Source organism: Schistocerca piceifrons, chromosome 6, assembly GCF_021461385.2.
Source record: "Schistocerca piceifrons isolate TAMUIC-IGC-003096 chromosome 6, iqSchPice1.1, whole genome shotgun sequence".
In the NCBI taxonomy this organism is placed as follows: Eukaryota; Metazoa; Arthropoda; class Insecta; order Orthoptera; family Acrididae; genus Schistocerca; species Schistocerca piceifrons.
Window position 1 is genome coordinate 541,393,286 of NC_060143.1, and position 72,089 is coordinate 541,465,374.

The window sequence follows — 72,089 nt, forward strand, 5'->3', positions numbered from 1 at the left end:
GCTGATAATGAACCTCACGCTTCTCTCACCGCTCAATATGTAATGCACATACATACCATGAAATGATCTACATGTTCCTTTTAACAGAGTGATCTTTACGGAAAAAAAGTGGTCAGCGCGATAGACTGTCAATCCTAACGGCCTGGGTTCGATTCCCGGCTGGGTCGGAGATTTTCTCCGCTCAGGGACTGGGTGTTGTGTTGTCCTAATCATCATCATTTCATCCCCATCGACTCGCAAGTCGCCGAAGTGGCGTCAAATCGAAAGACCCAGCGAGCAGTCTACCCGACGGGAGGCCCTCGTCACACGCCATTTTTATTATTACCGTAAGCGCTTTAGTACCACATAGACGTCGTCTTAGACCCTGTTGAATGCAATGGCGATGCATTTTCTGCGTACCATCGTCATTGTGATAATTCCAAGACTAGAATAGACATTCGAAAGTGCATCGGTTTTAAATTATTTGTATTCTGGAGAGATTTCATGCGCTTAACGTATTCGCTAATCCAACGTTTCTGTGGTAGAAGAGCGAATATGGTAAGCGCATGAAACTTTTCCTGAGCGTAAATAACTTAAAACCGATGTCTATTCTAGTCTTGGAACTGTCGCAGTGACGATGGTATACAGATACTGCATCGCCATTGCATACAACAGTTTATAAGCCGACGTCTGTTTGGTACTAAAACGATTACGGTAAGCGCATTAAACCTCTCCTGTGTATTAATAACTTGTAACCGATGCACTTTGAATGTTTTTTTCTAGCCTTGGAATGGTCACAAAGACGACAGTAAACAGTAATTGATCGCCCATTGCAAACAAGAGGGTCAATTCAACGTTGCTGTGCTACTAGACCGATAACGGTATGTGCATGAAGCCTCTCCAGAGTATAAATAACTTAAAACCGATGCACTTTTGCATGTTTCTATCAGTCTTAGATCTGTGACAATGACGATGGTACACAGAAATTGCTTCGCCATTGCATACAACAGGGTCTCAGCCGACGTTTCTGTGGTACATGAGGGAATACGGTAAGCGCATGAAACCTCTCCCGAGTATTAGTAACTAAAAACTGATGCACTTTTGCATGTTTATTCTAGTCTTGGAACTATCAAAATGAGTACAGTACACAGAAATTGCATCGCCATTGCATACAACTGGGTCTAAGGAGAAGATTCTCTGGTAAGAGAGCGAATACAATAAGCACATGAAACCTCTCCTGGGTATAAATAACTTAATACCGCTGCACTTTTGCATCTTTATTCTAATCTTGGTATTGTCACAATGACTATGGTACACAGAAATTGCTTCGCCATTGCATACAACAGGGTTTAAGCCAACGTTTCTGTGGTACAAGAGCGCTTACAGTAAGCCCACTACACCTCTCCTGTGTATTAATAACTTATAACTGATGTAGTTTTGCATGTTTATTCTAGCTTTATAAATGTCACACTGACATGGTAAACAGAAAATGTTTTACCACTGCATACTACAGTGTCTAATCCAACGTTTATGTCGTACAAGAGCTAATACGGCAAGCGCATGAAACCTTTCCCGAGTATAAATAACATAAAACCGATGCACTTTTGCATGTTTATTTTAGTTATGGAACTGTCACAACGGCGATGGTACACAGATATTTCATCCTTATTGCATATAACGACGTTTATGTGCTACTAAAGTGATTACGGTAATCATATGAAACGTCTCCTGTGTATTAATAACTGGTAACTGATGCACTTTTGCGTGTTTATTCTATCCTTGGAACTGTCTCAATGATGATAATACACAGGAACTGCTTCGCCATTGCATACTACAGGGTCTACGCCAGTAGTGGGATAAAGTATGTGTCGCCCCACTCTCCACTGTTGCCAAATTTATTCAAGATGACGGCGCTGACGTCATCCAAGATGGCGGCATGTAGATTTGGCAACAGCGCAAGACGTCATCCAAGATGGCGGATTTTGGCAGGAAAATAGGCCAATTGCGCTACGTCCGCTAACCTAAACCCCAAGAAAAAATGGCGGGAAATTTGAATTTTGGCGGGAAAATTGGTCAGTTGGGCTACATCCACTAACCTAAGCCACCAGAAGAAAAAATGGCGGGAATTTTGAATTCCAACAGGATAATGGCGCCCTTCTCATTATTATTATTATTGTTGTTGTTGTTGTTTATATAATGTACATGTCCAATTGGGTTATTTGATATCTGCCCCACCCCCATTACGTGATTAAAGATGGCCAATTGGGCTACGTCCACTAACCTAAGTCCACCAAGTTTGAATTTTCGTGGTCACTTATGCTTCCGCCGCTACATTGTTAAAATCTCGTCACTTGTACTACGCTAAGTCACAAGGTGGGAAAAGCACTGTTTATTTCAGGCTTTACGGTCATGCAGGCGTGTCCCAGCTGACTTCGCGCTGCTCACACAGCGAACTCTAGAGCACAGCTGACGTACGCACGGCCGGCTGAGCCCGCTCCCTGGCCGGCCGAGGCGGTCCACTCCGCTCCGTGCCCCGCCGGTCGGCCGCCGAACCACCGCCCGCCTGGTAGGCTCCAACCGGCGCCTCAGAGTCCCTCTATGTAAACATCTTTTCACAAGCACTTAACTCTGGACAGGATGGAACCTGTCGACCACGTGCTGGACAACGGATACCTTTCACCCCAAATTTATTCTTCTGAACAGGTTGGAACTTGTCGATGGCTGTGTCACACAACCACCTGAGATGTTTGGAAAGTTCTGTCATGTGACCCACTAAAAGCTATATCGGTCTTAAAGTTCGGAAATTCCCCACCAACAGATAGAAACCGACCAGCTTACTTTGTCCAAACCACCCTCACGCCACATACCGCGACTCAACGGCACCACCAGCATGTGTGATGGAGCACAAAGGACACTCTCATCCCCATAAACTTTGGAATTCCCAACCGATAGACAGGAACCGACACGCTCGAACTGGAATGTTTGCTACCGAGTTGGAAACTTCCTTTACGTCACAACGAACGATCGACCACGTGGCTCCGTCGAACAAAGGACGATCTCACTAAGTTAACTGATCACCCAATTCTCATTATTCACCCCAAATGCTTCGATTACTTAATCCAAGATCTTCGCGAAAACACACACACATGCGTGAACCGTCGCTCCCGTCAAGATACGTACCCCCGCAAGTTCAAATGGCTCTGAGCACTATAGGACTTAACATCTGTGGTCATCAGTCCCCTCCGCAAGTCAATTTAACACGAAGCTCTCAACTCAAATAAAAAAAATTACAAGTCAATATCACGCGCACATGCGGGAGCCATCGTTTGCTGCTAGCAAACTTCTCAACTCACATACCTATCAACTCACTCAAATTCTATATCGTCCCACAAATACTTAACCTCCCCTTTATTCATTCAAAATAAACTCGTTCCCTGCTATAAACTCCTCGCCAATAAAAAAATAGCAAACAATTTTCATCTCCAAAAACATTTCCTTCAGCGCCATTCTTAATACCATCAACCTCGAATTACGCCTACATAACCAACCAAGTACGGCAAAATTAAAGGGGTCACACACTTCAGATACCTAGGCGAAATCATCGAACCGACCGGAACAGAGAAACTGGCTTACGAAGACAGACAACAGAAGACACGGAAATCACTAGGCATGGTACGAAACGTCTACAACAAACAATGCATTTCCAGAAACACCAAGATCAGACACTATAACACAGTGATCAAACCCGCCGTACTGTATGCCAGCGAAACACTAGCACTCAACAGGAAAATCAAAATTGAAGAAATCAAAAAAGAAGAACGCAAAATCATGAGGAAAATTTTAGGAGGAAGACCCACACCAGATGGCTACAGACTACAGAAGAACTCAACAGTAGAAGCATATTCGAACATCGAGAACGATATGAGAAAAAGGCGCCTTAAATTCTACGGACATTTAGATAGACTCCCTGAAACAAGACTCACCAAGAAAATTCTAGAACACATCAAGACACTTAAAGTCTCGACACCCTGGATGGAAGGAGTCCGAAAAGACATACAAGCAATTGGCACCACAAACACCACAGACAGAAGCACCTTCCGAAAACAGATAGACAATTGGGAAGTAAAGTCAGAAGCGCTAAAACAGCGGACCAAACAAGAATGGTCTGAGGAGAGAAAAGAGGCCCTCTCCAAGAGAATGAAGGAGTACTGGAAGGACAAGAAGAACAAGCCTTCAAAGTCATAAGCTTAACGATTTCCTTTTAGGGAAAATTCGCCAATAATAATAATAATAATAATAAATCATTCATCCTAACACACACATAATGATCTCATTATCATCCTGTCTCTAATCTAAATAAGATGTTCAATGATACTATGAATTATTTGTCTATAATTTTATAAATTATAAAATGCTCAGCCCTCCACCATGTCCTGGAACCATCTGACTAGTTCAGCTGTCAGCTACTAGCGACGCTAGTCAACTCTTTCACCAGCCCCACAGAATTCTCAACAGCCTTTCGTTCATCCTAAGATCACGTGATACTAAGTCATCACACTTATATAAGGAGTCATCCCTCAGTCATCTTTCTCACTCGTCACTTGCCTTCCGTAACGTGCGTTTGTGTGTCTGCCTTGTTGCTGTTAAAATGAAGAGATTCAACAGCCAGGAGTCTGCTGCTGCGAAGAGACTTAGACTCCACGATTCACAATTACCGAGTAAGCAAATAATTTTTAATTTTCACTATCATTTTTCCTTTGTATCTTATATATTCCGGTTATTAATTATTTATCTCATTGTTATAGCTGAACTCGTGGACTTTATCCTCGAGTTTGAGGAGCGAGCAGGTGGCGTCAATCAGCCTTGTCCTGAACAAGTTCCATTACCTGGTAAGTACATTTTCAATGTTCTGATATCTCTACCCTTTAACTCCGTGTACGAGCTCTACATCTGTTTTTGGATAGCTCTATATAAAGATCCGCTTTTCACGTGGTGCGCGTGTGTGTCTGTTATACTCGCTCTTTTATATCTGCTTTCGTCCTCTCATTTCTATATCACCAAACTTCTTCTACAAACATTTTTTACTTTATATTATACTCATTATATTACACATTTCTAGATTACATCGGCCCAGCGCTAGAAGCGCTTGATCACCGCCAACTCGAAATGGAGAGAGCTCAGCGCGAATGTAAGTACATCTCTGTTGTTGTTGTTGTGATCTTCAGTCCTGAGACTGGTTTGATGCAGCTCTCCACGCTACTCTATTCTGTGCAAGCTTCTTCATCTCCCAGTACCTGCTGCAACCTACATCCTTCTGAATCTGCTTAGTGTATTCATCTCTTGGTCTCCCTCTACGATTTTTACCCTCCACGCTGCCCTCCAATACTAAACTGGTGATCCCTCGATGTCTCAGAATATGTCCTACCAACCGATCCCTTCTTATAGTCAAATTGTGCCACAAGCTCCTCTTCTCCCCAATTCTATTCAATACCTCCTCATTAGTTATGTGATCTATGCACCTAATATTCAGCGTTCTTCTGTAGCACCACATTTCGAAAGCTTCTATTCTCTTCTTGTCTAAACTATTTATCGTCCACGTTTCACTTTCATTCATGGCTACACTCCATACAAATACTTTCAGAAACGACTTCCTGACATTTAAATCTATACTCGATGTTAACAAATTTTTCTTCTTCAGAAACGCTTTCCTTGCCATTGCCAGTCTACATTTTATATCCTCTCTACTTCGACCATCATCAGTTATTTTGCTCCCCAAATAGCAAAACTCCTTTACTACTTTAAGTATCTCATTTCCTAATCTAATTCCCTCAGCATCACCCGACTTAATTAATTTCTAATAATAATGTAAAAAATCATACTCACTAAAAAATTAAATAATTTTTTTCTTCTAATTCTAATATATACCCTTCTTCCTAGTGTATAATCCAGCCTTAACATGTATTTTGTTTCTAGAGGGAGCCAAGCACAGTAATAACTTTTTAGACGAGGACGAACTGGACATGCCTGACTGGCTTGAGGGGCTTGTGGAATGCGGCAATGAACTGCTGAAGCCGTGGAATGAGATCAGAGAAGGTGAATAGTTTTCACCATTAGTCCAAAGTAATTACCATTATTTACTCTTATTATTATTATTAGTAGTAGTATTTATCACTCTTTTAAATCCAGATCATTAAACTTATATTTATGTTACAGGTATATCTCACGGCATTATCCGTCTTCCGCGAGCGGCGGTTGCCGTCGCGAGGCTCGAGGGTGGGCGAAGACAAGCCCCACCTTGCCTCACACCGATCACAGCAGCGCGGGAGGCCGCGGCAGCCCAAACAATCTGGCGTCCTTGGGCGTCCCAACAAGCGGGTAGCAGCACTGCCAGGGGTCCCTCGCCACTGGTCTCTCCTCGCCGCCTTCTCCGCCTCTGCAAGCTGACCGCCCACGACACCGCCAGCGCAAGGTTCGTGTACCAACAAGGATACCCATCCCATTAAATGATGATGATGCACCATCGCCAACACCGTCATCCACCGGCTGGACCCCCAGTATTAGTAGCAGTAATAGTATTAGTGATCATCCTGTGGCTAGTGGCAGTTCTCTGACCCGCCCTTTTAGTCAAGTAGATCAGGTCGGTGACACCATACCGCAGTTGGAGTACTTGGCGGTTGCCGACGCCTTTGAGGGGCGAATCTCAGTCACTAGAATCGAATACCCGGCAGGGTGGTACTGCGATCCTGTTGGATTTGTAAACGTGTGCCTCCCTGTCCTGGAAACCGAGCTCCTCAATGTAGTCGATAATCCACGTTATCCCGCCGTTAAGTGCAGTGCATTGAGTTATCGCACCCCCCCCCCCCCCCAAAGATCAGTCTGGTGATGGAGAGACCAGCATTCATTATCTTTGGGGGGATAATGGCGTGATAACGCGGAGCACATCAATAGCCGTGTGGTTTCGTAAATCCACCTTGAGTGTCATATTGGGCCGGTTTTCCGAGATGGAAGTCAACGGCTCTCTGCTAAGGCACTCAGCCGCATTCTACACCACGATGTCCATATTCATGTCCACGATGCATTAAATGGAGGTTCCAGCTATATTAAGCACCCTAAAGAAATAGCTAACAAGAGAGCGTGCATTAATGTTGAAAACAGAAACGATCATGCTTGTTTTGCATGGTCAATCCTGCCTTGTGAGAGAAATTACGATAGAAGAGATCATCCTGAACATCTGATTACATACCATGTAGGTGATAATATTCATTCCGTTATAACTTCAATGGTATTGAGTTCCCCGTCAAGATCCAGGACATACCTAAATTCGAGGCACAAAATACCTCACTATCGGTACATGTTTATGGCCTGGAGAAGAAAAGCAAATCAGACGAGCAAGACAAGCATATCATTGTCGGCCCCCTCCATTTCTCAAAATTTGCCGGTGAGCGAGAGCTGCATGTAAATATGCTTCTCTTTTCTGAAGGTGATAATTATCACTATGTCTGGATCAAGGACATGTCCCGAGTCCTTTCCTCCCAACTATCAACTAATTGTCATGTAAAACATATTTGTTTAAGGTGCCTCAATTATTTCTTATCTGAACAGTTATTAGCTAAGCAACTAGTAGACTACCTCAAAGGATGCGGTACGTATTATCATGCCCAGCCGGGAAAACAAATTCATAAAGTTTAGCAATGCTCACCACCAGGAGCGGTGTCCGTTTGTAGTATACGCCGACTTCGAGTGCCTCCTCGCTCCTGTGACCCGCTGTGAAGGCGACCCTACGACCTCACACACTACCTTTACAGAGAAACACGTACCATATGCGGCAGCGTACCAAATTGTATCGTCATATCACTCCAACCTTAACCGATACAAATCTTATGTCGGGGCTAATCCATCGATTTGGTTGCTCTCTGAGCTTGACAAATTTTCGCGCGAAGTTAGACTGTACAGCGACAACGTTCCCATGACCAAATCGAAGGAGAATGAAGATTTGTATAATAACGCCATCGAGTGTCATTTCTGTGGGCTGCCGTTACACAGAAAAGCGGAAACTCCTCGTAGGGATCACTGTCATCTTACAGGGAAATTCCGCGGCACAGCTCACAATGCATGCAATCTGAAGTACCAATTACCTAGGCACATACCAGTTTTCTTCCATAACTTAAGTTTTTCTAGTTGAGCACTTGGCTGATTTCGGTTTGGAGAAAGATCAGGTAAGTGTCCTACCTGAGAGTGTCGAGAAGTATATTTCATTCTCCAAACGAATGACGCCGAGAATTACGCTGCGCTTCCTCGATACACTACGTTTTATGCAGGCACCACTACAGAAACTTGTTGAGACTCTACCTCTGGCGGATATGCATATCACTCGAGCTGCATTTCAGGACGAGGAAAAGTTTCAACTCGTCACTCGCAAAGGGGTTTTCCCATATGAGTAAGTGGATAGTATAGCCAAACTCAACGAAACCAGGCTACCCGACATAACTGCATTCTCGAGCAACCTCACATGCGACACTATAACGAATGCAGAGTATGAGCATGCCGTGAATGTCTGGCGGGAATTCAATATTTCTAATTTAGGAGAGTGCACTTGCTTGCTGACGTTTTCGAGAAGTTCCGGGGTCTATTTATGACCACATATTCTCTGGACCCCGCCTTTTATTACACGGCACCTGGGTTGTCTTGGGATGCGATGCTCAAGAAAACGAAGTGCAGTATCGAATTATTGACCAATCCTGACATGCTGCTTTTCTTTGAGCGAGGGATCCGTGGGGGGCTCTGCCAATGTATTCATAGACACATGAAAGCAAATAACCCACGGATGGGCGACAGGTTCAACGCATCCCCTGATTCAAGTTATATATTGTATCTCGATGTGAATAACTTTTATGGGCACGCTATGATGCAATCGCTGCTGATTGGTGAGTTTACGTGGCTGTCCGAAGATGAATGCAAGGGATTAGGTGGAAAAATCAGGGGGGGGGGGGGGGGGGGTATGGCCGCTGATTCTGATGTAGGGTATGTTGTGGAGGAAAAACTAACTTACCCTATTAGTTTGCATGATGCACATGCCGATTTGCCGCTGTGTCCTGAGCAACTAGTTCCGCGAGGAGGTTCCACACCAAAACTGATGGCGACGCTGGGGGACAAGCAGAGGTATATCATTCACTATCGTAACCTCCAGCAATGCCTCAGCTTGGGTATGGAGCTGGTTAAAATCACTCGGGCCATCTCCTTCAAGCAGTCCCCCTGGTTGAAGGAGTATATTGATCTGAATACAAGACAGAGAACTTCCGCGTCATTTCACGTTGAGAAAGATTTTTATAAATTAATGAATAATTCAATTTTCGGCAAAACTATGGAGAATTTGAGCGAACGACGTGAAATTTTTATTAGAACGCAATGGGATGGGCATTATGGCGTTGCATTGCCATATCAAATTTTAAACAGGTCACCATTTTCAATAAGAAATTTGTTGCTGTGGAGATGGCTAAAACTGCAGTAGAGTTTACTAAACCTATCTATGTGGGGGTGTGTATACTAGACCTATCCAAACTCCACATGTACCGCTTTCATTACGAGTTCGCGAAAACTCATTTAATAGATCCTAAATTACTTTATACGGATACAGAAAGTTTCGTCTATTGGGTGAAGAACTGCGATCAATATGAAGTAATTAGGTACCACGCCAATGAATTCGACACGTCTTCTTATGTGTCCGATAATCGTTATGGTATTGTTCCACAAAACAAGAAGGTTATCGGTCTCATGAAAGATGAGTCGAATGGATTGCCGATTGTGGAGTTTGTAGGTCTTCGGACCAAGATGTATGCATATCACACATTGGAAGGTCCCACTGAGAGACAGGCTAAGGGGGTACGACGCATGGCATCGCGAGCTCTGTCTATCGAAGACTATCTGCAGTGCCTACGTCGTGGTGTTTGCGGTGCTCAGCTGCAGCCACCGCATATGGTCCGGCAAACTAGTATTCGATTAATAGCGCACGAGGTGTACACTGTGCTGCGGTTTAAAATCGGTCTGTCGCCTCACGACGATAAAAGGGTCATCTGTGATGACGGCATTGAAACTCGCCCATACTCACACTATTCACTTGTAGCGAGAGAAGGGGTGGGGGACTCTAATTGACAGGGGGAGAGAAATAGTGAGAGAGAGGGAGAGAGAGATGGCGAGAGTGTCTGCAGAGTAGTAGTATGACCCTTTTATCATAGTGTAAGTACTAGATGAGGGTGTTTTGTAGTTTGTATCAGCTTGTGTACTCCTGTGTATGTCTGAGTGTGTGAATGTGTGTGTGCCTGTGTTAAGTATGTCTGTATGTAAATACAAATATTATTTATTCTACAAAAGAAAAAAAAATCATAAAAAACACAAAAATTGAAAAAAAAAACAGAAAACTTAAAATAAAAGTATTAAAAAAGTATTTATTTATTTGTATATATTTCTTGACGAGTATTACTAGTTAATATATATATGAGCAAAAAGATAAAATTTTAGACCTTCAATTCATCCTTTTATAATGAAGAAGAAGAAAATACGCCGGCCGAAGTGGCCGTGCGGTTAAAGGTGCTGCAGTCTGGAACCGCAAGACCGCTACGGTCGCAGGTTCGAATCCTGCCTCGGGCATGGATGTTTGTGATGTCCTTAGGTTAGTTAGGTTTAACTAGTTCTAAGTTCTAGGGGACTAATGACCTCAGAAGTTGAGTCCCATAGTGCTCAGAGCCATTTGAAGAAAATACAATTAAAATCAGAACTAGTTTTAAGTATGTGAGTTCCACAAATTAATTATATATATATATATATATATATATATGTATATGCCCAAACTCTTTGCCTTTACATATGTCTGCCTGTGTCTGTATATGTGCGGAGGGATATGTGTGTGTGTGTGTGTGTGTGTGCTAGTGTATACCTGTCCCTTTTTCCCCCGAAGGTACGTCTTTCCACTCCCGGGATTGGAATAACTCCTTACCCTCTCCCTTAAAACCCACATCCTTTCGCCTTTCGTCTTTCCCTCTCCTTCCCTCTTTCCTGATGAAGCAACCGTGGGTTGCAATAGCTCGAAATTTGTGTGTGTGTTTGTGTGTTTTTTTTAATTTTTTTTAAATTGTGTCTATCTACCAGCACTTTCCCGTTTGGTAAGTCACAGAATCTTTGTTTTTTTAAATATATTTTTCCCAAGTGGAATGTTTCCCTCTATTATATATAAAATAGGGGGAAATATTCCACGTGGGAAAAATATATCTAAAAACAAAGATGATGTAACTTACCAAACGAAAGTGTTGGTATGTTGATAGAGACACTAACAAACACAGACACACACACAAAATTTTAGCTTTCGCAACCCATGGTTGCTTCATCGGGAAAGAGGGAAGGAGAGGGAAAGACAAAAGGATGTGGGTTTTAAGGGAGAGGGTAAGGAGTCATTCCAATCCCGGGAGTGGAAAGACTTACCTCAGGGGGAAAAAGGGACAGGTATACACTCGCACACACACACATATCCATCCGCACATATATCTCCCTTTAAACCCACATCCTTCCATCTTTCCCTCTCCTTCCCTCTTTCCTGATGAAGCAACCATGGGTTGCGAAAGCTTGAATTTTGTGTGTGTGCTTGTGTTTGTTAGTGTCTCTATCAATATACCAACACTTTCGTTTGGTAAGTTACATCATCTCTCTCTCTCTCTCTCTCTCTCTCTCTCTCTCTCCTCTCTCTCTCTCTCTCTCTCTCTCTCTCTCTCTATATATATATATATATATATATATATATATATATATATATATATATATATATATATTCATTTTATTTGGTGAAATGTTTTTAACGCCACATATATGTTCACCTGGTTGTTCTAGTGGGAAAAAAAAATTACTCCACCACTTTGCATGAATGCTATTAACGCACAGTGTTTAATTATGAATCACCAACGGTCATGGTATAAAAATCTCTGAATATCAGCTATGTATGATCTTCACACATTGAGGTAACATTGTGATCTGTCTTAGAGCTAACAGAGTGCGTATTAATTTATACAACTCGTTGCACTAGATCCATGGGGGGGGGGGGGGGGCAATAGTTAACAAGACGATAATGCAGAACGAGAGCATACGCCGAAGTCTGATCAGGAATGTTTGCCAAAGATTCAAATTCAATCTGTACATCTACAGGCCCTGATTTAATTATCTCATTCTGTTTTGAACAGTCAGTCACAATTATTGGTGCTAGCTTCTTGAAACTCTGTGGACTGAGTAGGCATCCTTCATTTTCAATGCCTTCATAGTAAGATGCCCGGAATCTCGCGTACATGTCAAATGCCAGACTGTATACACTGCTGCCCCACTGTAGATGTAGATTCTCGTAAGGGAAGTGTTCTGAATTCAAGTAGACTCTGGCGTTAGTTAACTTGCAGTGGTCAAATTCAGTCGAGTCCTTTGTACATTACCATGCCTTTGAGTTTGAAATGTGAGTATGATGAATCGTGGTGCTTCCAACTGCACTGATGTTCTAATAGCCCAAGTATGTGTGGATGCTGTAGGTAGGACTGGGTATTTAAAAAGCTCCCATGACGGAAAGGTTAGTGGTAGGTAGGTGCCGGCATTCAGAACTTTTAAGAGCTTCAAGCACTCCTCGTCAGCAATGGTGATATGAGGCATTTTCCATGATATGCTATTGTAATACCGACATTGCGTGTGCGGTTGATTTCAATTCCGTTGCGTTCATAACGTATCTCTTGAAACAGGAATGCTACAGCATTTCGAGTGAGTTTCGAGAGCTCTACCACAGCCCCGTCAGCTTTCTTTAATGTGTAGTCCAGATAGAGGAAGCTCTTTCTAGGCAGTGTTACCACGTCCTGATGCTGGATAACAATTCTAATTTCATCATTTTTGTTAAATGTGCTTGAAGCGTAGGGTTTGTGTGAGTGGTATTCATGACGAATAATTCGGTCCTCATACTCTACTGACTGAGTTACGTTGAACGACGTCATTCTGCGGTTTTAAACCTGCTGAAATGAGGAATTCGTAATTAAGGCATGTTATCACCTTGCCTTTCCGCGTTGCACTGATGGGTTGTGAGCTTGGTGCGCTAGCTTTATACCTTATTCCCATCTCGCCTTAGATGCAGGCGTACAATGATCTCTTCTCCTCTAAAGTTAACAAGCTGATTATTCTGGTCCACAATACGCAGTTCACGGCAGTCCAGTGTCTGAACAGTCACCGGGAGATATATAGGGTTTGTGGGGGCTTGAACTATTTTATACCCTGTGCCGACTGTAGCAAAGAATCCGTAAATTGAGTGAATCAATTTACCGTTCAGGTATGAGTTGTGGCAATATTACACTCAACGTGGGTTGTACTCACTGGGAGTATATCTACAGCATGATCTGATGCGTGAAATTTACTGGCTTCCTTCACCAAAACACGATCCTTCGCAAAACCTAGCAGTGGACCAACTGAATGTCTCTGTGTAAAGTCGATCGTAGCACTCTCTGTCCATATTTTAGATTTAAGGGTATTAATGTTTCCCCGTAGTTGAATACCTTTTCCTGACTGTTTTAGGAGCTCGTTTAAATCATCAATATCGTAGGCACCATGTTATATTTGTAGAATCTCCTTCCGGCCGTCAGTTTCAAGATGTAGTTTATTGTTGCTCTATGTGATATTTGGAATGCTGTTATACGTCTCTAGACCAATCAACGCAATACTCCACTCCCCTGAATTTAAATCAATCGGTGGAAAGTAATTTGCGCGTAATACTGATCCTCGCTCTTTTAAAGTCAGAGTGTGCGACAGCCGACATTGCATCCAAACATCAAATTACGGTTATCCATTCAATGACGGCTCTTTTATATGTGGCACGAGGACAGGCGAAAGCGCAGATTCCGGACTCCTCGGTCTAAATATAGCGCGCATTCCCAGGGTTCGCCATCGCTGTGATGAGGAACATAACGCATAGATGCCTGCAGAAGTATGTGTTAAAGTCCTGGTATCGCCGGAAATTGTAGAAGACGCGTCTTTCACTGGTGAAGTAGCGCTGTAATTATTGAGGTGGCTGTAAATCCCCGGATGAATCAAAATACTGTACTGTATTTGCACTTTTCTTAACATACGCAACCCAATGGGTCCCTGGACCGCCAGCAACAACTAAATTTACAATTCCACACTCATTAGTCTGCCACATGGTCTTCGGTAATGTATTCCGCATAAAGACGCCGCGGAATGCGAGAATATGGAGTTTTTCTTTAACAATTTTAACTAGATCTTTATTTGTGAGCGCTCGGTAGGGTAGGATAACTAATGGACTTTTTTTATTTATGAAGAGACCTAGTCCTTTCCTGTATGGCTTCAAGTAGAGGCCTTTTCCGATAGCTGCTACCTCCATAGCGCGATTATGTCTTCTGGCTTCCTCTAGTTGGGCTTGTGCATTTTGTGCGTTTTTGACCATTTTGGCGACAGCTGCAGCCCCGCCTGTGAGTGAACCTACAGTGGACAGGGCTGCAAGGGCTGGAACGAGGAACGGGATAATTCCGCCCAAAGTCTTTGGTGGTGGTAGGACCCTAGGTGGTTTAATTCAAGTCGTGTTTTTCTTCTTGTTCCCACCATTCAACATACGTTTAGCTGCAGACTTCGAAGTGAGAATACATTTTTTCAAACAACCAGGTTTGTTGTTCTTCTTCTTGTTCTTCTTCACTCGCAGAGCTGTTCGCGCTGCCTTCATAATTCGTTTGAAACTGATCACACTGTAACATTATGTGATTGCCTTATCATTTTAAATCATTCACTAATCGAGCAGTCGCTCGGCAACAGCTACAGTTAGCAAATAATGTTGCGAGAATGTAAAAGGTGAACGACCTGTGACGTAACTTGTTTATTGTCGAAGCGCCGTCAGAGATGCAGTGAGTTATTGACTTTGAAAACCGCGGCGCGAAAAACGGACAGAAGAAGAACACTTTTACACATTTTTTTTTTTTTTTTTTTTGATGTACGAGATATTCTCGATTAACAGTTACTCATTCTTCTCTTGTCTCTTGTAACTTGTGTCGGACGCGCCTGTCTTGCCGCCGTATTATTATCGTTAAAAATAATATTTTTTTAGTGTAAAGTAAATGTGTAGTACTAAAAGTGCCTAGCAGTAGATTTATTGTGCGACGTGTATGTGAAAACGTCAAAGGAATTGTTTTCATTACGAGAAGTGCCAGTCAAAACGGCATCCATGTTAAATCCTTCATTGCAGTGTAAGTTCGTCTATTAATTGCCATAAATTCAGAGTTAAATGGAACTGGTGTATGGACTATTCATTTAATATAGAATCTATGTCTCACTCCTTCATGAAGTTATTTAATTTTCTTTATGTTTCTGCCAAATAGAGAGTTCACAGTCATGAATTCTTTCGTCGAGTTCGGCTGGAAGTTGCATGCGGCGAAATATTTTCTCCGCGCCATATTCTACTGGTAAATGCATGATAAACTACGGTCCCTTAGGAAATTCATGTTGAGCTATCCAAAAATAATTATACGAGGGTTATTCCAAAAGTAAGGTCCGATCGGTCGCGAAATGGAAATGACTATGAAAATCCAATAAAGCTTTGCACAGATGTGTTGGGTAGTGTCTCTAGTATAACCCCAGTTAGCTTCACGTCGCTCTTCTCATTTCTGAGCTCGCAGTGAGTGCGTAAAGATGTCTAGAAAATAGTGTCTGCCGCCAAGTACGAGGGCTTGGTGAGAAATTTCGCCTGAAGCTATGCAGCCAACATTACATAACTGTCGTGCTGTTTCGTCTTCACGACAATTCTCAGCCGCATTCTGCAGTGGCAATGAAGATGCTCCTGCATCGTTTTCAAATGGAAATGTTAGATTACCCACAATACAGTCCGCAATTGTCTCCCCCTGAGTTTCATCTCTGGTCACATGAACCGCTGTCTTTGAAGACAACATTTTGACACAGACAACGAGGTGTAGGCCAGCGTGGAGAATTGGTGGAAAGCACTGGCGGCTGCCTTCTATGATGAGGCTATTGAAAAGTTGGTACAACGCTACGACAAAAGTCTAAGTCAGAACGGCGACTACGTAGAGAAGTAGCTGAAAGATGTAGCTAATTGTTACAAGTAAAACATTTCTGATGTTCACTGTGGTTTCAATTTGGCAATCAATCGGACCTTACTTTTGGAATAACCCTCGTATTTTGAATAGGCATTTACTCTCCTCTGCAATGCAACTTCCGACTGATCAGACGATCAAACAAGAAACAGCCGCACACGGTCGGCGTTCGCAAATATGTTTCCACCGCTGATTATAGCTATATGTTACAGCACAAAAGTAAACATATTGTTATAATTAGCGACTACGAACGGGGACATTTATAACTGTATGTTTATGTATACACATTACGTAAACATATCGTTATAACACCCAAGCCCAACTTAATTTTTCCACACATGGTTTTATCAACCACGAATGCAGCAACGCGTTGGCCTATTCCGAGATCTTTTCGTCGCCTTATTTGCTTGGCTTTATCTGCTAATATCCGGTCGGCGACGTGGCGTGCTGGGAGATCCTTATTTGCTGCGTATGCGAGGTCGTGCTCAAGGCAGGCTTCGTATAGTAGGTTAATACCTTTATCACCTTGTGCCAGGCGCTTCTGAAGCTTTGTTCCAGGCCCACAGAAGTTATATCTGGGAATGTGCAATTCAACAGGCAACTTGTCGAGAATACCACCTCCACCTATTATTATGATGTGCCTCCCTATCGTGCATGGTACGTTACTGAGGAGATAGAGGTCTACTCTCCCTGTTATATACTAACTTGCCAGCTTCGATCCAACTGTTCAGCCATTTAACCAGGGCTCTATTCCCACGACGTCTTATCACGTGTTTGATGAGAAATACATGTGGTTCAGAACTCTTCTGCAATTCCTCCGTGTAAAAGCATCCTGAAATTTCTTCGCCCTTGCCGTCCTTTAAGATATATGTCCTAGGGTTGGTTTTCTGCACTTTGGATACAGTTAATATCTCAGCCAACCAATTTGGTAAGTACGACTTCTCGAACACTGTCTTGTGTTTTGAAATACGTACTAAGTCGCCTATATTGAACCTCTGTTTGTGAGGGTCCAGCATTTTTATCTAGAAATATACTGTGTCCATGAGTGAATTATCGCGAACATCGATCGGTCTCATTTTTACTATGTTTGGTTCGATTATACTTTGCAATTATCTGTGGGAGGATATCTACCCACTTGTACGAACCGCGAAGATTAAACTGCATCCACATTTGAGGTGTGACTGTTCTGTTCAACTGCTCGACGATACTAGCTTTAAGGTGGGTAAACGTGGAGTAGTGGTGTATGCCATACCGCTCTATCAAAGTCTTGAAATGTTCATTGTAAAACTTTCCACCGTGATAGGTTTGAAGATTGGCCAGGCATCGATTCATTCCTGTCTGCAGCAAACGCTTAAACACCACAGCAACATCTCTACCGGTTTTCGTTATCGCAGGTAATGCCCATACGAATTTAGAGTATGTATCAATAACCATTAAAATATATTTGAATCCATTATTATGAGGTGAATATGGATTCATATCTACAAGATCAGCGTGCCACAAGTCATCCAGCCCTTTAATCATGACATGCCTACGAGGGTATGTTTTGCGTGCTGGCTTGTGCAGTTCTCGAACCACGGTCTCCATACTTATTCAATGATAGCTCTCTCTCGAAGCTCGGAGATTATGGATACAACCTCATTCGAATGAGCTGTATTGCCCGCAGCAGCCAAAGCCATCAACAGTCGAAGTCTGTCTATTAGTTCATCCAGCTCATCGTAATATATATACTGAGGGGGTTGATTGCTCACTCCTTTGTGCTGGAAGTCTACGCCCTCACCGATGCTTTTAGGTTGTTCATTAAGTAAAGGTTGTATAATGGTCGTGTATTTAGAGTTTTCTGGCTTTCTCAGTGTTCTGTCAGGATTTTTATACACATCAGTCAAGTGAAGTATTTCATGACAGACTTTGCGATCATCGGCAGAGTATTTTAAGTTTTTTGATGCCCTTATGAAGATTAGGTTCACTAATCCAGGGGTTCTTTTAAACTCTGTATCCCCGAAGCGTATTGTGCTATTGGATAAATTTATAGTTTAATAGCCTAGCATGTAAGGTCTCTCCCTGCTGACACCAAATGTTCTATCTACCTTAATGGGCGGATACTGGTTTGTGAATTCTCCTATTGGATCATTATCACGCGAAGCCATCTTGGTGATGGATTCGGTAACGGGTTTAAAAGTTTGCTCACGATTGATATGTCCCAACTGCAGCAAACGTAATTTATGTCGAACTGCTTTGCGCACCTGAATGACTTTATGCTTTGTCGACATCTTGAAGGATACTAATCAGAGCTCTGAATATCATGTGGTTTTATATATGCTTTGTTGTTGTTCTTTCTCTTGTTTCCTACACTACCTCCTTCAATAATACAGCCTTGGCTTCTATCTGCTACTCAATTGCACTAATTCTGTTCTCTATCCGGTTTTGGTTAATCGTAAGAAGTTTCTGAATGTCCTTTAATTCCCTTACAACATTAACAAGTCTCGCTTCAAGATTGTTAAATTTGATATTGGTGTATATGCGAGCATTCTGTGTCTGCACACCTAACTTCTCAGACTGAGTGTGTGCCATACTTGCGAATTTGTCCATGGTGTAGTGTCAACTGAAGCACTAAGCTATATTGCATGTTTATGTATGGAGAAAGTCTTGAAAGTTCCGGCTATACCTAACGTCATTCAGTATGCGAGTTTTATCAATAACGAGAAACCCGTATTGTGAGTGGTTCCAACAATCAGAACATATCTTCACAAATTCATTGTATGACATGTCAGTCCCCACATGATCATGGTAAATGTGCTTTAAATTGAGATTGTCTTGTTTGAAGGCTATAATGAGGTTGGTGTTATCCCTCACCAACTGTTTTGGGATCCTGGCATATGTCTGGCTTGGATGAAATACGTCAACACCCATATGACGGCCAAAGCAGAAATATTTACGGATTTGATCCTGCTTTTTGGTTCAAATGGCTCTGAGCACTATGGGACTTAATATCTGAGGTCATCAGTCCCCTAGAACTTAGAACTACTTAAACCTAACTAACCTAAGGACAACACACACACCCATTCCCGAGGCAGGATTCGAACCTGCAACTGTAATGGTCGTGCGGTTCCAGACTGTAGCACCCAGAACCGCCCAGCCACTTCGGCCAGCTGATCCTGCTTTTCAATGACCACATCATCAAATATGAAAACGGTGTTAGGCTTAACCTGTTCAGGTGGGGGGGGGGGGGGGATGTCGCCACTTTCACTAAGGCTCTGTACTGGTACTTGGGTTGAAAGAGTGTTTTGGAGAAGATGAAAAGATGCTCGAAGCGGACTCCGTCTATGTGCATTAACAGAGCCATGAGGACATTTGTCTTACCACAGTTGGATGGAGCTACAATTATAGCTCGTATGCTGTCAGGAAGGAGTGATCCATTCTTGTTGGTCTTTTGGTCTTGGTCATCATCACAGGACCAGTCACCTACAACAAAGTCCTTGCAGCAAGGGTGTTTCACCCAGCCTGCCATGATACCTACTGTGGTAAGTCCAGGCGTGTAATACACTTTTATATGTCTATGGTGAACAATATGTATGTGTGTAGCCCGTATAGCACAGTCATCTTACCAACTGAGCTACAACATCTATAAATTAATGTAGGTGACATTTTCTCTTGAGAAATAAAAACACACACTATTTTAAGATTATAAATATATTTATTTATAAAAAGATTTACAAATATGATCAGAATGACAAAACATCAGTAGATTCTTTTTGAAGTGGTGCAGCAGAAGTACAGTATTTGGAAAATAGCTGCTTCTTGTATGCTTGAAATTCAGCACGTATATCTCATAATGTTATCGGTGAATTACAATAATCTGGTATTCCGTCAGTATATTTGAGTTCGATATTTTCAACACTTATTCGAAGAATAGCACAAGACTTGGGCACTGGTGTTATACATGTACTAAAACAATGTTTTATATCGTCTATGTGGATGCTACATGTGTGAAGCCAGTTAATCATGTCGGTGTATACTGCCTGAACATATGGGCAGCAGCTATTTAGTCTCTCTATCGTACTAGTTAGAGCCATGTCTAAATTGAACAAGTTATCAACAGTGGGGTGATGCATGAAAATACTATAACCGTCAGCACTTTTAATTTTTAGAGTAGCATCATCATACATTGATAGAAAATGCACAATTAGACTGCCACAGTACATGTCCTGGTAGGAGTGAGATGGATAATATCCAGTAGTTATATGATTCTTGATGTGTGTTTTCAAACGACACAGTTCATCCCACTCGTAGTCAGAAAATTTAACTTTAATACTTTTGAGCACATTTTCCAGCACTAACACAGTTGAGAGGCTACCGTATTGTGAAACTTCAAGTCCTACATGAATACTTTTGGACCACTAACTGTTAACACATAACTTGAGGCGAATAGTAAAGGTTGAGGTGCAGTGGCTGTCGGTATCTTCTCATCCATGACATCCACACCAGCGCGGTTAGCCTGCTGTTCTTGCACTGATGGCGGGACGTCCCTTGTGGGATTATGATCAGTGGATGGTGCGTATGAAGGAGCCCAGTACTGTGAAGCCCCATCAAGCGCAGCCTCTGGTACCGACATTAACACCTGGCTATCCTGCTCCAGCATGCTGAGAAGCTGAGCTACAGGATCCTGCATGGATGAGTCAGAGGCCTTCACGTGCATGGACCAGGACACACTGGGACCTGCTGATGCTGGCGTCACAGGTGGAGCTGCTGGAGGACAAAGACGAATAATATTCATAAGAAATGATCTGGAGATGGTAGAGAAATAATAATAATAATAATAATAATAATAATAATCTCACAACAAGAAGCGATAGAGCAATTAGATGAAAAGAAGCAGAAATTACAAGCATTGGCCAAACGACTTAGAAGATACAAGAAAAGTGAAAATAGAAGGAACCAAAACCAAACATTCAACACAAACCAAAAGAAATTTTACCAGACAATAGATAACACACACATTAAAATAGACAATCCACCAAACATAACAGACATGGAACACTTCTGGAGCAACATATGGTTAAACCCGGTACAGCATAACAGGCATGCACGGTGGATACAAGCAGAAAGACACATACAAGATGATACCACAAATGCCTGAAGTGATAATTTTGCAACATGAAGTCACCCAAGCAATTAATTCTACTCACAATTGGAAAGCCCCTAGAAAAGATAAAATAGCAAATTTCTGGCTAAAGAAGTTCACCTCAACACATTCACATCTAACTAAATTATTTAACAGTTACATTGCAGACCCATACACATTCCCTGATACACTTACACATGGAATAACTTATCTGAAACCTAAAGATCAAGCAGACACAGCAAACCCAGCAAAATATTGCCCCATAACGTGCCTACCAACAATATACAAAATATTAACTTCAGTCATTACACAGAAATTAATGACACATACAACACAGAACAAAATTATAAATGAAGAACAAAAAGGCTGTTGCAAAGGAGCACAAGGATGTAAAGAGCAACTAATAATAGATGCAGAGGTGACATATCAAGCTAAAACTAAACAAAGGTCACTGCACTATGCATACATTGATTACCGAAAAGCTTTTGATAGTGTACCCCACTCATGGTTACTACAAATATTGGAAATTTACAAAGTAGATCCTAAATTGATACAGTTCCTAAACATAGTAATGAAAAATTGGAAAACCACACTTAATATACGAACAAATTCAAATAATATCACATCACAGCCAATACAGATTAAGCGTGGAATATACCAAGAAGACTCATTAAGTCCTTTCTGGATCTGCCTTGCTCTGAACCCACTATCCAACATGCTAAATAATACAAATTATGGATACAATATTACTGGAACATACCAACACAAAATCACACATTTGCTATACATGGATGATCTAAAACAACTGGCAGCAACAAATCAACAACTCAACCAATTACTAAAGATAACAGAAGTATTCAGCAATGATATAAATATGGCAGAAAAATAGCATAGTCAAGGGAAAACACACTAAACAAGATGATTACATATTGGATAACCACAGCGACTGCATAGAAGCGATGGAAAAAACAGATGCCTATAAATATCTAGGATACAGACAAAAAATAGGAATAGATAATACAAATTTTAAAGAAGAACTAAAAGAAAAATATAGAGAAAGATTAACAAAAATACTGAAAACAGAATTGACAGCAAGAAACAAGACAAAAGCTATAAATACTTATGCTATACCAATATTGACCTACTCATTTGGAGTAGTGAAATGGAGTAACACAGACCTAGAAGCACTCAATACACTTACACGATCACAATGCCACAAACATAGAATACATCACATACATTCAGCAACAGAAAGATTCACATTAAGCAGAAAGGAAGGAGGAAGGGGATTTATTGACATAAAAAACCTATATTATGGACAGGTAGACAATTTAAGAAAATTCTTTATAGAACGAGCAGAAACTAGCAAAATATAAATATATAAATACATCGGCTACACCACTACAATTTCATAACCCCTTCTACAACCCTTTAGATTACATAACAGCAACAGATACGAAGAAAGTAAATTGGAAAAAGAAAACACTACATGGTAAGCACCCGTATCATCTAACACAGCCACACATCGATCAAGACTCATCCAACACATGACTAAGAAAAGGCAATATATTCAGTGAGACGGAAGGATTCATGATTGCAATACAGGATCAAACAATAAACACCAGATATTACAGCAAGCATAATATTAAAGATCCCAATACCACAACAGATAAATGCAGACTTTGCAAACAACAAATAGAAACAGTAGATCACATCACAAGCGGATGTACAATACTAGCAAATACAGAATACCCCAGAAGACATGACAATGTAGCAAAAATAATACATCAACAACTTGCCATACAACATAAACTAATGAAACAGCACGTTCCCACATACAAGTATGCACCAGAAAATGTACTGGAGAATGATGAATACAAATTATACTGGAACAGAACCATTATAACAGATAAAACAACACCACATAACAAACCTGACATCATACTCACCAATAAAAAGAAGAAATTAACACAACTAATCGAAATATCCATACCCAATACAACAAATATACAGAAGAAAACAGGAGGAAAAATTGAAAAATACATCCAACTGGCTGAGGAAGTCAAAGACATTTGGCATCAGGATAAAGTTGACATCATACCAATTATACTATCAACTTCAGGAGTCATACCACACAATATCCACCAGAACATCAACGCAATACAGCTACATCCAAATGTATATATACAACTACAGAAATCTGTAATTATTGATACATGTTCAATTACCCAAAAGTTCCTAAATGCAATGTATCATATACCATACAGTTAAAAGGAAGTCACATTTGATCAATGTCCGTGTCACTTTCCATTTTTGACCAGACATAACGTCTGATAAGAGAAAGGGGAAGTAATAATATTAATTTCAGGACTTACTTTTCTGATGCTGCTTGTTCCTTCTCCTATTCTGCTGTGGTGGTGAGTGATGCTTCATCTTGACTGACTGGAACAGAGATCGAGGAGCTGCTGACTGCTCCTTATATAGAAGCCAACTATGTCATCATGATGCTGGGTTCCTATTGGTAGAATGAGGTGAACATGTAACCTATCGAAGTGTCCTCTAGTGGGGAACACGTGAACTAGATCATTTCGTCACTCTTCTGGATTGGAGGCAGTCGTCTCTTGTGGGCTGGGAGCTTATATGTTGGCTTTAGAAAAGGTAGACAGTTCCAACAGTAGCAGATGTTTCCATGAGATGGGTAATGCATTTTTAAAGCATCTTGTGGGAGGGAATTTATTTGGAGGACTGTGTTCTTGTTCTTATTCATTCCAGGATTAATGCACATTTCCATTCAACATGTAGGAGGCTATGGGGGTAGTCCTCGGCTGTATGCTTGCGAACTACACTGCTGTTACTCATTGCAGTCAACCACCAATAGCTCATGGATAGGAGTCATTCTGCAGGATGGTCTTCAGTGGTATATATCGAGTATACGAATATGCTTACACCAAAGCGAATTGGCGTGAACTGAACGCCTCTTGCGTTTTGGGAGAGTGAATGCTTGGTGATGAATATCTTGGCAGTTGGCACATGTGCATGAGCATGTACTGGTTACGAGATGCATCCTGACTCCATCCCTCTGCATTGCCGAAATCTGGTGAACAGAATTCTTGTGCTTATTACCACGACACTCGTCCTTTATCATGCTCTTCCATACCTGATGTAGTGAGGTGTGGCTACAGTCCTCTCTCGAATGTCTACATGTAATGCGGCTATTGAAAGCTTTTCTATCCCCCACTTTCATCTCAATGATTGAACACTTGGCAATGACAGCTCAGCAAAGACTGAATGTGCATTTAAGGACATAACAGTAGTTGAGTGGCTCCATTGGCTTTTGCCCCCACCATCTTGAATGACGTAACGGAGGTGCTCTCTGGTGTCATGGGTATGAACTAACACGGACCTCATAGTGAACACACGTGCATGGTATACTAAATAATAATAAGTGTTAATAAATTACAATAAATGATAATAAATAATGACAAGCGTGCCATTATCATGTTGGAATTCAAACTTTCCACCATTTTTTCTTCTGGAGCCTTAGGTTGGTGGATGTAGCCCAACTGACCTATTTTCCTGCCAAAATTCAAATTTCCCAACATTTTTTCTCGAGGGTTAGGTTAGTGGACGTAGGCCAATTGGCCTATTTTCCTGCCAAAATCCGCCCTCTTGGATGACGTCATGCACTGTTGCCAAGTCTAGATGCCGTCAGCTTGGATAAATTTGGCAACAATCGTGAGTGGAGCGACACATACTTTGTCCCACTACATACGCCAAGATTTATTTGCTGAGAGACCAAATACAGTAAGCATATGAAACCACTCCTGAGTATAAATAACATAAAACCGACCCACTTTTCCATGTTTATTCTAGTCTTGGAACCATCACAATGACATTGGTACACAGAAATTGCATCGCCATTGCATACAATAGGGTCTATGCCGATGTTTATGTGGTACTAAACCGATGACAGTAATCACTTTTGGATGTTTATTAAAGCCTTGGAACTGTCACAGTGACGATAGTACAAAGAAATTGCTTTGCCATTGCATACAACACGGTCTAATCCAACATTTCTGTGCGAATACAGTAAGTGCATGAAACCTTTCCTGTGTATTAATATAGTGTTCATCCCAACTGCATGGACTACCCTAGCACACCTCCCATCAGACACAAATTATCAATTAGAGTAGTCCATGCAGTTGGGATGACCACTGTGTCCAGGTGGTTTAGTGGTCAGAGCATCTGCCTTGTAAATAGAAGACCAGAGTTTGAATCCCAGTCTGGCACAAATTTTCAACTTTCCCCTTTGATGTTTATGAGTGCCTGCTGTGCAGCTAAATGTCGTTCATTCTCTTGTGTCTTGATTTATGATGGCTGCAGGATCAAGAATGATGTCTGTTCTTTTGGACATATCTAAAAGAGCAGGCAACACAAATAGAACTGTGGATACGGCAACTGTGTGTTTCAGTCTCTTAACACACTGAGGTTTCTGCTTTTGGTATATTGAACTTCTTTATTTGACATAACATATATGCTAAGTAACAGTATTACCAATCAATTTTTCATTGGTCCACAAAAAACACACATTTACAAAAAAATTTTGAATGCAGAAATAACGCATCCAGAAAACATTTTACTGTTATTCAAAATTAAATATTATGCAGTTTCATTATCCTGATGTCAGAACTTCACTCGCATTTCAAGCTTGGAAAATTTTGGGAGAACAATACACATGTTTAATTTACAATATGATCAAACAGAGCTTAATATCAATTTTGTTTACATCTATATTTATAACTTAAATGACATTAAACCAAGTACACATGTGCACAAGGATCATTCCACTAGTCATGGCAATTTTGGTACATCTTCAATAATGCAACAATATGAGAATTTCACAATGTACATTGAACTGGTATGGTAGTGTGTATCTGAATGCTAACATAGAATAGGGTTCCAAAGCAAGAGGTCATGGGGAAGTCTGAAATGAAAAGGACACATTGCAACTCCGTGTAAATCCATTAGGCACAAGCACAGATGAAACGAAAGTTAATCAAAATCAATTACTGTGCTTAAAAATAGACCCCAGTGCATACACACAGGATTGCCACTGACGGGAAAGTCAATTAATGCCACTAGTATTGCCTTATGTTGCCAAAATGCTGCGAGGGCATGGTTTAATTCGTACCTAACTGGAAGAGTGCAGAAAGTTGAAATAAGTAGTTCTCGTAAAATGCATAGATCAGCACATTCCTCAAACTGGGGAACTATCAAGAATGGGGTTCCACAAGGGTCAGTCTTGGGTCCTTTGTTGTTCTTATTATATATTAATGACTTGCCATTCTATATTCATGAAGAGGCAAAGTTAGTTCTCTTTGCTGATGATACAAGTATAGTAATCACACCTGAGAAACAAGAATTAACTGATGAAATTGTCAATACTGTCTTTCAGAAAATTACTAAGTGGTTCCTTGTAAACGGACTCTCACTGAATTTTGATAAGACACAGTACATACAGTTCCGTACAGTGAATGGTATGACGCCATTAATAAATATAGACCTTAATCAGAACCATTTAGCTAAGGTAGAATATTCCAAATTTTTTGGTATGTCCATTGATGAGAGATTAAATTGGAAGAAACACATTGATGATCTGCTGAAACGTTTGAGTTCAGCTACTTATGCAATAAGGGTCATTGCAAATTTTGGTGATAAACATCTTAGTAAATTAGCTTACTACGCCTATTTTCACTCATTGCTTTCATATGGCATCACATTTTGGGGTAATTCATCACTGAGGAATAAAGTATTCATTGCACAGAAGCGTGTAATCAGAATAATAGCTGGAGTCCACCCAAGATCATCCTGCAGACATTTATTTAAGGATCTAGGGATATTCACAGTAGCTTCTCAGTATATATACTCTCTTATGAAATTTGTTATTAACAACCAAACCCAATTCAAAAGTAATAGCAGTGTGCATAACTACAATACTAGGAGAAAGGACGATCTTCACTATTCAAGATTAAATCTAACTTTGGCACAGAAAGGGGTGAATTATACTGGCACTAAAGTCTTTGGTCACTTACCAAATAGTATCAAAAGTCTGACAGATAACCAACAAGTATTTAAGAAGAAATTAAAAGAATTTCTGAATGACAACTCCTTCTACTCCATAGAGGAATTTTTAGATATAAATAAAAAAAAATAAAATAAAATAAAAAATAAAATAAAATAAAAAAAATAAAAATAAAAAACACAAAAAAATAAAGTTGTTATATTAACTTAAGTATGTTGTTAAATTAACCTAATTATGTCATGTATTGGAAAATTCGACTCGTTCCACATCATTACGAAATATCGTATTCATGATCCATGGAACTAGTATTAATCTAATCTAATCTAATCTACCCCATTTGTGCCTCCCACATAATGGTTTACTCGCTTATTGAATGCTGTTGAGGTTTCATGGACTAGAGGCCTGGTGAGTAGGACGTGGGAGAGGATCCACCTTGCAGCATGACCGGCCTCACACTGAACGTTTCAGGCAGAGGTACTGAGCCATCCTCACATGTGGCTGCAATCTGTTGGTTGATTTTGGTATTCGCCGCAGGTTTTTGAATGTAGTTATTGCAGTTGCAGCGATGTTATGCATTTGTATGATGTACTATACCTGGCATGAGTTATGGAATGAGCCTTATGTCAATATGATCTATCAAATGATATTGGTTTGAGACTATTTTGACAATTGTCATTTTCTAAAATTAGTTTATTTAGAAATTTTTGATATTAAAATTACATTTGCATCTCTTTGTTATTATTATTATTATTATTATTATTATTACTGAACCATTTACAAAATAACAAAAAGGATGTGCAATATAAATGAGCTCATTTGTTTGTGATGTGATTGATATCTGTGCTTACAAGTCAGATGTCATATTGGAAAGAAGTGAGATGGTATCAGACATGTTATTAAAGTAGTGGTACTGTGTAGAACACGTTTGTGCTCTGTGTTGTATTCTGGAACTTGTGTTAAATGAATTTGGTTATCGGAGAAGTTCACTGATAAAATGTGGAAAAGTATAGAAAATGGCCTGTTAAATTTCATTTAATAATGCAAGCAGGGCCATATCTCTGGAAGTAACTGTGCCCTCAATGAAAATGAGTAATACTTCATCAGTGAACAGAAGCTAAGTTAAAATATTTTCATAAAACATCAACATGAAATTGTGAACAGTTCTAATTTTATCTCTTATTTAGTCCAAAGGTAATGAGAAGAGATTATGTTGACATCATCACAGAAGACACTTATGAAGTTTACTAAATTATCATTGTCATCAAAGTAAAACGACAGATAAATTAGACTCATTCAAACTGGAACTGGGAATAACAATGTACTCTGAGGCTCTGATACCAGTGACCCTTCATGCTGATCTGAAAGAACAACTAAATTGCTTAGAGTAGCATAATGGTCTGATATCTATAACTAAAAGTCAGTGGGCAATATGACTGCCAGCTGTTCGCAAACCATGATGAAAATTGTGCTTGTGTGGAAATTTTAAAGTAAAAATGAATACACAAGCAGAAGTAGACTTGAATCCTTTACCTAGGCTCAATGAACCATGCATACACCTTTCTGGAAGATAATGCTTTCCCAAGATATATTTGTCCAGTGCCAAATTTTTTTCTTAACTCCCTGTAGACAAATAACCCCAAATAATCTATGTCAGGGGACAGGCAACCACTCATGTGCAGCAGACTGATGTGTAGAGCATAGAAACAAATAACAGGAAACAGTATTCACATTAGCTCTTGCTCTTTTTTTAGTAACAGTACACACATTCACACACACAACCACACAAATGCACATTTCCTTGGCCATGAAGAACCTGATTATTGATTATTAAAAGCAATTGCCCGAGCTGATGGAGGTGGGAAGTGGGTAGGGAAGGAATGCAATGAGGAGGTAGTGGGGAAGAGGCAGGTCTTATGGCAGATGACTCAGTGGCTTCAGAACAAGACAAAAGCAGTGTAGAGCAAAAAGGGATACAGAAACAGGGAAAGCGTGTGGAAGGGAGGAGGTGGGGGGAAGTAGAGGAAGGTGGAGAAGAAGAGGGAGAGAGCGAGAGAGAGAGAGAGAGAGAGAGAGAGAGAGAGAGAGAGAGAGAGAGAGAATAGAAAAGGGAGGAGAGAGGGGGATGTGTATATATATATATATATATATATATATATATATATATATATATATATATATATATATATATATATATATATATATATAATGGAAGGAAACATTCCACGTGGGAAAAATTATATATAAATACAAAGATGAGGTGACTTACCGAACAAAAACGCTGGCAGGTCGATAGACACACAAACAAACACAAACATACACACAAAATTCAAGCTTTCGCAACAAATTGTTGCCTCATCAGGAAAGAGGGAAGGAGAGGGGAAGACGAAAGGAAGTGGGTTTTAAAGGAGAGGGTAAGGAGTCATCCCAATCCCGGGAGCGGAAAGACTTACCTTAGGGGGAAAAAAGGACAGGTATACACTCGCACACACGCACATATCCATCCACACATACAGACACAAGCAGACATATTTAAAGACCAAAACTTAATGGGGTCATTGTGGGGGTGTTGTGAGGGTGACATGGTATTAGAAGGTGGAAAGTGTTAACATGAGGTGAAATGAAAATGAAAATAAAAATATGTGGGGAGAGATAAAGGTGAACCGGAAAGAAACAGGAGATCTGGAATGAAAAAAGGCGAAAAGGTGTTGGTTACAGCTGGGCTATGTTGGACTTGGGTTGGTAGATAACGATGTGCATAAAGGTTAGGTGGTTGTTGCCGCCAAAACACGTTAAAGGACGCAGAAATTCGGGAAAATTTCGAAAAAACTGCGTGTAGTATATTAAAAGGAGTGGTATTGTGGTGGCAGATTATGAAAATGAGACTAACAATTGTCTGACGAAGAAATAATCGCGTTAAAACCTGTGGGAAGCGGCTAAAAATGATCAATGGTGTGGGAAAAACGGAGATGGAAATAAAGCGAAAGTTATTAGAACTGGCCGAAATGGTTGTTTAAAAGGTGAAAGGAGCTGTTTGTGAACTAGAAAACGGTGGATATTATAGCGGCGGTAGTGCTGAAAGCGGCAAAAAATTTTTTTGGTTATGGTTTGGAAGTGGGTTACGTATTATTGAGTATATATATAGGCGGGATAAAATAGTATAGCAGATTACGGTAAAAAGGAGAAGGTGAATTCAAAGTGAAACCAAAGTGAAACTACTGGCAAAAACAGAAAGAGGAAAATAAGACGACAGAAAAGATTTCGAAATGCAACAGTGACAATAACAAACGTAATTGTTGGATTCAAATTAATGATATCAATATAATGGAAGGAAACATTCCACGTGGGAAAAATTATATATAAATACAAAGATGAGGTGACTTACCGAACAAAAACGCTGGCAGGTCGATAGACACACAAACAAACACAAACATACACACAAAATTCAAGCTTTCGCAACAAATTGTTGCCTCATCAGGAAAGAGGGAAGGAGAGGGGAAGACGAAAGGAAGTGGGTTTTAAAGGAGAGGGTAAGGAGTCATCCCAATCCCGGGAGCGGAAAGACTTACCTTAGGGGGAAAAAAGGACAGGTATACACTCGCACACACGCACATATCCATCCACACATACAGACACAAGCAGACATATTTAAAGACCAATCTTTAAATATGTCTGCTTGTGTCTGTATGTGTGGATGGATATGTGCGTGTGTGCGAGTGTATACCTGTCCTTTTTTCCCCCTAAGGTAAGTCTTTCCGCTCCCGGGATTGGGATGACTCCTTACCCTCTCCTTTAAAACCCACTTCCTTTCGTCTTCCCCTCTCCTTCCCTCTTTCCTGATGAGGCAACAATTTGTTGCGAAAGCTTGAATTTTGTGTGTATGTTTGTGTTTGTTTGTGTGTCTATCGACCTGCCAGCGTTTTTGTTCGGTAAGTCACCTCATCTTTGTATATATATATATATATATATATATATATATATATATATATATATATATATATATATATATATAATGATCACTTGGGGGGAGGAGGGAAGAGTAGTGGGAGAAGACATGAAATGACCTGGTCTGGTATGAAGTGATGTGGGCAAAAGAGAGAAGGGTATAGGTATGGTGAGGCAGTGTCAAAAGGTCAGTAGAGACTTAAGCCAGGGGTCTGCAAGAGTGCAGGATATATTAGAGAAATTTCTTTATATGTAGTTCAGAGAAACTTGTGCAGGAAGGGAGTATCCAAATGGCCTGTATAGTGAAGCAGTCGTTGAAGTTATTTGTGTTGTGGTGTGCAGCATTTTTGGCAACTACCTTGACAAATCTGCAGTTTTCTGCAGTTTGGCAGTGGCCATTCATGTGAGTAGATAGTTGTTTACTTGTCATGCTCATACAGAATGTCCTATAGTATTTTGCAGCGCTGTTGATAGATATCATGGCAGCTTTCACCCTCTTGCTGGGTAGGAAATATCTGTGACTGGACTGCAGTAGAAGTTGATGTGTTGGTGTTTATCACAGGTCTTGATCCTCAGCTAACTACAATGGAATGACCAGTGGGGTGCTGCATTGGGAGCAGGAATAGAATAGCGAAGGACAAGGATATTCTGTAGGTTGGGTTTGTGGCAGTACACTATTTTGTGTGATGAGAATAAGATATTGGTTAGAACAAAATGACATCATCAAGATGTCTTTCAAGTACTACCCATTACCATTCTGAGCCATCAGTACCCTTAAAATAATCCAATGATACCTAGAACAGTCCTCATGGATCATGGACCTTGCCATGGTTGGGTGGCTTGCATGCCACCACAGTACACCTGCACAATAGGTGCAACCACTGTAGAGGGATATCTGTGGAGAGGTCAGACAAACATATGGTTACAGAAGAGAGGCAGCATCCTTTTCAATGGTTGTAGATACATTTATCTGGGTGATTGACTGATCTGGCCTTGTAACATTAGTCAACATGAGCTTACTAAGTTGATACTGTAGAATGCTGGAAGTGAGAGAAAATTACAGTCATTATATCTCCAGGAGATATTCAGCTCTACTGTACAGATGATTGATGATGGTATCATAGTGAGTAAAATGTTTGGGAAGTAAAATTATCCTCCACCTAGATCTCTGGATGGGTAGTACTCAGACGATGTTTTAAGAAGAAAAGAAACTTGATTTTCTGTGGATCAGAGTATGAAATGTTACATGTCATAATTTATGAACTGATTAGAGGACTTGAAAAAGAAACAGACAGATTGTGGTAATTAGGGAGGTGTGATGCTAAGAAGAACAAAATTACTTGTCAGATGAGACATAATGTTGGAGTAGGTCTAACAATTAATAAGAAAATAGAAATATAGATAAACTGCTATGAACAGCATAACAAATGATTTATCTTATCTGAAGAAGGCACAAAGCAGCAAGCTACCAGAGTAGTACAGGTATATGTGCTTACTAGCTACACAGAGGATAAAGAGATTAATATATATATTATTCAGTAACTTAAGGGGAATTAAAAGTTTTTGACAAACAGAGACTTGATTTCCATATTAGAAAGAGCAAGAGGAAAAGTAGTTTATAGATATGGACAAGGGGAATGACTGAAAAAGAAGCAACTTGTTAGAATTTAGCACAAAACATAATTTAATTATTGTTGGCACATGGTTTGAATACAGTGAAAAAAGTTGTATATTCGGGTAAAACCTGGAGACACTGGAAGGTTTCTGATAGGTTGTATAATGGTACATAGAAATTTACGAACAAGATTTTAAATTTAAAAACATTTTCAGCAGCAGATGTGGACCCTGACCATAATGTAATGGTTATGAAATGCAGATTAAAGCTGAAGAAGCTAGGAAATTAAGGAAGTGAGACCTGGTCAAGTTGAATCAACCACAGGTTGTTCAGAGCTTCGAAGGGAGAATTAGGAAATGGCTGTATTTTGTTGTATTTGTTGGTCCTGTTGTCTACAAAACAGCTTATGCATAAGACTTTGGACAAGTCAAGTTATAAGTATAAAGCTGAAAGTCATTTCTAGGCATATTTATTTAAGGTTACAATAATACACTTTATACATAAGTATTTATGTAACACACTCCATAAATTTAAATATTCTTCAGTGGATTAAAAGCAGTAATGCTGTAAATATGATTTAGAGATTTTCCAAAGGTATTGACCTCAGTAATAGCTCTTATGTCTTCGGGAAGTTTCATATATTCTAAACTCCCACATGAAAAGTATCTTTTTGGCACAGAGCTGTGCTGATTTGGGTTATATGTAAGTTTCTGTTTTGTAAAGTTATCATGTATATCACAGTTTTTTGCACTCTGCAGTCCTTACCTATTACATTTATTTTAAAGGTTTAAAGGGTTTCTGTAATGTACACACATGAGAATGGAGGAATACCAGATTTCTTAAACAGAAGTTTACGAGAGTCTCTAGGCTGGCATGCAAACAAGATTCTACTGACCCTATTTTGTAGTTTAAAAGTGCTATTAGCTATTTTAGAGTTTCCCCAGAAAGTGACACCATATCTAACATGAGAATCAAAGTAGGCATGATAAGCATTCATTACTGTTTTCTCACTGCAGCATGATTTTAGTGAGCAAGGAAGGTAACATGTATTGCTCAGTTCTGCATTGAGATATTCAATATGTTTATCCCATTTTACATTGCTCTGCAGCCAAAGTCCTTAGAATTTGGTTTCAGTACTGTTACCAACTTGTTCTTCATCGAGTGAGACTGATGGCATAGACATGTCCTTCTTAGGAGCATCGTGGAATTTTAGTGCAATGGTTTTTTTTACTGTTGTTTTGTGACCACTTTTTTCTGACTACTGTAACTGCTCATTGCTGTATGCTTTGGTCCCATTACTGATCCTTGAGGTACACCACATTTAATTTGTTTATAGTCAGATAAGGGTTCGGATAAAGTTTTTAGTTTGATGTTTGTGTTCTTGATGCACACTGTCTGCTTATAATTAGTCAGGGAGGAACTGATCCAGTTGTTGGACAGACCTCGAATACCATATCTTTCAAGCTTTGATAGCAAAATTTTATGATCCACCATGTCAAAAGCTTTTGAAAGGTCAATAAATACTCCTATTGATCCTTATGTGTGCATCAGGTTTAGGATGGAATTGATGCACTCATAAGTAGCAGTTGTCATTCATCTCTTATTTTTGAATCCATGTTGTTCATTACATGGGATGTTATTTTTATTTATCAATAAATACTCCTATTGATCCCTATTTTTGTCCATCAGGTTTAGGATGGAATTGATGGACCCATAAATAGCAGTTGTCACTGATCTCTTATTTCTGAATCCATGTTGTTCATTACATAGGATGTTGTTTTCATTTATAAATTTCATAAGTTTGTCATACATAACTTTTTCTAATGTTTTTGAGATGCAGGAGGAAATTGTGATGGGTCTGTAGTTATTTACATTATCTTTCTTTTTGTAGACTGGAATAACTTTTGATGTGTTCAATACACCAGGGGAAGTGCCAGCCTGAAGTGAGCAATCACATAAGTGTGTGAGTATTTCAATTTGGTTTGATGCACTCTTCTTTAATATTGTTCCAGGTACACCATCAATGTCTGTAGAGTTGGAATTTTTTAGTCCTTTCATTACTTTAGCTACTTCATCTTGTGAAACAGAACTGATATGTATTAATCCTCTACATGCACTTATTTTATATTGATTTGCCCAGGTGCTCTATGTAAGTTTGATTATAACATATTATCAGCAGCACCTGTGAAATTTTTTTTAAATATGTTGGCTACTTCTAAGGGATTTGTTATTTTTTTATTTTTTATGATAGTGTTATATTTTTGCAAGATTGTGTTCTCCAGATTCTTTTTTTTATAACACTCTACATAGCCTTTGATTTATTAGCTGAATTACAAATGTATTCATCATTATGCATTATTTTTGTTTTTGCTGCTTTTATTACTTTTCTTAATATTTTGGAGTATTTTTTATTGTACACGTATACTTCAGGTGAGAAATTTTTTGATTACATATTTCATGAAGTAGTCTTTTCTTCTGGCACGAAACCCTTATTTCCTTGTGATTCAGTGTTTGTTCTAGAGTTTCCCCGTATGGTTACAGTTTGCAGTGGAAATGAATTTGAAAGAAATGGTTTAATGTATCAATGAAGGTGTTGAATTTTTCATTTATATCATCCTTTTTGTACAATTCTGACTATTTCTCTTTCTGTAATAAGCTGTTGATGTAGTTTACATTATCCTGCTTATAACTTCTACATGAGATTCTTAAAGGCATGTTGTTAATAATACTGCCTTTTACTTTTATGCTTAATATTAAAAATTTTTAGTGAAGTGTTATGTAAACTCTTCTTGACTACAAGTTGATCTAGAGCTGTTTGGAAAGTTTCTGTTACTCGGGTAGCAGCTTTTACTTCAGCCTTTAAATTATAGAATGTTGCAAGGTTCAAAAGGATCTCTCTATTTCCACTATTTGTGAGGAAATCAATATTGAAATCACCACAGATTATCAGCTCACAATCCATTTTATTTACTTTATTTAGCAATGACTGCATTTTGTGTATGAAAAGTTAAAAATTTCCAGATGGTGACCAGTAAACTGTAGCAATAAGCAGGTTGAATTGAATAATTTTTATAGCTGCTATTTTATAATCCTTTTTGACATTCATTCTAGTTAAGTCAGGCAAAGTAATAAAATCTAGATCTTCTTTTGTGCAAATTTCCACCCCACCTGCTTGCATAAAACTGAGATATCTTTAAGTTCATCTATTAACAGTACATTTATTTCATCGATCTTTTTACGCAGGGATTGCACATTATGGTGATACATTTTTAGATCAGGCATATACACAATCTGATAGTTGGGAGTCTTATTTACAGCAGAAGCTTTAGTTTAAATTAGGATAAATAGTAGTGTTGTATTTTTGTTCTTTTTTATTCATTTTCTTTTCCTCACTGTTGTTGGAAGGATGTACAGGAAGCAGATAGATTATTCTATTTCTTACAAGTCTTTCTTTAATTATTTCACTAACATGATTACAAACAAACCTTTTCCCTTCATGGTTCAAATGCATTGCATGCTTAGTCTGCAGATTTTGGTGTAGCTTGCTCATATCCAGTACATTGTACATAGTGTACTGTGAAAACAGTTTCCTGATTTTAATGTTTATTTTCTTTGTTTACACATGAACTATAAATTAGGTCATGTCTATGAGGCAGTGTGGCAACTACTGTGTTTCTGCATTTGTTAAAAAATGTGTGAAAGAAATTACAACTGAAGACAAGTAGACAGCTTTGGGGGACAAAATAGTAAAGACGGCAGATGAACAACTAGACATGAAGACAAGACACTGTCTTTAGGTAAGCCATGAGATATTAATTTTAATTACTGGAGGGGAAAAAATATTAAACTGCAGAAAATGAAGCAGGCAAAATGAGTCACAGATGTATAAATACGAAAATGAAAACAATTATAAATGGCAAAATAAGTGTGACTAGAGGAGAAATGCAAAACTATAGAAGTATATATGACTACAGAAAAATCACTGTGTCACATCCTTCACCTCAACTGCTCTTACATGAACTGGATCAGCTCCAATCAACACACTCGAAGGACTAGCATTACCTCTGAGCCACCAAATGACCAGCAACCATTCTTTGATGACTTCTTACTGACTTTCAAGTAGTCCCACTCTGAGACAATGACCACACCTTATGGAAGTAGATTGGCCAGCATTGATAGCATCTACAGTGCCTACCAACTTCAATGAATTGGCTGAAGCAGAAGGTAGTTTTCAGTTGCTACTGGCATCATAACTGCAACATACAGTGCCACCAACTCTGTGACATTACATCATATTCCTGGCACACTCTATAACATCAGCCAGGACATTCTCAGCCATATCGATTAGATGGTGTGGGGAAGGATTTTCTAGTCCTACTAGACATCAATGTATAAAAACATTATCAATCTGTGCAACTGCTATAAAATCTAGTGGGGGCACTATGAGCCAGCTGGCATAAGGCCTGTAATATGTGTGGCAGTCACCTGGCCAATAAAAAGCAGGCTGTATGTCACTTCAGTCATTTAAGTCTGATCTTTATAACAAACTCATTTGGTTTGCTCTTTGAACTTTGCCTTTAGCTCCTGCCACTTGACTCATGCTTAGAATTGGATTCTGATAGGCTAAATTCTCACAATTTACCTGTCATAGTTTTTGATGATTTTATCCATTTTATTTTTTATGATGTCACAATTATTTCCTGTGTCTGTATTGAGTTTTATGTTGAAATAAATGTTGTGAGCTGCCTATGAAAACAGAGCTAAAAACATTTCTCGGAATGTGTCTGTTCTAATAGGGATAACCAGTGTTTGTACGGCATGGATACCACACTTATCAGGGAATTCAATAGCTTTTGTTATATGTCAAACACTTTCTCCATTATAGTTTAGTGTAGTATACAATAATTTTGTGCGATAAACTTACAAAGAAGACAACCTGGAGCTTGAAAATTTATGTGTTTGTTAGTGATTACTGTATGTGTTTGCTTTCTTCAAAATCAGTTCTACTTCTTTGAAGGTGGCTTATGTAGGTTTGTCTGGTGTAGCCATTTTCTGTACCTCCACACTACTGATATATTGCCTATTTGCTTTTGTTGCAGGATCTTTGGCCAGTATTTATTGCATTGTATTTCCAGCACTTCATCAATGTGAGTGGTTACCATTGCCAAAAATTCATCCTCCATTGTTGGTGATGGACTGGATTCACACTTGTTGCCACAAGTTGCAGGTACTTTCCATACCAGTGCCTGAGGTCCTTTCCCCTAGGTCATTAATGCTATGGTTCTCCCTTTGTTACCTGCAACAGTCATTCGCTGCCGCACAGGCATCCAGGTTCAATTTTTCTTGAAGCTTTTTTCTCTTAAAATGTTGTCATGCTTATGAATTTCAGTTGATCCTCTGAATAAATGGGAATGGTAGCTCTTCTCCACATCCAGAACCTTTGTGTGTCAGTCAATTTTATTCCATAGTCAGTCTTACACAGAGCATGCTCCACTATGGCGTTTCTCTTCACTTGTCCTAGCCTGCAATACCGTTTATGTTGGATGGATTGTCCAGTCATTCCAACATAGACTTTTCCTTTTGTAGGACCTGTACAGTATGCTGTACACTCCCAAGATCATGTGTGGGTCCCTTTTGCCCTTTTGAACAATCTGAGATATTCTCTGATTTTCTCAGCCAGCATGAATACAATCTTTAAAAAATGTCTGTGCAATATACAACCAGTTCTATCTGTCATCCTGGGGATGTATAGCAGAAAGGTTATATCTTCCATTTCTTCTTCTGATATGTTACTTCACTGGTTGTTAGTTTTCATGGCAATTCTTATGTAACTGGTGGAGTATGCATTGTTGCTCAGAATGCATTCTAGGTATTGCATCTCATGAGCAGTGTGCTATGAATTACACATTTCCATTGCATGCATTACAAATTTGTTAGTCGTACTCTCTTTTCTGGCTTGGGTGTAATCCAAAAGTTTTTACAATTATAAGTCTATGTGCAGCAGTTTTTCATACACAGTGTGGCCCAGGTTCTTACTATTACTTGTAATCAGAACATCTAGAAAGAGTAGCTGTTTATCCTTTTATACCTCTACATTAAATCTCATATTGACATGGAGACTTTTCAGATGCTTTAGGAAGTCACCAACCTGCTTCTTACCATGGCTGCACATTATGAAGGTGTCATTAACAGATCTGTGTCACACAATAGGTTTACAATGTGCCAAGTCTAGCAGCTGTCTTTTGAAAGGCTCTATGAAGAAATTGGTAACCACTGGACTAAGTGACTACTCTTGCTAGGACATCATCAGACTGTTTCTTGATTTTTTTTATATATATATAAAAAAAAGAGAGAGCGAGAGAGAGAGAGAGAAAAGAAAAAAAAAGAAACACCACCACTTTTTGACGGCATATTACTGTATTTTTCTTCTACACTACCTAGATTTTGGCTTTTATGCCATTATGAAGTACAATGGTAAAAGTTCTTAAACAATTAACACATATCTGGTGAAATCAGTCCAAAGATTGTTTACCTGCTTTGGATTGATATTACCAGATATGATGTTTTAATGGTCTACAAACGTTTAGCATTGTACTCTATAATAGTATAAAAGCCAAAATCTAGATAGTACAGAGGGAAAACACTGTAATATACAGTCAAATGGCAGTTTATTATTTAAAAAAATACTGCATGACTTTGGGTCAGTACCATCAAAAACTTTTTACTGATCTGCCTAACCAGGCATTTGGAAATCTGCATCTCATAATGCAGTGCCAAACTATGTCCAATTACAAACAAAAGCCAAGACAGTGCTTGCAAGGCAAGATCTCAAAGCAGGGCAATGTACATGGCTTAAGACTCAGATTAAAGAAAGCTACAAACATAAGAAGTCACTTAATATGGAACTGTATGTAGCGTACCTAAGTTTAACTGCAGTGCTATCTACATTACAATTTGATTACACTACACATGTCATTGAAGAATATTATCAATATGTAGGTCTTCAAATAACGTATATCAATGTAAAGAAGTTAGCAAATCTTATACACAAATAGCACAATGGCAACAGGAACCACCTGAATATAGTATATTACAAAAATTTTAAATTCTGTAAGAGGTTAATAAACCTTCCAGACATCTCTTTAACTGATATGGAAATGAGTCTTTTAAATAAGGATTCGCAGCTCATGTTAAGTAAAAAAACTATAAGTTATGCAGTTAAAACAGATCTTGTTTCCCTACTTTGGACTGACTTTACCAGATATGACATGTTAATGGTCTAAGAACTTTTACAATTGTACTCGATAAAAGCCAAAATATAGATAGTACAGAAGAAAAATATAGTAATATGCAGCTAAATGGCGAAATATTCTTTAAAAAATACTGCATGACTATGTTTCAGCACCACTGAAAACTTTTTCATGCATGTTTTACCATGAGATACTTTATGAGGAATCACAATTTCTCAAGCATGTACACATAACCTCCAGCTGCAGGCCTGACTCTAGTCCACCACCAGCAATAGAGCATGACTCTTTGAGAAAGCCAGTGATGTGTACTTGTGAAATGTCAGCAAAATCATTAAACAAACACTGACTGAAGTTCCTAAGCCAACAGGCAATACATCAACAGCTGCCCATGGGAGCCTCAACAGTTTTGTAAGCAGACAATTGTTAATACCTTGTTTATGTGTTCATTACTTATAGATTATTATACACAAGATTATAATTACCAAAGAAACAGTTTTTCCACTCATTCATTCCAATAGCCTTAAATATGCTATGTTTAATTTTTAATTATAAGGTACAGCATTTGTAATTCTTTTTGAGTGTTTGAATACTATAGGGTGCTGGGAAAGTTTCTAACTTGAAAATTTTTTTATTCTTTACAGATTAATATGCCTCAGCAGTAGAAAAGATTGCAGTAAATTTGGAATAAATCTGTTTTGCTGAGAATATTTCCAAAAGAAAAATTAAAAAGCCAAGTGACAGACCAACAGCTAAAACTAAAAATGCCGTTCTGAGATCACTGTTAGATAATGAAGCCATTCTTGTTTTCTTGACCTCTTTAATGTTTAAAAGAAATGGCTTTGGTTTTATTCCGTGTTCAATACTGAAATACAGTGAAGGATCTGGCATTATCCCAGCTTGCATGATTCGTCCAACGGCAATGTTGAAAGCATCAGAATATGGAGATCTGGATGGAACTGTAAATGATGAGTATATGGTTGTAAGAGGTTTGCTGAGCACCTGAAAAAAAAGGTTCTTTCTTACAGGTATAATCAGTGTGTCACACCAAAAGCAAAAATATATGTGAAGCCAGAGGAATACTACAATTTGTAAGAAAAATATCAATGGTTTTTTTTTTTTGTCTTCTAAGATATCATAGTTAGTCTTTGGTCATCTGTTCACATTAGGTTTCATTGTACTTTACTGTAAATAAATTTACTGTCATATAGCTATAATAAATTATATCCTTGATGAAGTGGAGCTGGTGATGGATTCACAAGACTGCTCAGTACCTGTTTCAGGCAGCACAGTAGCTACAAACTATAAACTGAAATAGATTACAACTGGAAAGCTATGAGTGGAGCCAATCAGAATAAGAAATGACTATATGAATTTAAATGTACCGTACAACCTTACCTTGAATGCCAGTGCACTTGCAGTCACAAAAACATTATAGAAATGCATTCTTTTTCATAGCTCACTATGAAACAGTTTCCCCCTGACTTTGGAGCCTATAACAATGTGAGTTGTTTGGAATCAAATAAGGGTAAGTCCAGGATGGAATAATAATAAAGAAAGGATAGATTGCTGTTATCACATAGAGGAGGCATTGAGTTGCAGACGGACTCATTGAAAAATAATGCTAGAAATATTTCGAATTTTGGAGAAAGTCCTTCATCAGAGGTGTAAAACACTCATACATTGACACAACAACTCACATATACATGGCCACCATTTTTGCTAGACTGAAGTCAGTCCTTAGCACCTGGAGACAGTGGCCATGCATGTGTGAGTTGTTGATTTGTGAATCTGCATTAGTTTTTTAATCTGAAAATGGACTTTATCCAAAAGCTGAAATATTTCTAGCATTCATTTTCATTGTGCCCATTTGTGACTCATTGCCTCCTGTATGTGATGAGTAGCTATCTAACATTTCCATACTTTTTTTATTTATTTATCTCTTGTTCCGGTGATCCATGTTGTGACACTATCACAGGATAAGGAACATGTCGATTTTGCAAGCTTTTGGCCAGAATTTATGGTAGTACATAAAACAAAACAAAAACAGTGAACCGTAACTTAGGTCCCACTACAACAAAATACATTTTAGAGATAGATATAGATTACAAAACAAAAAACAGTAAACAGTAACTTCAGTCCCACTACAAAAATACATTTTAGAGATGTTTGAAATGTTAGAAATGATGTTGCATCTGTTGTCTCTCATTATGAGGCCAGTGTAATTAGACTTACAGTAATGATATGCAAATTGACTTACAATAATTACTTGCAGTTTCACATACAGCATGATATCAACAAGGTAAAGAAAAGAGTAATCATTATCAGCAGCAATTTACTGGCACAAGAATAGAAAAAGAAATCAGAGTTACATAAACGACATTCCTTACTGCTATTGTAAAGAAGGTCTCTTGTCATGCTGTGTATCTTTGATAGTGAAACGGGTGTGCAATGGACATGTAGCACGTCTGGTTTAGATTTGCACTCCAATTTAAAAAAATAGATGACTGAAACAATTGTGACTCTGCATTCAGGATAAAGAAAGAATTATATGACATTGTTGGTTGGGAGATCCTGATGGGTTTTTCAGCAGCTTAAAATCAGAGAGGGTTTACTTCCTCTGTCCACAATGGGCCCTTTCCTCAATGCATATGATAGTTACATTTTCAGTTTACCTGTTATGTACAGGTGACTATAACAGATGTGCTAGGCCACTTGTCTGATGCTTGAAGTTGAGCCGTGCTGGAAAATTGTGCAGGACACTTTTCTTTTTAAATTATGTGGCTCCATGGTTCTTGGGATACTGAACATAAAATTGTCCTTTGCAAATTAAAAAAAAAAAAAAAGGAAATGAAAGACCATTAAAATACAAAATAACTTTAAAAATAATGCTTTTGTTTGGTTTTGGTTACATAGATTGAAGAATATATGCTAATTTGGAAATAATAGCCAGTACAAAAATTAAGTAATTTAAATTTACTAGATATTATTAACCTATGATATTTTTTCCATACAAATAGTTAAGGCACAGTGAGTGGTGCATGAATTTGTTACTTCCACATTCTGCTGTTCTTGGGTGGACCCCAACCCTTCCATTGCCATTCACCCCTCCTTCAACACTGGGGATTCCCCACATACCTCCATTGCTAACTGCATGTCCAGCAACCAACACAGTTTAGTTTGATTTTAGAGGTCTAAGCATTTGTAACATTTTTGTTATTTCTGCAAAGACATACTTTGTTGGTTGCAAGGAGCTGCATGATGGAATTAAAAGAGGTTACCTCAATGGAGAGACAGGGATTGTAGAATTTTACTGAAAGAAAAAGAGATCGCTATCCATCTCAATGGGTCTGAGCAGAGTTGACCACAATCAGCAACACATTATATCCTTGATTAAGTACCCCCAGTTTAAAAGCTTACCATTTTTCATGAGCACTTCTTATAAAACTTGAAGTAGCAGAGGGAGAACAAGAAGACTGATTGCAAGACTGATTTCAGTATAATTAAACAAACTGTTTTAAAGCACATTGAACATTGTAATGACTTTGGATGAGTCATAATACAATGGCTTTGAACGAGTCATAATACAATATATGTCACAAATTAGTGACTTGGTGACATTTTGTGCCAGTTTTCATTGGATGAGTTAATGGACCAAATCGATGGTGGCTGTCATCCTGGCAGTAAGACAGTACAAGTTCATCTTCTCAAGAAATATGGTAGTGATACAGCAACAATGGTTTCTGCAAACAACAAAACACCTGTTGCACATTTTGAAACACACAATTTGAAATTCGGACTGATTGATGGTATAAAAATAATTTGCAGTCTGAATAAGAAAGGCAGGGCATCTTTCAGACACAGCTGCTACATTTGTGAAGATATGTGGAGCTGAGTACGGTATACAACTGTTGTAGCATCAGCTAAAGGTACGCCTTTCCAATCAGCCAAGGCATATCCAGGCCAGCCACCAATATAATAATGTAGCTGGGAGTTTTGATAGTGCTGAATAACCATCCTGCAGTGCAGCATTCCAGTGTGAGTGGTCAACTGGGTAGATAAATGCTGCAGCATAATGCAGTATTTCTACAGCCACCTATTAATTGGGAGCTTAACTCCTTTTGTCATGTGCCTAGTGCTCACAGGGAGATCTCAAACATACCAGTTACATACATCCTCCCAGGATAGCAAGCAACCTACACTATGTGATCAAAAATATGCAGACACCTGGCTGAAAATGACTTACAAGTTCGTGGCGCCCTCCATCAGTAATGCTGGACTTCAGTATGGTGTTGGCCCACCTTTAGCCTTGATGACAGCTTCCACTCTCGCAGGCATACATTCAGTCAGGTGCTGGAAGGTTTCTTGGGGAATGGCAGCCCATTCTTCACTGAGCGCTGCACTGAGGAGAGGTATTGATGACACAAAGTCTGTGTTCCAAAACATCCCAAAGGTGTTCTGTAGGATTCACGTCAGGACTCTGTGTAAGCCAGTCCATTACAGGGATGTTATTGTCATGTAACCACTCCACCGCAGTCGGTGCATTATGAACAGGTGCTTGATCATGTTTGAAGGATGCAATCATCCTCCCTGAATTGCTCTTCAACAGAGACAAGTAATAAGGTGCTTAAAACATCAATGTAGGCCTGTGCTGTGGTAGTGCCATGCAAAACAACAAGGGGTGTAAGCCCCCTCCATGGAAAACATGACCACACTGTAACACCACCGCCTCTGAATTTTACTTTTGGCACTACATCCGCTAAAAGTTGATGTTCACTGGGCATTCGCCATACCTACAGCCTGCCATCAGATCACCAAATTGTGGTACCATGATTCGTCACTTCACACACTTTTCCACTATCAAATGTTTACGCTCCTTACACCAAGTGAGGTGTTGTTTGGCATTTACCAGCATCGTGTGTGGCTTATGAGCAGCTGCTTGACCACGAAATCCAAGATTTCTCACCTCCCACCTAACTGTCATAGTACTTGCAGTGGATCCTGATGCAGTTTGGAATTCCTGTGTGGTGGTCTGGATAGATGTCTGCCTATTACACATTACGACCGTCTTTAACTGTCGGTGGTCTCTGTCAGTCAAAAGACGAGGTTGGCCTGTACGCTTTTGTGCTGTACATGTCCCTTCATGTTTCCACTTCACTATCACATCAGAAAAAGTGGACCTAGGGATGTTTAGGAGTGTGGAAATGTTCGAAGTCCGTGAGTTCCGTGGAGCACCCCTTTCTGATCTCTCACAATGTCTAATGACTGCTGAGTTCACTGATATGGAGTACCTGGTGGTAAGTGACAGCACTATGCACCTAATATGAAAAGTGTATGTTTTGGGGGGTGTCCAGATATTTTTTATCACATAGTGTATATACACACATCAAAAAAAGTTTTGCATCACCCCGGTTCCCAGAACTCCTGAATACAGACATTGACAGTGGAAATTGTATACCAGTCACATCCCTTTAATTGTCCAGAGATGTCGCTAAACCTGCCCAAAGACCCATGCATGAGTAGTGCCTATTAGATGGAGGGTTTCCGACCGCTGATCAGTTCCATTCATTTCACCAGGAAGGAGGTACACGGTTCCTGTTGTCTGTAGTTCAACCATGCCTAAGCAGTCAATACTGTGGTTCAATCATGTCCGCATTGTTACTTTGTGCCAGGAATGGCTCTCAACAAGGATTGTGTCCACACATCTCGGAGTGAACAAAGCAATGTTGTTTGGGCATGGAGGAGATACAGAGAGACAGGAATTATCGATGACATGCCTCGCTCAGGCTTCCAAAGGGCTACTACTGCAGTGGATGACCACCACCTACAAATTATGGCTTGGAGGAAACCTGACAGCAATGCCACCATGCTGAATAATGCTTTTCGTGCAGCCACAGGACATTGTGTCATGACTCAAACTGTGTGCAGTAGGCTGCACAATGAACAACTTCACTCCCAACGTCCATGGCAAGGTCCATCTTTGCAACTATGACACCATGCAGCGCAATGGGCCCAACAACATGCCAAATGGACCACTCAGGATTGACATCATGTTCACTTCACTGATGAGTGTCACACATGCTTTCCACCAGACAATCGTCAGAGACGAGTTTGGAAGCAACCCGGTCAGGCTGAACACCTTAGATACGCTGTCCAGAGAGCACGGCAAGGTGGAGGTTTCCTGCTGTTTTGGGGTAGCATTATGTGGGGCCGATGTACGCCACTGGTGGTCATGCAAGGTGCCGTAATGGCTGTACGATATGTGAATGCCATTCTCCAACTGATAGTGCAACCATATCGGCAGCATATTAGTGAGGCATTTCTGTTCATAGACAACAATTTGCACCCCCATCATGCAGTTCTTGTGAATGAATCCCTTCAGGATAACGACATCACTTGACTAGAGTGGCCAGCATGTTCTCCAGACATGAACCCTATCAAACATGCCTGGGATAGATTGAAAAGGGCTGTTTATGGATGATGTGACCCACCAACCACTCTGAGGGATCTTCGCCTTTCAGGAGTGGGACAATCTGGACCAACAATGCCTTGATGAACTTGTTAATAGTATGCCATGATGAATACAGGCATGAAACAATGCAAGAGGACATGCTACTGGGTATTAGAGGTACCGGCATGTACAGCAATGTGGACCACCACCCCTGAAGGTCTCCCCGTATAGGGGCAGAACGTGCAATACTTGGTTTTCATGAGCAGTAAAAAGGGCGGAAATGATGTTTATGTTGTTTGCTATTCCAGTTTTCTGTACAGGTTCCGGAACTCTTGGACCAGAGGTGATGCAAAACTTTTTGGATGTGTGTGGATAAAAACTGTTTGCTAAGATCTCTGGATATTATCTTTGCCTGTAAATTTCTCTTGTAGAATTGGTCTTGCTATTCAGTCCCAGATAATCTTTTTCACCATGCTCCAATCTTCTTTATGAAGATTTTGTTAATTACTTGGAAGAAAAACTCATTTCTCCCCTCAAACAACATAAAGTATTCATGCTATAGCAAGAACAAATATGGTTTATGCAACATACTACTTTATAGAGCAACACATAAGACGCAGTGAGGTACAGGTCATGTGTAGCACTGAACACACTAACTAGAGAACAGTAACACATGTTATAGAACAGGCTGAGCCCCCATATGTGATAGCTTAGATAATACTGTTTCATTGGCGGCTCACCAGGTCATGCCATTAGATCAACCCCTAAGTGGCCCCTGTAAGTGCACCTGTGAACTGTATGGATGGGTGATCTCTAAAATTGCATGCATCATGAGTGAAGGTACACCAATTCATAACCAGAGTTCCATAACTTCAACTGTATACTGTCAGATTAATTGCTAATACAATGTATTTTACAGTGAGCAACAGGCTCCTCCTCCTCTCTGGTCCACATACCGTAGAATAAGTCAAATAGGTAACATTTTATGCGACATTCATTGCTAATGCAGGCTCTTTGGTTATTCCTTGGTGGTCCACCATAGCACCACAGCATCTGCACAGAATAACATGTCCACTATCGCAAGTGACGACTTCTGTTCACCACTCATGCCCATGGGAAGTGCAACTCCTGAGTACATTCTTGGCCGTGCATGGACAGAAGCCAGGTGACAGTGTTTTTCTTCACTCTAGGTCCGTTAACTTAAAATAATAGTTTTTCTCTCTATATATTCATGTGAATGTCTTCAATTTCTCAAAGAGCCTACCAAAATGTCATGTTACACTGCACTGGCATAATATGCATAGCTGGAAGGATTATAAATGCTTGCAGCTCAGATGATAGCAGCTTTCTTTGGGTGCCATGCATCTGACTGGCACTGTCTCCATGCCAGTAATCAGTCAAATGTGTGGCTAAGCTAATACAGCCTTATGAAGCAGGATAACCACCTCAGTGAAGCTGCTGAATCATGAGCTGGCAGCTAGCGCACTCATGATTCCAGACTTCAAGCTGGATCCATTATTGCCACTGGTTGACCCCCCATCCAATCTCCAAGGGTCCTGGTTTCATTTTAGAAATCCTGCACAAGACTACCAGCTGCATTGGGGCATGTGCAATGCATGCTATCCCAGCAGGTGAGACTCACTGTGCAGCATCTGGCCACTCGCATAAGAGTGTGGACACTGCCTTCTGACTGTTGCTACTACCTCAGCTAATGTCATTCACAGCCCACCACCAGCTACAGTCAGCATCTCGTTCATAGCTGTCACCATACTGAGTTGAAGCATCAGAATAATAACGAATTTTGTTACTGAGCAAGCATCTTGACTCAGCGCTCACTGCAGTACTGGAGATTCCGTCACACACAGTTTCCTGTATGTGCCTTTCTGGAGTCAGAAGTGGCCATTCTGCAACACTGGTGTCAGCTGGTTGTAATGTTGATGTCAGAAGAGTCAGTAGTTATGAGAAACATTGTGGGCCAATGATCTGTGGCATCAGTTCAACACGGTGCTTGAAAATCAAATGTTTTGCGATATGGTTGGGCACATAATATCTAAACCCCCGAATAGAAGACCTGGACCAAGGAATGTAGGGAAAGACGTAAGAGTTATGTGTTTAGTGGCGAGAGATGCGACTGTGCTATTGTTGTTGATTCCTTTGCTGTTGAATTTTTTCTTTTATTGTGGACACAGGCTTTTGAATGAATGAATGAGAGGTTACCACTCCAGATACAATTCAGACCTTATTGAAGCAGATGATGCAGATGCAGACAGACAATACACAGGTTTGCAAGCACTTGAATGCAAAGAGAGAGAATAGAAGGGATCAGTCCTCATCCAGTATCCTGGTACCCATACTAAGGTGTGACTCATAATTAAAGGCTCTGAGGCAAAGCTGCCCCAAAATATATATAAAAACAAATTTCTGAACAACATGATACACATTTACATCATCAGGACACATTTCCCATATCTCCCACATGGATTTAATCAATGCCTGTCAACTTTTTTGGAACAGTTGATATGTGATATCAAGAGATATTTTTCAAACAGGTAGTAGCCAGTCTTAAGAGTGTGCCTTGAAATGCCTCTTAGGCTGCAGTCAGAGTGGCTCTGCCAACCATCATCAGAGGCTATCAACAGAGGTCACACAATAACATTGACCAACAATGTGGTCATAGTGCATCCGATCTCATGTGTCAGTTTTTGACAGGATTGAGGAGTATGAACTACATTATACTTTAACTTCCAAGGATGGGATAGATACCACAATACCTCTGTGCTTGGAGACAAGTGCTGCAGTGTGGTTTTTGCTATTATAAGATGTGTGTAAACGATCTGGTCTGCCTCAAAACAAACATGGCGAGTACTGTACACTCTGTCCTTAGTTACTGGAATTACCAGACAAGTTTTATGGATATATGAAATGAAGGGAAAAACGCCACACTACAAAAGTAAAAAACACTTAAACTTTGTGGTGCCACTTTCCTTCTCTCACCAGGAATTAGCATCAGAAGGTACCACAACCTGAGAAACTAACAGGCTATAATTGATGTTTTTCATATTTATATGCATGTGTTACAAAAACATGTAGTTTCAGTGATACACTGCACTAACGATCTCTCCAAAACACATTGTTCAGAGTGTGGTTTATTATGCTACAGTGGCAGGATGTGCGACTTCAGTTTTCAAAGTTTTTGCCAATGAGGTTATGAGCACATAATGGTTAATTTATGTGGTGAAAGTACATGTTTCTATTACATGATGCATGAATAAAATTTGCATTTAAGGAAGCAAGCATATATAATTAATGAAAGTTAGATTTGTGGTTTCACAGCAGGCTCACTTTATTCTTAAAATGGTGAAAATTAATACAGTACTGGCTGAATATTCAGATAATCAGATTGTAGTACACTTCACTGCTCTCAGAACACTTACCCAGTGGGTTTCAGAAAGGAAGTACTGTAACAACTTTCCTGATGGCAGTATTATTTCAGATTGAGTGTTGCTTTTAACAAATAAAATTAATATTACAGTGTCTTTTAGTGCACTTGCACAGCTTCAAAATTCAGTTTCGAAAAAATTATAAATTTCATACAACAGGTATATCAGGTGCAAGAGTGAAAATATTAGATTTTAAATGAGTAATAGAGTATGATAAACAACACTTAATGTATCAATCAAAAACTTTGAAATTGTGCTTTTCAGAATGTGGTATAGGCCTAATTATTAGAAAGATGTAATCAACAGATGTCAAATATCAAAGTGTCACTTCTGGTTTTACTTGAACCATAACTGGATCTTTAATGAGTGAATTGGATTTTTAATAGACCTCTAACCACACCTCTACAAGTAAGGGCCCACTCAAAATTTGTTTTACTGAATTTAATTAACATTGTGCATGCATACATCAATGTCCTTCAATGACTGTCATTCAGTATATGTGTGAAGGACAAACATAAAGTTTAGTGGACATACTCTGACCACCCAAAGCACTGAAAAATGAGAACACATACATACATCACATTTGTAAATCCCTTCACATAACAGAATCACCTCCCTAGTGCCATAAAAATAATGCCAGTAAGCAGTAATAATAATTTTTAGACAGCTGATGTGCACATACCACAACCCAAAAAGATCCACTACACTAACTTTAAGCAAAAGATAAGCCATCCTTGTTACTTGAACAAATTATTTTTCCAGGTTATAACCCTACAACTTGAAAAGATTTCCTGTCTCCATATATTGTGAGGAACACGTGGAGTATTACACACTCTGTACTCAGTTACTGGAATAACCAGACAAGTCTTACGAATATACGGGATGACTGGACAAACGGAACATGTTTGTATGGGCGCACGACAGCAAGCTCTTTAGCACCCATGCAGAAACAGACTGAGATGAGTGTCAACAAAATACACAAAACAAGAAGATAAAACAGCGTGTAAAACTCAGGTAACAAAAATTGGAAAACTATGTATGCAACCGCACAGAACCACAGAACGAAGTATTGTGTCAGTAGTAAAACATTAATGACACAGGAAGAAAGTGGTGTAAGGAACTAAAACAATAGCAGATAGATGTGGCTGGCTGACCACAAGAATAATAACAGGAGAAGCCAGCCACCCTGCAACACACTAAAACCTCCAGCCTATAAGTTTAGGCCAGAGTCGAGACACATCACAAAACTTTAAAACCTTAGTCACACTCATCTGATCATCAGCTAAAATAGAGGGCAGATCTCCTCCAAAATTTGCTTCTGCCCTGCATCATGATATAAAATGCAATCAATTATAATATGGTGGAGGCGGATAGAGATGTGCACAACACAAGCATCATAAAATGGGGGATCCTCTCGCCAAAGTAAAAAGCTATGTGTGAGAGGGCAGACCCAATTCTAAGATGCATGAGGGTCACTTCATCCTGCCTGAGCAACTGGCAGGAGAAACGCCACAGTCGGGTTGTTGACTTCACCACCCGCAGCTTATTGGCCATCACCATCAGCCATTCCTCATCCCACAACTACATGCAATTCCTGTGTAGTGCAGAAATCACAGCCTGCAAGGGAATAGGACACTGTGCCACATCCTGCCCCTGCAGGTCTCCTTGGATGCGCAGTCTTCCTGTTCATTTCCCCAGATCTCTACATGACCAGGCACCCAGCAGAATGACATCTGCTTACCTTGCCGCTGGAGCAAGTACAGTTGGTCATATATCAGCCAGACCAACTCCTCAGCTGGGTACAGGTTCTGTAAAGATTGTAAGGCACTAAGGGAATCAGAGCAAATGAGAAACTATTTGCCCTGAATACGACACATCTTCTCCAATACCATCAGGATCATGTGGATCTCCACTGAGAAAACAGTATACTTGTAAAGAAGGCAAATCCTTGTGACATGGTCGGGAAACCTGACGACCATCTGAGGGAATTCCCTTGTTTGGAGCCATCAGTGTACACTTCTGTGAAACTGTGATGCACATAAAACATTAAAAAACAGAGATTGAAATGTTCAATCCGATGTACAATCTTTCTTAAAATTTGTAACCTCTAAAATGAGTCTGCGCCTCCGGAGAAGCCAAGATGGAAATCTGCTCCCATCGCAATGTGAAACGTGAAGACCAGCCGCACCCATCTCTAGAAGACAATTCTGTGCACTGTAATGTCCCTACATAATGTAATATTATTGTAATATTCCAGCTGCGAGTACCAGTGATGATGCGCTACCGTAATTGAGGTGACAGTGCTCTTTACTGTGAAAAAAGAGCATCTATGCTTTTTGCAATTCTTGGAGATAAGGAATGCCAATTGGACATAGTTGTTCTTTTTTTTGGAGGGGGGGGGGGTCAGGTAAGTTTGCATATAGACATAATTTGACGAGCAGAGGAGATACAACTTGTAATTGCAAGTACCAAGAATAAAAAAATTAATTTGTGGTGAAAAGAAAGGTAAATATTGTCTACAAACTTTTATTCAGTGTTGGATTCCCAGACATTATAAAATAATTAGTGTGTTTAGCAATCCAGTGCAGAGTGATTTCGTTGCAAATTAATAACACTGGGCGAATCTGCTACTATCATGGTCTGAATGATGTGAACTATTTCACTGTCAGCTTGTGTGTTCAAGATATAAAACTGCCACATCCAGGTGCATATCTGTTGGCATATCCTAAGATATTGAAAATAAATGGTGTATAACTTCATAAGGATTTTAAAATGTTCTCTAAATAATCCTGCATATTTAAAAACAAAGATGATGTGACTTACCAAACGAAAGCGCTGGCACGTCGATAGACACACAAACAAACACAAATATACACACAAAATTCTAGCTTTCACAACCAACGGTTGCTTCGTCAGGAAAGAGGGAAGGAGAGGGAAAGACGAAAGGATGTGGGTTTTAAAGGAGAGGGTAAGGAGTCATTCCAATCCCGGGAGCGGAAAGACTTACCTTAGGGGGAAAAAAGGACGGGTATACACTCGCACACAAACACATATCCATCCACACATATCCAAACACAAGCAGACATATTCACATATGTCTGCTTGTGTCTGGATATGTGTGGATGGATGTGTGTGTGTGCGTGTGTGTGTGTGCGAGTGTATACCCGTATTTTTTTCCCCCTAAGGTAAGTCTTTCGGCTCCCGGGATTGGAATGACTCCTTACCCTCTCCTTTAAAACCCACATCCTTTCGTCTTTCCCTCTCCTTCCCTCTTTCCTGACAAAGCAACCGTTGGTTGTGAAAGCTAGAATTTTGTGTGTATATTTGTGTTTGTTTGTGTGTCTATCGACGTGCCAGTGCTTTCGTTTGGTAAGTCATATCATCTTTGTTTTGAGATATATTTTTCCCACGGGGAATGTTTCCCTCTATTATATTCATAATCCTGCATATTTGTTATAAGTGTGTCATGATTTGTGAAACTATATGATCTGTAAATAGTAGTTACTTAAAGTTTTGTAATTTGTTTCCTATGATATGTGTTGATAATATGTCACCATTATGTGCCATGAACTGGTGTTCTAAAATGAGTGAACTTTCAGTCCAGATGTAGGGATATAACTATGTGATTTATTTGTGGTTACTTCCACCATGCTTGATTTTCTTGTCAGTTGCCAGTACTTGTAGGGTAATCTGCCTTCTTTTTTTTATTCTGTATGTTATTCCATTTTTTGGAAGTTTCTGATTTTGTGTCTTAGTGATAAGTGAGTTTTGTGGACTCTCTTGTCTGAATAGGGTATCCTATATCTTTCCCTGTTCTTTTGTCCTTTATTAGTCTAGTATTCTAGTATTTTTTGAACCTTCAGATCATTAAACAATTTTTTTTTCTATGCTGCTCAAGGTAAAACTTGAAAATCTAATTATATACATGTAATTGTTCTATAACATTATGTGTTGTGTTTCATTGTGATTACTGTGTCTCATGCTAACTAGTGACTGTTCTGGACAGTATTCTTCGGAACTGGGTGAAATCACCTTCAGTAATATAAAGACAGTGGACTTTGTCCCTGTGAGTTGTGTTAGGCCTGTATCCTGTCTGACAACAAAACTTCAATTGAAGTGATGTCAATTGACGGTGTTTTTTTTCCCACTCTTGAGTGCAAGTACTAACACGAACCAAATTCAAAGTGGACTGTTTATACACAGGAGCGAGTTGGGTCAACTGAACACTAATCCATCTTATTTCAGACAGGTGCTGTAGTTAGCTGTTTTGTCCTTGCTCATTCTTCTGTACCTCGCTGTATGTCATGAGAACTTCTACCTTGGCTCTGTGAGGACTCAGTAGTTCCATCCCAGCCTCCAGTTCATCCAGTCCTTCACTAACAGCTTCACATCTAAACACCTGACCAGCCATCACCACTGACCACCATTCCATCCCTATGTTTTGCAGCTTCTCACCATCCTTCTGTACCATCGGCATCACACCCTCAACATCGTACCATTATCACCGCATCATTGACATAATGTCCAGAACATGATTGCTGGTTGAATGAATCTTGTATTGTGTGGGTAACTCTGTTTTCAAGGATTATAAACAGTTCTGCAAACATTTAAACGATTTTCTGTATTTTTGTTCCATACAAACTGAGTAACATTTTTTTTTTCAATATTCATGTTGAAAACCAATATGTTTGATTCAAAGTTCCAGTGGCCAATTACAAAAAGTCCTTTCCACTGGAAACTGAGCAACGGTATGGTAGGCGGGTATGTATGGTGTGGACAGTGTTTTATATGCCTGGCACATCATAAGTAGCCGTCACCTGAATGCCCCAGTAGCCAATCAGATCCCTTTATGGTCCAGTGTGTCCAATACCTTTAAATAAGAGGGTCTCGCAGACCCATACATCATGCAACCATAATCGACCTGAGATCATACAAATGCCCTGTAAAACCAGAGCAGGCAAGTCCTGTCCACTCCCTATGTACTGCGGCTAAGACATTTTAAAATACTTAAAGCATAAGTGACCGTTTTTTCAGGTCCTTAAGATGTGGTAACCACATAAGCTTAGGGTCAAATATGAGCTCCATAATGCCCACTGAGTCTTTAAAACTTAGGGCAGTGTCTGTCATCCTCAACACAGGGAAGTTTAAGATATAACAGACTTCTCAGTGGAAAACTTAAAACTGCTCATCTGCGCCCATTCATCCAAACATTGAAGAGTCAACTGCAACTGACATGTTGTCATTGCAAGGCTTGAAGAAGAGCAAAACACAGAGAGGACATCCACAAACAAAGAACACTGGACAGCACTTTTCACTATGGATGTAATGCTATTAATAGCTATGGCAAAGACAGTCACAAGTAAAATGCTATCTTGAGGGTATGCTGGTATATGCTGGCACCAGCACACCATGTGGCCTAGAGATTATGAGAGTATTGAGAGAGGCCAGAGACAAGACTCAATGGAAATGCGCCACCAGTGCCCTCTCAGCCGCCAGTATTTAGGATCAATGCCATGGACTGGAGGGCCAGTTAGCTAGTCAGTTAGTTCTTTCCACATATGCCAGTTAGTTCAAGTCTGTACACCGTGGAGTTTCAGCATGTCTCAGAGACGGAGCCTCTAGTACAGAGACAGGGAGCGCATAGTAACCTTATAGTGAACACAGTAGACTTCCAATTCAACAGCATTGAGGCTATGTGGACTATACAGAAGAGAGCTTGTGCCACAGCACAAGGAAACTTAAGTTAAATAGCTCTTTCTTTATGAACAAAGAACCAGTTATTAATTGTGTGATGTTTGTGTTATAGAACGAGGACACCGGTCACCAACCAACCACCTCTTCTTGCTTCCCATGGTACAGCTCTACAAAGACAACAAACTGACATAAAAGCAGCTAAAGAGAATACAACAGAGGGACACCATTCTCCTGCTCAAAGCGAACAGACAGGACATCACCGACTTTATATCTAAAACATTGTGGCAAGAGGAAGGACTGAATAAAAATGGGAAGATAACCATGAAAACCCCATTCATGAAGCTGCTCCAGGATAAGATGCCTCCTAGTAGTATTGTAAGCCTTCTCGATGTCAAAAAATGTACCTGCACTATGTGATCAAAAGTATCTGGGCACTGAGTGGAAAATGACTTACAAGTTTGTGGTTCCCTCCATTGGTAATACTGGAATTAAATATGGTGTTAGCCCACCCTTACCCTTGATGGCAGCTTCCCCTCTCGCAGGCATACATTCAATCAGGTGCTGGAAGGTTTCTTGGGGAATGGCAGCCCATTTATCACCGAGTGCTGCACTGAGAAGAAGTATCAATGTCAGTCGGTGAGGTCTGGCACAAAGTCAGCATTCCAGAACATCCCATAGGTGTTCTATAGGATTCAGGTCAGGACTCTGTGCAGGCCAGTCCATTACATGGATGTTATTGTCGTGTAACCACTCTGCCACAGTCCATGCATTATGAACAGGTGATCAATCATGTTGAAAGATGCAGTCGCCATCCTCGAATTGTTCTTCAATAGTGGGAAGTAAGAAAGTGTTTATAACATCAATGTAGGCCTGTGCAGTGATAGTACCACACAAAACAACAAGGGGTGCAGGCCCTCTCCATGAAAAACACGACCACACTATAGCACCACCGCCTCCAAATTTTACTGTTGGCACTACATATGCTGGCAGATGACATTCACCAGGCATTTGCCATATCCACACCCTGCCATCAGATCGCCACATTGTGTACTGTGGTTCATCACTTCACATAATGTTTTTCCACTGTTCAGTAGTCTAATGTTTATGCTCCTTATACCAAGTGTGGCATAGATTGGCATTTACCGGCATGATGTATGGCTTATTAGCAGCTATTCAACCATGAAATCCAACTTTTCTCACCTCCCACCTAACTGTCATAGTACTTGCAGTGGATCCTAATGCAGTTTGGAATTCCTGTGTGATAGTCTGGATAGATATCTGCCTATTACACATTACAACACTCTTCAAATGTCAGCAGTCTCTGTCAGTCAACAGATGAGGTCGGCCTGTACACTTTTGTGCTGTATGCGTCCCTTCACATTTCCACTTCACTATCACATTGAAAACAGTGGACCTAGGGATGTTTAGGAGTGCGGAAATCTCTCGTACAGATGTATGACAAAAGTGACACCCAATCACCGGACCACGTTCGAAGTCCATGAGTTTTGCGTCGCGACCCATTTTGCTCTCTCATGATGTCTAATGACTACGGAGGTCACTGACATGGAGTACCTGGCAGTAGGTGGCAGCACAGTGCACCTAATATGAAAAACGTATGATTTGGGGGCGTCTGGATAATTTTGATCACATAGTGTAGAAGGTGATGCCGGCATAGGAAAGCCTGTTGTTTAGCTGCCTCCAAGAGGGCAAGGTTGCCAAAGATGAAGCGATACCTCCTGAACCCACACTGACAGTGACTAAGGAGTTGCTGGATTCTAAGTTCCAGACAAGGTGGTGGTTGACCATCTGCTCTAAGGTCTTCCCCATACAGCTAGTGAGGGCAACACTACAATAACTACTTGGGCATGTATGGTCTTTCCCAGGTTTTAAAAGATGAATTAAAATTGCCTCACACCAGAAGTCAGCAAAGTTATCAACTACTTCCCATTGAGCAATGTGAGTGAGCTGGAGGGCAAAGCAAGAGATCAGTGGCAGAGAATGACCCAGTTGCTGTGCAAAAGTGAGTGCTCTGTTCCACATTTAGCAAGTATGCACATGATGACATGAGAAGATTCTCAATTGCTCTACCCCTGGGGCAGGTAGTTGCAGAGCACATTGTGTGCATTAAAATCACCACAGAGGATGAAGTGGGCGGGGATTTGAGTAATAAAGTTGGTTAGGATCTATTCATTGAGTGCATCATGTGGGTCAAGTAAAGGGAACATATCGTAAACTGATGAGGGAACATATTGTCAACTGATAAGCATGTGCACTGATACAGCAACTGCTTGTAAAGTCGTTGTAAGTGAGAGAAGCGAGGAATGGTAGTCAGTACTGATGAAAATACCTACAGCTCCTCTAGCTCTCTCTCTAATCAGGTCATCCTTTTTGTGGAGTACATAGCCTCATAGCTCAGGGATGTACGATTGATGGAAATGAGTATCCTGGAGAGACAGATTCAGTGGCCTACCCTGAGATAAAAGGCGGAGTTCCCCCACATGCATCCTGAACCCCTGCAAATTCCATTGTAGGATGGGAGCCATTTCATTTTAATTTACCCCTATCTTTGCACTGTGGAGGTGAAGCACTTGCAGAGTGAGGGGGAGTGGAGGGGCTGCCTGGATCCAAGGCATCTAACTCCATGATGTCCTCCTCATCAGTAGGATGAGAAAAAATGATGTCTGCAGCACTCAGGACAACTTTTGACCCAAACTGTGTAAACCTTTCCCTGCACCCTGTTTCTTTGAGGATGAGGGGGAAAGGGAGAATTGAGGGGCACTCTGCTTGTCATGTGCTTCTTGACACTCACTACAGAACTGTTGCTGGTCTTTTCTGTGGAGGCTGCTTGGATTGCTTTATCATTTCTTGTTTTGCCTTGGCATGTACACATGCAAGTACAGGTGCTGGTGGTGGATAATTGTACACTAGATGATGTCTGTGTTGAGGCGTTGACCTTAGGAACAGATTTCTGTGCCATGGAAGCATAAGAAGTGGTAAAGAGGTTACGTCACCTTTTATACCTTTTTGGCTTCAGCATAGGGGATCCACTTGGTGACTTCTAGTTCCTCTGAAAAAACAGGGCAGTCTCAGCTCCCAACTGGCTGGCTCCCTGAGTAGTTAACACAGAGATGGACAGTCAGTCCCAGCTTCATGGGCTGCCTTTCCATATTTCCCACAGGTCACTTCACCCCTGCAACTTGGTGTTGTGTGACCAAAATGCTGGCATTTGTAGCATCACATAGAATTAGGTACATAAGGCCTAACCCTAAGTCAGAGAAAATCTGCCATGATGTGTCCAGACAATGTTTGAGAATTAAAGGTCAAAATGAAGGTGGCGGTCTTCTCAGTTTCTCTGTTATTCCTACGCGTTCTTTGCTCTACACCCACTATCCCCTGTAATGTCCATTCCTGTTTAAGTTCGGCTATGTCAATATCCATAATGTCACTGCATGTGGCCACACCCTTGCTAGAGTTAAGAGAGTTATGCAGTGCAACAATTACATGATATTCACCCAATTTTTCAGTCTTCATAAGTAGCTCCACCTGCTATGCTCCATTAGTCTCGACCAGTAGGGAACCATTCCACAATCATTTAATAGACTTCAGGCTTCCAGCAAGTACTTCCAAGCCTTTAAGGATATAGAAGGGGGACACTTCTTCAAACGTCCCCTCCTTTCTCTTAATGATCAAAAACAAGTTTTGATTTATGGCTCCTTGATCCCTGTTACTATCATTCAACTGATGCAGGTTACCAGGGGCGCTAGCCTCTCTTACTCATTTGGAAGACTTGGTGTGAATACTCCCAGTTGATACACCCTTCTCACTGGGAGGAGAAGAAGATGATTTTGAGGGTTCCATCTTGGTCCCATGAGCAGCTAGGGAAACAAGGGTCCACCCAGACACAGCCTCACATGCCTGAGTAAGCCTTATACAACTCATGACTGCTCCACCTCGACAGCCATGCACCTCATTATGATGCAGCACACCTTGACGCTGAGTTTTTTTTTATATGGGTAGGGGTTTTTACCATCCTCATGATCTGGGCAGTCAAGTCAAGATCCCAGTTTCCTGCGACACACAAAATTCCACTGCTGTGCCATACAGTGTTCCTTGAAGCATGCCCAGAGCTTACGTCAAAAGGAGACTGTATGTATTTAAAGTTATACCAGTATACATCAATTACCCTTCAGTGACTGCCATTTAGCACATGAGTGAAAGGCAAGCATAAAGTATAGCATAAGGTACTCTAAAAACGTAAAGCACTTAAAAATGAAAATACATACCATACACGACATTTGCAAATCACTTTGTATTAACAATATCACTACCCTGCTGGCATAAATCACCAGTAAGCAGTAATAATTATTTGTAGATAACTAATAACAACCTATCAAAAAAAATTATCCAGTAGAGTGGCTATAAGCATATGAGATACACCACCTTTTTCATTTGAACAAATTAATTTTTGGTTATTAGGTCTCTCCAAAACAATTCAAAATGAACTACTGGAATCAACTGATGAGGTATGCCTAAATCTGATCAGGAGTGAACTGTCATAGACAAATTTTCTTGTTATCAAAGTTGACGAAACCACTGACTGCAAACTTTTCACAACTGGTCATAATAATTCGCTATGAGCTGCTGGAGAAAATTAATGAAAGGCTTATTTCCTTTGCACGACCAAAAAGTCACACTCCACAAGATGTAACTACAGCTGTTCTCAGTGAGCTACGGAAAATTAACATAAATGAAACACCTGAGAAACTGGTAGCTCAGAGTTACCGCAGTGCTCCTGTTATGAGTGGCCACAAAAGTGTAATTTCAAATTAGTGTTAAAAAGGTGTATAAAAATGCTCACTTCATTCACTGTTACAAAAATCATTTAAATTTAATTGTTGAGCATTTTGTGACAGGCAATAAGCAAGTGCAGATCTTCTTCAGCAACTTGGAAGGAATTTGTATGTCTTTTCCCAGTATTCTAAATGCACAGCTGTTTTTGAAGAGATAGTGAAGAAATGTATTCCTACTGATTCTCAGTTCATCAGGTGGAATTTCAAATTATGGAGCGTAACAACTATACACAAATGCCAGTAGGAAATTGTTGTGCACATGGAAAAAAAATCATTGATGATGATAGCAATGATCACTAGAAATAAGCAAGGCTATGGGACTTAAGGGTTTCCTGCAAGACAAAGATTTCGTCTTCTGGCTACATTTTTTAAATAAAGTCTTGCCTCATTGTGACATTCTCATCTACCAGTTGCAGTTAAGTGATACTGATACAGTGAAAACTACTGAATACGTATCTCAATATGCAGCTTCTGTCCAGCATGTTCAGGCCTCATTAAACTCAATGATCACTGGGAACAGAAAGAGCCAACTGCAAAATGAGATCATTTCTCTGAATCAAGAATGTGTGTGCACGAGACGTCTGTGACCACAACATGACTCAGATCAGTGACTGATTCAATTTTAACGATCACATATCAATTACACAACTGTTTGAGCCATCATTGTTTTCTAAACATAAAACTATTTTCCCTGAAAAAAACTGGATGTAACTGTCAGTTTGCTTAAATTACAGTGTTCAGACTCACAACATAAAATGAATGTGCTATACAGCCGAAATGATTCTGTGAAAGTGTCAGGTGCTTTGACTTTGTTGAATATTCTTTACAAAAAAATCTGGAAAAATCATTTCCTGAAAGTGTTAAACTTCTGCAAATAATAGTAACCTTTCCAATAACAGGAGAGGTAGAATGCTGCTTCTCTACACTAAAGCAAGTGAAAACATTTATGTGCAGTACTATGAATTAGGACAGACTTTGTGCACTTGTGATGTGTTCTATCAAAAAGGAAGTGCTGAATCAGCCAAATTTCAATGAAATGGTCATAGACCATTTTGCAGTGCAGAAGGAGAGACAATCTGATTTCATTTACAAACAAATGAATTAAGGTAAGCAAAAATGCATTTATAGATGATAAGAAGCAATTCCTTTGTTGTAACTATCAGTTTAGGTTATGAAATTAAGTGCATAAAAAGGGTAGTGACATGTTTAGCCAATGACATTACATTTTCCAAAATGCATCTTCATTCATAGTACGTCTTTTTGATCTAAATACAAAATCTGCTGACTCTTTAGCACAAGAAACTGTACTAAAATCTACACATTTGGGAAAGATCTTTCATGTGCTAGATCATTTAAAATCCATAAATTCATAATACATAAATGTGAATAGTACAAGAAATATGGTACGTAAATATACTTGGGTCACAGCACAAGACTTGTGATGTCATGGAAGCATCACTGTTTCATCACGCGAACTCAAACGCAGTGGTCTGAACACATTAAACGTCCAAAGTTTAGAACTAAAAACACAAGAAATATTAAGGGTGGTGAGAAGTTAACATATACTGCATTAAAAATCTCTCCAAAATGCGTCTTTTAATATGATTTGTTGTGGTAAACTGTCAGGAAATACTACGTCAGGGGATAAATAAGATGCCTAGTGATTTTGTCTTGGACTTACTTTGTGATGTCATTTAGTAGTTGATTATGAAACAGAAAGGAGATGCAGTATGTGAGCATGTAAACATTTGGTTAGAGTGTGATATTGCCCCCCCCCCCCCCCCTCTGCCTCCCAGAAATCTTGGTTGTGGCAACATGTCATTCTGTAGCATAGCCTGAGGTCTAGGTTAGTTTTGATTTATTAGTGTTGCAGCCTTCCCCAGTATGGAAACCACGAGCTGCGTCTGCATCCTAGACACTAATACCATTGCCCTAGTCTCTCATTTTATGAGTACAGCAGGAAAGGACATCTTAATGTTTGTAGACAACCTGTTAACAGTCACAAAACTAGGATGTGATCAAAGGGACAGCTAATACATGTGGCCAAATTTCGTTTCTGCGCTAGATGGTAAGGATACACAATGTACTATGAGGAATTAATGAATACATAGAACTTCGAAATAATGAAGGCAGGCTTGGTGCATTGATTCAGAAGAAAAAATTGTTGTAGGTATTACAGGGAATAGTTGCAGTGTTTCATAAAAACAGGTGGGCTCCATTTGAAACTGTATGGACAGGATTAGAAAGATAAATTTCAATACATAAAGGTTGATAAACAGTGATGTTATCAACAAGACAGTTCTACAAGTGACAACATAGATGGCATTAGATACATTTTTGGAGGGATTGCTGTCCAGTGTGGCACGAAAAATACAGGCTGGTTTTCTTAAGAACTTAGCTGATGCCATAGAAATTATGGTGACATTAGAAGAGATAAACATGTTGGCCGGAGTTTGGGGTGGAATGGAAATTTTCAGCTTGGAAGACAGATATTACAGAAGTGGACAAACAGGCCACATATGGTGTGAATCCTGTGAACCACACTGTAAGACATGTGGGCAAATAGCGCATCTGGAACAAGATGGCAGATGCAAGTCTAACATAGGCCATGGGGTGCAGGGTGCGATTTCTGCTTTTACCAGTGGGGGGGGGGGGGGGGGGGGGGGGGGGATGTCTTAGGGGGTTAGTAGAATTATATATGTTACTAGCTTGGACTGTGGCATTACGCATGGTTAAACAGCTATTTATAAATAGATGTTAATGCCAAAACTCACTATTCACACATATGCACTATCAGAAAAGCAATCCCTTGTTATATCTTTAAAAGTACATTATAGATAAAGCTTATTTACAAAATCGTCTACATACAGGTATACAAGGGGAATTCAAAAAGTAGAGGCACATTTGTGAAAAGCTGTACTTATTCTGATGATGGAAAACTGAAACATATTAATAGTATTAATAGTAAGACTTATTAAAAACTTTCAGTGTTCGGCTCCACAAATTTAAATTATATGTAAAGTTTAACTACAGTGTGTGGGAACTAAACATCCCAGGTTGGGATGCATAAACTAAAACCAGAAGAGGGGATGGTCTGATGCAGACGGGGGGAGGGGGGGGGGGGGGGGGGGGGAAATCCCCCCCCCCCCATCCCCCCCCTGCAAATCACACACTGATGGGGTGGTAATAGTAATTCACTGTTAAATGACAGTGGGAGTTCCAGAGCTGCTACATGGTTCTCCCAATAAATATAATCACAGCCAAAATGGGTGCAGCTGCAGAATTTTGTTTGATAACTGTGGATGAAAGGAAGCATAAAACTTATTACACACAAGTTTCCAAGCATGTATGACAAGTTTGGGCCTCATGGGGGATAGAAGGTGTGGTCCAGCAAGTAGTAGATTAAGTGCAGTGGTTATAAATGATGTGTGTTTGCTGGGTTCAGCAGTGTTAAGTTTCCAGGTTGGGTCAAAAAATTTCTGTGATGGTATGGAGCTTTTGCCTTCAACAGACGAGGCCTGCTGTACAGCCTTAGTGGTAGATCTCTTATTTCAGCACCATGCTAAAATTGGCCTTGATCAGCACTTGCTAGGACTCAATGAGACATTGTTCCATCTTGGATGGAGGGGGGGGGGGGGGGGGTAAGCAAGGCTCATTCCTGGTGCAAGGGGAACCACTTAACATTGTGTGCATGGCCATTAAGGACCAGTCTACATGATAATGTACACAAGGTATGGAAAAATACTGTGCATGATCATAAAAACTAAATTTTCGGTAAGTGTATTGTATGCAATAGAGCCACTAGAGGCAAATGGAATTAGAAAAACCATAGAGTTTTGTGTGCAACAATTTTGTTTGCACACAGGAGTTGACTGTCAGCAGATAGTGATCATCAAGGATAGATAATTTTGGAAATGAGGACATGGTACTGTCCAAGGGATTGCTTGTCACCAATTGAGAGCCGTTGTGGAGATGATTTAGGAAGAGCACATTTGGACCCTAAGCTTAAGAAGCCACTGCTTTAGATGCATTATGAGAGAAAGTGGTGCTATTTGAAAGAGCAGAGAACATAGCAATGGAACAGTTATTTTTAGATTATAAGGGTCTGTTTAATCCTTGGGGGAGGGGGGCTTTGTCAGTGACCCCAATGATACAGCATAGAACCCCAAATGAGAATGAACTGCCTGTGTGTCATAAACCATACTGTATACATCGCCTGCAACCAGTAATTAAGAATTTATTGATGAACAGCTATGAGACGATATTATTAAGCGAAGTACCAGTTCCTGGGGAGCACCAGTGATAATCATCCAGAAGAAAAGTGCACATGGCATGAAGGCCGATTGTTTCTGTTGTGATTATCAGTACTTAAGCACTTCCAGGAATGGGTTAACTAGGGTGTAATTCAATTGGATTATGCTGTGCATTTTCAGAGTTATTCTGAATTTTGTGTAGAAGGTTCTATTGTACACAACAGGTCAGTTTATAGCATTTGAAAGATGGATCTTTGTTCTATAGAAAGCTGCCAAGGGACACAGTTAGTGATAATTTTTTTAATGCTGAAATGAAGATGTGTTGTTTTCACAACAACAAAATATGTTTTTCATCTTTAATTTCCTAAATGGAGATAAGATTAGAGGTTTTTGGTACTAAAAATAACACTATTTGAAAACATGGCTTCCTTCATTGAATATTATTTGCTTACTTTTGCCTTTGTGACAAAATTTTGAAACATTCTGGAAAACAAAGTCCTACATCACACTCTTCACAACAGTATGTGGTCACTTTGCCAGGTCCCGCTTTGCTTCTTTCTGCACAAACTTTGCATCTTCTCTGAGACCATTTTGACTTTTCTGAACCTATAATCATTTTAGGGAAATGTCTTCCACTGAGTCTATTTACAGGTGAGCTATTTTGGGTGGAAGTTAATTCAACCAGATCACCTCTGTTCCCCAAAGCCTCTATCAGTTCTGCGATGAATTCAATCAGATGTTTATTCTAGGTCTCTACTTTTTGTATAAAATATACAAATTTATGATCATCATCATGAAATGGTGAAAAAATCTTTCTCCCACCACTTTATTTGTTTCCTCTCAGAAGGGTAGTACACTGTTAGCTGGTCACTGTGATCCACACCAGCCTTGTTTTTATTGTAATGCAAACCACAGTCAAGTTGCATCCTCTCTATTATTCCTAGATGACATTGACATTATATGCTGTCATTTTATTTTTTGTTCCCAAAAGAAGTACATGCCAAGTGTCTTTCCACTTACAAACAGTGAATGGTCTCATCTGTGAATGAAAGTTCTTTTTTTTTTTTTTTAAGCTCTTGGCTACTAGATCTTTAGTTAGCCCTTTTCTGTTTTTCACTATTATAACCACTATCTTAGTTTTGTTTGCGCAAATGATTGACTATATCAGGGCTAGTGTACAATTGATCCACATATAGAGCATGGCCTTTACCATAGTAGCTTTCACACAATCTGTTTACGACATGCAAAATGCAGTTATTACTATTTTGCTGACTAGCAGAATACATTTAATATTTTAAAATGTATCCATTTTCACTTTCACATAACATTAAAAATTTTATGCTATACTTCTAAGCTTATTTTTTATGTAGATCTTGAGATTGAGTCTTCCATGAAAAGGGCAAATTCCTTCATCTATAGTAAGATCTTCTCCTGGGTTGTATGCTCTTCAACTTTTTGTTACAAATATATCAAAGATAGGTCTTACATATGAATAGTATTGTGCCTTTCTTGACTTTTTGAAACAAAGGTTGCATTATCTACAAGATGTAGCATTCACAGCATCAGAAAATTATTCCTTGATAAACACTTCTCTATAGGGGAGGTCTGCAGTACAGGATTCATAGATCAATAGTCTGTCAATTTTGATTTTCTAACAAGGCACATATATAAAACCACACCAAAAAAACTTACACGGGTCATCAAGTTTCACAGTACTCTACTGATGCCAAACTGAATTTGGCCTCAGGTTCCCTGTTGCGGTTAGCTTGTCACTTGTTGTTCTAGCATAGCAGATTGCCTCTTGTTTTACCATATTCAACAGTTCTTCGTCAAAAAGGAGACAAAACAATCAAACACAGAAGAGTTCTGATCAATTTGAATTTGAATTCCATGCATTTCTTCTTCAAAACCTGTAGGTCGTGGAGCGACAGTGTCATCATCGGTCCGCTACCCAGTTGAAAGAGGCAGATTGGTAGGTTGAGACAGATGAATTTCTGATACAGAATCAACATCAGCAGCTTCATCATGAGGGATTACTGACACTTGATCATTACAAATTCCTACTTTTTCTATAACATAAATCATAAAAATTAGCTTTCTGGTATTCAATTGGCAACACATATAATTACAGAAAAAATGTAACAAACAAATAATTTTTGAAACCAGAAATTTGTTCATCAATCTCTGGACCACTATTCTTCAATAAAATTTTTATCTCATCATCACATAAGACCATCTTGGAGGTAAGTACAAAGCATGAAGCTGACAACAGAGACACAATCAAGCCAATATGTACCGCTTGTGACCTTGTAAGTCACTGTGCATGGCAACAAGATGAATCGGCATGCCACAAAACAAATAACTTTCCTTTCCTACTAATATGAGTGACAGGTGCTGCCAACTGTATTCTTTCATGGTAGTACAAACATCATAGAATACCTTTACACAGATGAAAGATGAAAAGAAATGTTGTAATACATTTACAAAGCTGAGAAATTGCCAATGTAGCTCCTACGTCACTCATCTTTTTGGAGTAAATCAGTGCAACATAGGACCTATATCACTCACCTCAAATGTGTTAACAAGCATTTGGTTACAGATGCTTATCCTACCCTCACTATAATGGGAATATTGGATAATCAGGACCAATGCAGATGTTTCCCTGTCATGAATCTATTATCACCAGTTACAGGTGGTAGCAGAGGATCACCTAAGGACAACATTTACAGTACTGCCAGGACATTATAAGTTTCGATATGTGTTATTTGAGCTGAAAAATCTTCTACATTTGGCATGCTGGCACATCTTAGAGGGAGTATTGTGGGGACTGAAACCTAGACAATTCTGGTGTATTTTGATGACATAATTGTAGTCGCAAGAACAAGGAAGAGCACATATTGTGACAAAGAGAAGTAATTACCCATGGTGCACCTAACACTCAATTCAGAAACGTGTCACTTCGCACCGAAAGGATTACAGTATTTTGGGCATGTAATTGTTACTGTTACTTGTTTTGGTTTAAAAGGAATCTGTCTATTTCATTGAACATTACGTTTATTTCACATTGTACAGCCACACAAAGGACGCATTGTTAAAGACCTAGTTTCTAGTACTTGTCTCTCCAAAGGCTCTAGAGCAGAAGTGCTGCCATCTTTTGTCTGCCACTTAATTAAATACAAACACATATAACTGTAACACTTTCCATTATTTAATTAAGAAAAAAAGGGAACACATCAACATGAAAGACCCATCTTATGACATAAATCTAACAATCTTGGTTTTGCCAGCAGCTTTGTCAGTATATCTATCTGCTAACTGGTCCTCAGTTGAAATATGTTGAATGCCTAACTCTCCTTCCAGTACCTTTTCTCGGCCAAATAAATACTTTACTTTTATATGCTCAGTGCGATGATGGAACTTGGGGTTTTGTACGAGTTCACTGTTGCCTATTGTCAACCTTAAGAACTGGAACTTCACTCCGCTTTCTCATTCCTCTAAACAGTCTACACAGATATATTATCTCCTTCACAGCTTCTGTTGCAGCTATGAGCTCTGCTTCTGTTGTAGATGTTGCAGTCACTGCCTGTCTTTGGCTGAGCCAGGAGATAGCTCCACCTGCAAGTGTAATAAGTACACCAGATGTTGACCATCCAGTTTTGTTGCACCCTCCAAAGTCTGCATCGCTGTAGCAATCTAATATGCCACTGCACAAATTTGGACGATAGATTATGCCTAGGTCATATGTACCTGCTACATACCGGAATACTCGCTTTAGTCGCACTACATCTTCTGTTGATACTGCGTCGAGAGTTCGAGACAGGAAGCTCACACTATAAGCCAGGTCAGGTCTTGTTCCAAGCATCAGGTACATCAGTGCTCCAACTGCTTGCCGACAGGGAAAGTTACACTTCTCTGCATTCTTTCCTTCTACGTGTAATGTATCTGGTTCCTTTACAATTGGTATTGAGGCAGGTTTGCACTCTTGAAAACTGAAACGCTCCAGAATCTTCTTTGCATAAGCTTGTTCACTTATCTTGATTGCACCATCATCAAAGCGTTTTATCTCAAGTCCAAGGAAATACGATGCTGGTTTGACAGTGATCTTAAATTCAGCCTTCAACTCATCAACAAACTTTCTGGCATCCGGCTGATCACTTGCCATAACTAACCCACCGTCTACATAAAGAGCAACTAACAGTTTCTTACCACCTGCTTCTCTGATATGTAAACAAGGATCTGCATCACTTATCTTGAAACCTGCTGACATGAGAAATGCTCCAAACCGCTTACTCCAACATCTTGGGGCTTGCTTAAGTCCATACAAACTTTGCCTTAATTTGCAAACTCTCTCTGTGCCTTCATTATACCCTTCTGGCTGTTGCATGAATATTATTTCTTCTAGTTCTCCATACAAGAATGCTGTAGACACATCAAACTGTATTAGATGCATCTTTTCAGCTTCAGCAACACTTAACATTGAACGAATTGTGCTCAACTTAGCTACTGGACTGAAGGTCTCACAGTAGTCTACACCACAGCATTGATTAAATCCCTTGACGACACGTCTTGCTTTATATTTCTCAACACTTCCATCAGGATTAGTCTTTACACGAAAAACCCACTTACATGGTATAACTCTTGCTCCTCCTTTTGGTAGAGTAGTCAGTTCCTATCTCTGATTCTTTTGTAGTGACTTCATTTCATTTTTCATAGCTTGCTACCAGTAAACACTTTGTGTACTATTTACAACTTCTTCATATGATTCTGGTTCTTCATTTGTTTCATTAATCATCTCTTCAGTGAACATTACAAAGTCAAACAAGTCATTTACCCACGAAGGTTTCATTAATGTTGAACGATTTCACAGTTGTCGATGAGGCTGGATAAAGATTTCCTCTTCTCTGGTATCAGCACTGCCCTCTTCAGTCTCCGATTCTTCAGACTCTTCCTTGTTGGAGTTTACCTCATCTTTTTCTTCAGTTGCATACTTTCCCTGATTACTTTGCTCAACATTCTGCAATGGTAATTTGACTTGTTCTTCACAACTTTCAGGCTTTTCATGGAAGATTACATCTCTGCTGAGAATGACTTTGTACATCTCTGCTGAAAATGACTTTGTACATCTCTGCTGAGAATGACTTTGTTTTCTTCTTTCACCCAGATTCTGTAACGCTCATCTCCATCATATCACACCAAATAACCCTTGACAGCTTTCTTATCCATTTTCAATCTTCTTTGAACTGGAATGTGGGCATAGCATGTAGAGCCTATTATACGTAAATGTTTTATTCTTGACTTCTTGCCAAACCACAGCTCTAATGGACTAATTCCTTCCACAGATGATTTTGCAGTTCGATTCAAAATGTACACTGATGCTCCAACCGATTCTGCCCATATGGCTTCTGGGAAACTAGCTTCTTTATTTGAATACTTTAAGGTTCTTGCCATTTCAACTATAGTTCGCATGTCTCGCTCACTTCCACCATTTTGTTGCAGTGTGTAGCGTGCTGTCATCCTCTGAGTAACGCCTTCTGCTTGCAGTACGTCCTTAACTTCCTTACTGTCAAATTCTCCGCTGTTGTCACTCAGCAGCTCTTTGACTTTATGACCTAGCATATTTGAATGTTGATGAACATATTTCAATGCATCTTTAACTTCAAACTTTTGCTTTACACGGAAGCAATCCGAAATTTTGTGTAGCTGTCTTTGAACACAATCATATATCTCTTATTCTGAAAAGATTCATTGAAAGGTCCACAGACATCAGCTGACATTAGTTCACCTGGGAAGGTTGACTTCTCTCTGTGACCAAATGCTAAGCGATGTGCTTTGCCATAAATGCATGGCTCACAAAGTGACTTCTCCAAGGGAACATTAATGCCTAATTCCCTTTCTAACATTCCTTTGACATGGTGTTTATCCTGATGTCACCACCTCTCATGATACAACTGCAATAATGAAGTTTCTTCAATGGCATTTCCTTCAGCAATTTCTTTGGGCAAGTTTGGTTGAATGTCTGCCTTGGACAAGGTACCAAAGGGTTCACAGGTTCCATGCAGCACTACCCTGTCATCAATTTTAAGCCAACACTCTCTTGTTGATGACTTAAATTCACTATTAGGGTTCTGGTCCTGTGCAGCTAACACTGAAAACAAATTTCTAGATAATTGTGGAACATACCACACATCCACCAACATCAATCTTGCCCATCAGTCAGAGATGATAATTGAATATTGCCTTTTCCCACTGCCATTACAGTTTCTCTTCTGGCTGCCTTTACACCACATGGAGTGTCAAACTTTAGAACAGTTTGTTACTGCGAACAGTTTGTTACATGTGTTGTAGCTCCATTATCAACCCATCACGATGCTCAATCTGCCTCAACTGTATAGGCCTCTTCACAGACATTAGCACGGCACCAGCAGCAGCACAGCTTGCTTTACTTCTGTTTTGATTTTTATTTGGTCTTCCATCAGAAATCCACATTTTTCAGTCCTTTACCCTGTGTCCCTTACGCTTACAATAACTGAAATGTCACCTTTTCTTGGGTCATTCTTGATGAACTTGCCTTTGCCATCTGGTTTTTGTTTACTTACATTCACCATTAATGCTTCCTTTGGTGTTTTGTCACTGTTTGGATTCTTCAAGAAATTCCTTTCAAACATACATAACTGCATTGTTAACTCATCAAATGTTCTTTTTTCGTTTCCTGTGTTAACAACAACCAACTTGATTGCAAAGTTTCAAATTTACTTGGCAGAATATGCAACGTTTTGTACACAAACATAAGGCATGGTAAAACACCTTCGTTTGTAGCTTTGAGTCCACTGTTTAACTCATTACACAAACTCTAGTCCACTGTTTAACTCATTCCACAAACTCTATCACTAGATGTTTCCTTGTCCATTACCTTTTCATATACTTCATCACTGGTGGCACTAGTTATCATACACTTTGCATAACTATTTGCCTTTCGATACAAATCGAGCTGTTCCTTGTGCATCTGCTGCGCCGTCTTCCAGTGGCTAGGGGTTAACTAACCTCTTGTCAATAACATCCAATGCACCTTCATGGCAATCCAGCAAGTCTCTTATTTTTCGTTTCCAAATTGGCCAGTCCATTTGTCCGTTAAGTGGGTTTATATTTTTTGACATGTCCATTTCTGCTGAATCTTTGCTTCAAAATGCAATGTATGACCGAAAGTTACTTACTGAAAACAAATCTTAAAACCTAAAACTCATCTGTCGATGTTTCTGACCTCAAATCTCAGCTGGCTGTATTCCACTCAAAATTCAGTCGACG